Below are 72,089 nucleotides of genomic sequence, written 5' to 3'. Positions count from 1 at the left end.
GTAGAAGATAAGTCAGTCTTACAGTTAGTAGGACTCATTCACGAAGCCGATCTATAAGGGGGTATAAGGTTGTTGTCTATAGAATGGCAGCTTAATGGGTGTCCACTCTCACCCACCGCTACCTTGACTGGTGGAGGGTTGTTAGCCGAACGGGTAGGATAGGAAGCTAGTTGTCATTAAGTATAATGATTACTATAAAGTAACTAAATGTTTTATAAATTCCCAATCTTATTTATTTTAGGAATATGTGAATTTGGTGCTAACCCATGAAATTACACTTTGTACCTTACCAAGTTGTTAGTGGAGCGCGTGTGGTTAACCGGTACACTAATATAGACTAGTAAGAGTGGAAAATGGTAGCTTAATGTTTATCATAGATTGGTAGAGCACGTGTGGTTAACCGGAACATCGATTAGGTGATAAAGTTAAGAGTACCAAGTTAATTGACATGGTTATTCACACCTTGTTTTCTAGTCCTCGGCATCCCAACCACAAACTTGAAGTGCACAATTTAGATTTAAACATGCTTTTGAAAAGTTCAATGAATCTCAAAAGAATCTAGGAATTTCAATTCATTTAAAACCTAACTTACATGTCGTTTTTCATGGTGGAAATTGGTGAGTCGTCATTCACCTACCTTCATATATTTTATAGCTTGGATTATGACATCCCTCTTCTAAGTTATAAAATATTGTGTTGGGTCCTAGCCTTAATATTACTTATGGGTGTCTTATTAAGGCCTCTTTATCTAATCTAAAATTGCCTTTCTTCCTTTTCCGATGTCCTCCAACAATGCTTGAGGCTTAAACCCTACCGGATCTTCTCTCATGAACCTTTGTGGGAGAGTCATTTTTGATGGGACTAATTTCAATGACTGGATTAGGAACATCAGAATGCTCACACGGTATAAGAACAAGGAATATGTCCTAGATAAGGAGCTTAAGGAACTTGATGACTCGTCTGCTACTCCACAGGAGGTTGATGATTTTAGGGCACACGAGAAAGATGCCCCCAATGAAGTTTGTATCATGCTTAACACTACGACACCTGAACTCCAAAAGTCCTGTGAGGACTTCTACCCTTTTGAAATGCACCAGGATTTGATGGAAATGTACCATCAGAGTGTCCGTCAAGAGCGGCGTGATATAATCACCTCCATGATAACAACTAAGATGAAGGATGGAGAGTCCATCATGGGCCACCTGGACCATCTGCTCAAACTGAATGTGAACTTTGATAAGGATTTGGCTATAGATAACATTCTACACTCCTTACCTCCTTGTTATGATCAATTCTGCATGACCTATTGTTGGAATAAGGAGGAGGTCACTTTGAGCAATCTTTAAGGACTTTCCAGGAATGCTGAAAGCAACCTCAAAGGGAAAAAGGTTGTTTATACTCCTACCACAGTCCCAGTTCTGGAAATCGGGCAAGGTCAGGATAAGGAGCACTGGAAGCGAAGCTGCCACAAATACTTGCAGGATATGAGGGATGGGAAGATCAAACCCGCCTTTGTAGGTATTTACTCTATATTGTCTAATAACTCACTACATACTAATTTTTGGGTCCTTGATACTGGGTGTGGAATTCACTTTTGTTCTGATTTGCGGGGGCTAAGAAGAAGTGAGGAAGTGGAGCATGGGAAGATAAACTTAATCATGGGGAATAGGAAAGCATCATCTGTCACCAAGATTGGAGTTTACTCTTTATTGCTAAGTAGTGGGTTAACATTAGATTTGAATAAATGCTGTTACTCATCTGAAATGATGAGAAATATTATTTCTTTTCATGGCTTGTACAAACAAGGTTATAGTTTTTCATTCGATAATGAAAATGGTGCTATTAATGTATTTTATAATGATGTGTTTTATTTTAAAGCATTACCTTGCAATGGTGTATATGTGACATCCCCAAAATCACGGCCAGAAAAGACCGGTTTTGTTTATACTTTATTTCAAAATCAGAGTTATCTTTTAATAAAAGGGTTGCGGAATTTGTCCCAAAACAATAATATGATAAAGATTTATCAAAAGCATTTCCATAGAAATGTATTTCATTAAAAGACTCGGGATATCATGTTCGTACAGATCAAAAGTATAAACAGTACAATATAAGCCTTACTACATTATTTCATATCTACAGGCCTATATCCGTAATCCCTCGTCCAAAACATCACACCTATGCTCATGCGCCACTTCCTGTAATACATAAAACTGAGTGGGTCAGGCTTGGGAGCCTGGTGAGCACATAGGGTTTTCAACCCACAATAAATAAGTTTATTAATTTCATCAATCAACAATAACCCGATTACCCGTTCCCGTTATCCTAACTTTACGTCCCTAAACACCTATCATAAGGGACCTAGCCTAAGGATCATCATCGGGACGAACACTACTGCTAAGGGGATTCCTCAGCAATAAATGTCCTAATAGGCAACCATGTGGGGGATGGAGTACACCGGTGAACACATCGTTCACAACACCTACAGGTTGCGAGCCTGCTAGTGTTCCACTGGACTGTCTAGAAGAGTCCGTGGTCGTCATCTATACTCCGCTAGATGACTGGATCAACAACAACAACGTCGAGGCCTCTCATCATTTTATCACACATCACCTATTACATCTACCCATGTTTTACCCCAACATTTTCGTAGATATAAAATACATATACAGTTTAAATCATTGAAAACATGTATAACAACGTTCATCTAGCATAGATAGCAAGTATTCAGATAATATGCACACATAGCACGTAATTTATATAAAATACTTCATATCTATGTGTAAGTTGAAGGTAACTATGCACTCACCTGATTAGGTGGTGACTCAGCACTCGGACAGCGCTTCGATACTCTTAAAATGATATTCCTTCGATAAAACCTAGTATCGATATCACTAGGGTTTAGTTTAATGATAACCGCGATAAATTAATTAGTCTGACTATTATTAAGCGTTAATAATGCTCAATATAACTCATAATAATAGCCCAAATAATTATTTTAAGGACCTAATAACATTCCTATAATTATTTGGAAGCTATATTAAAAATTGCGTAAGCGTAGCATACTTACAGCGAATTTTATCGAAAACCGGGACTCAATTGGAGCAGCGTTTCGAAACCGAAAAACTCCTTTTTCTCGGGACTCCGGGAGCCTCGGGGCTTCCTTAGGGTGCTAGGGGTTCACCTAGACCATAGGGGGGCTTCAAAACCTTAGAGAGAGAAAGATTTTAGAGAGAGAATGAGAAAAGGTGTGAGAAATCCGGAGAATTTCGCACCTATTTATAGAGGCCGAAGGTTGCCTCTACGCGGGGCGTACCGAGGGTACGCTGGGCGTACTGCTCGGATAAGGGTGCCAGCTTGCACCAGCTGGCTCGCAACACCGGGGCGCGAGGCGTAGCGACTTCCGACGCGAGGCGTACTCGGACGCAGGGCGTTCGCTTTGTACGCGCGGCGTAAGGCGAGGTGTCGCGTCCTTCATCCGGAGCGAGACCATGGGCTGCAAGCGACGGCTCTGATCGCGCCACGTCACTCGATTTCGCATCAGCTTCGCATTTTCGAGTTCAAACTTCAAAAATTCGTAACTTTTGCATACGAGCTCCGTTTTTGACGTTCTTTATATCCACGCGAAGGTGGGAACGTACTCTACAACTTTCGTTTAGACTTCGTCGGCTAATTTTGGCTCGATTTTAAATTTTATATTATTAATGGGCCGGGACACGATTGATCCGTTAAATCCTCATAACTTCTTTATCCGACATCCGTTTTTGCCCATCTTTTTCTCGTTACGCTACTCTCAACAAGATCTTCGATTCTCGTTCAGGTCGTGTCGGCTAAAAACTGCTCGATCAAACATTCGAATTTCGGGCAGTACATTGCTATTCCGAAACTTCGAGAAAGCGTAACTTCTTCATACGAAGTCGGATTTGGGCGTTCTTTTTATCGATGTTCTTAGTTTAACATATTATACAACTTTTGTTTAGATTTATAAGGCTAAAAAGTCTTCTATCATAAATTTACTATTTTATGTCTTCCGGTGCCGTGCCGTTTTTGCCGTAAAACTTCGGCGGGCCATAACTTCTTCGTTATAGCTCGGATTTCGGCATTCTTTATATGTACGGAAACCTCGAGACATATTCTACAACTTTATGTAGAGATATCGGGATTATTTCACAATTTAATTTTGACGCTCATTTTTATTCTTTATTTATAATTAAATAATAAACACATAAACACACATAATTCACATAATACTCAAATATTTCATATTTATTACTTCAAAAAGAGTTACAATAGTTGACCTAGAATATTACACTGACAAAATGCTTAGCCCTGAAAACCCAGGCGTTACAATTCTCTCCCCCTTAGGAGGATTCCGTCCCGGAATCATGCATCAGCAAACAGATGCGGATAACGACTCATCATGTCATCCTCTGTTTCCCAAGTGAGATTCGGCCCATTCGAATGTTTCCATCGGACTAGCACTAAGTCGACCATCTTGCGTCGTAACTTCTTAGTCTTACGGTCAACAATTGCCTCGGGCTCTTCGATCAGCCTTTTATTTTCATCTATCCTTAACTCTGAGATTGGAATTATGTCAGGAACATCTCCCACGAATTTCCTCAAATAACACACATGGAAGGTGTTATGAATACCATTGAGTTCTTCGGGCAATTCCAGCTTGTAAGCTTGGTTCCCAATCCTCTGAAGAACTTTGAACGGTCCAATAAACCTTGGATTCAACTTTCCTCGTTTCCCAAATCGTATAAGTCCCTTCCACGGTGAGACTTTAAGTAGAACGGAATCCCCAACTTCGAAGGTTATCGGTCGTCTTTTCTTGTCAGCATAGCTCTTCTGACGATCCTGAGCTGCTAACATTCTTTCCCTAATCACCTTCAATTTCTCAGCAGTCTCATGGACTATCTCGGGACCCATAAACTGCTTCTCTCCGGCTTCAAGCCAACAAGACGGCGTACGACACTTTTGTCCATACAAGCCTTGGTAAGGTGCCATCTTGATGCTCGAGTGAAAACTATTATTGTAGGAAAATTCTACTAGAGGTAAGTGTTCGTCCCAATTCACTTAGAATTCGAGTGTACATGCTCTCAGCATATCTTCCAACGTCTGAATCGTTCTTTCGCTCTGACCATCAGTTTGCGGATGGTAAGCAGTACTCAAACACAACTTTGTACCCAACTCTTCTTGTAGACTCCTCCAAAACCTCGATGTGAAACGACTATCACGATCTGACACAATCGTAAGAGGGACACCGTGAAGTCTTACAATTTCCTTCACGTAAGCATTTGCGAGCTTATCCATAGACCACTTCTCGTTGGCGGCTATGAAGTGTGCACTCTTGGTGAAACGATCCACGACTACCCAAATCATGTCGTGTCCGTTCTTCGTTCTGGGCAGTTTAGTCACAAAATCCATGGTGATGTCTTCCCATTTACCCATGGGTACAGGTAAAGGTTCTAAACTCCCATACGGTTTCTAATGTTGTGCCTTAACCCTCGCACATGTTACGCACTCAGCCACATACTTCGCAAAATCGAGCTTCATCGTCGGCCACCAGTAGTAGGGTTTTAGGTCCCTATACATTTTAGTGCTACCGGGATGAATCGAGTACATGGTCTTGTGTGCTTCTTCCATTAGAAGATCTCTTATTCCTCCCGTCTTAGGTACCCAAATTCGATCTTGGAATACCTTCAGCCCTCGACTGTTTGTACCGAACACTAACGTTTTTCCCAAACGTTCTTCCTTTCGGTCATTCTTCTCTAAGGCTTCTTCTTGAGCTTTCCTGATACTTTCCACGATCGTCGAGACGACTTCAATTCTTAACGCTCTTGGCCTTTTTCTTTCAAGATTGACTTTCCGACTGAGAGCATCAGCAACAATATTTGCTTTACCTGGGTGGTAAAGTATCTCACAGTCGTAGTCTTTGAGAAGTTCTAGCCAACATCGTTGCCTCATGTTCAACTCTTTCTGATTAAAGAGATACTGGAGACTCTTATGATCAGTGAAGAGCTTGCACTTCGTGCCGTAGAGGTAATGCCTCCATATCTTTAAGGCAAATACTACCGCTGCCAACTCCAGATCATGAGTGGGGTAGTTCTTTTCATGCTCTTTCAATTGTCGAGATGCGTATGCTATCACCTTTTCTCTTTGGGTCAGAACACAACCTAACCCGACTCCAGATGCATCACTATAAACCACGAAATCTTCGGCTCCATCGGGTAGAGAAAGTATCGGTGCTTCACATAACTTCTTCTTTAGTTTCTCGAATGCCTCATCGTGTTTCTCACTCCATGTATACGTAGCTCCTTTATGGGTCAAAGCTGTTAATGGAGCAGCTATCGAAGAAAAGCCTTGGATAAATCATCGGTAATATCCGGCTAATCCTAGAAAGCTTCGAATCTCCGTGGGATTCTTCGGACGTTCCCACTTCATTATAGCTTCGATCTTGGCGGGATCAACCATTATTCCCTCTTGGTTAACGACATGACCCAAGAATTGGACTTCCCGTATCCAAAAGTCGCATTTGGAGAACTTTGCAAAAAGCTTCTCCTTCTTTAACACCTCCAACACTTCTCGTAGATGCTTGCCGTGCTCCTCCTGGCTTTTCGAGTAGATGAGAATGTCGTCGATGAACACTATCACAGATTTATCGAGGAATGGTTTACAAACCCTGTTCATCAAATCCATGAATGCTGCGGGAGCATTGGTTAGTCCGAATGACATAACCAAGAACTCGTAGTGTCCATATCTTGTTCTGAATGCAGTCTTCTCAATATCCTGCTCTCTCACTTTCAGCTGATGATATCCTGACCTAAGATCGATCTTTGAGAAGTAGCTTGAACCTTGCAGCTGATCGAATAGGTCATCAATCCTCGGCAATGGATACTTGTTCTTCACCGTTGCCTTATTCAGCTCTCGGTAGTCTATGCACATCCTCATGCTTCCGTCCTTCTTCTTCACGAATAACACTGGAGCTCCCCAGGGTGATGAACTAGGTCGAATGAAACCGCTGTCCAACAGCTCCTGAAGTTGCGTCATGAGCTCCTTCATCGCCGTCGGTGCTAATCGGTAAGGTGGCTTTGCTATCGGTGTTGTTCCTGGTAATAAGTCTATACGAAACTCTACTTGCCTATGAGGTGGTAATCCGGGAAGATCTTCGGGAAAGACTTCCGGATAATCGCACACAACCGGTATATTCTGCATCTCTTTCTTTTCCTTCTTAGCATCGATTACGAATGCCAAGTACGATGCACATCCCTTGGACAAACATTTCCTGGCTTTCATCAGGGAGATGATTCCAGAATTCACTCTGCGTTTGTCCCCGTACACCATAAATGATTCCTTTCCGGGTGGGTTTATCCTAACTATCTTCTTTCGGCATAATATCTCGGCATCGTTGGCGCTAAGCCAATCCATACCCAAAACGATGTCGAAACCGTTTAACTCTATGGGTAATAGTTCCTCATGGAATTCGTTTCCGTTTAGGTTAATGACGATGTTCCTAATATGATTACTATCAGGTACGAATTTGCCACTGGCAACTTCTACAATCAGGGTATTATCTAGTTTTTCTACAGGTAATGCTAATTCCGCACTAAATTTATGCGACACAAAGGATTAGTTGGCTCCGGAATCAAACAGTATATTTGCAGGCAAACCATTTACAAGAAAGGTACCTGAAGCGACGTCTGCTGCCTCCTTTGCAGCCTCGAGCGTCATCTGGAAGGCTCTCGCCTTCGGCTTCGGTGGTATGTTGGGTCTTCCTGCCTCCTTCTTCTTCGGGCAGTCCTTCAAAATGTGCCCTTCTTCATTACACCCATAACAGGCCTTCTGGTTAAGGGTGCATTCGTTGGCATAGTGCCCAGGCTTTCCGCATTTGGAACAAGTGACTCCTCCATCACACTTCCCAAAGTGCTTCTTCTTGCACTTGTCACACCACTTTGCTTCTGATCCTCCTCCTCTCGAACCAGACTTCGAGAATCTTCCTTTCTTACCGGACCTCGAGGATCCGTCAAATTTCCGTTTCTCTCCCACTTCCGCTCTCTCCAGACCCTTTTCTCGTATCTGGGTCTCCACATTCTTAGCAGCCCAGATGGCAACTTTTAGAGTGGTAGTTTGCTTGACCATTGGACCGAAGTCCGCTGGTAATCCGAGGGCAAATTTGTTAACCTTGGAGAGTTCAGTTGGGACGAGGTGAGGAACAAGCTTCATTTTCTCAGTAAAGCTTGCAGCGTATTCAGTAACGCTCATTCTTCCCTTCTTCAGATTCTGGAATTCGTTGCTAATCTCCAGAAGATCCTGCTCAGAGCAGTATTGCATCTTCAACTGTACCAGGAAATCCTCCCACGACATTTTGCTTGCTTCACCTTTGGGCATTGAATCAGCTAATAGCTTCCACCAGCTTAGTACTCCAGATTTCAGTAGAGGAACTGCAAGAGCAGTCTTCTGCCTATTGCTACACTCGCAACTCTCAAACATTGTCTCCATCTCAGAGATCTAGTTCATGACTTCCACTGGCGTCGGGCTTCCGGATAGACTCGGTGGCTTGGATGCCATGAAATCCTTGTATTTGCATCCACGTCCATCATTTCCTCCATCCTGGTGGTTTTGCCTAACTATCGGTGGGTTGGCTTGGCCAATAGTCCCACTATAGTTTCCTTCTTCAGTCTGCCCCTCGTTCAACTCGGGCTGTTCGAGCTGAATAGTTTCTTCCTCTCGATTTTGCTGGAGCAAACGCCTGGTTTCCTCCATTTGATGATCCAACATTGCCTGGATCATCGCTTGCACACCGGCCATCGTTATTGGTCCGGCAGCGACTTCCACGACTGGTATTTGCTCGATCACGGGGGGTTGGTGTCTATTCCCATTTGCGTTTACGTTTCCGCTACGGGTCCTTACCATCTTGATCTATACACCGAATAAGGTGAATTCAGATCTTTATTTAGGAGAGACATTTTAAATCGTCCTTATCACTCCGAAACGTTTATATGCTAGTTCTAATATCGTAGTCGTACGTTTAGAATCCTAAACACATAAGGTTTCCAGATTCGGTCGGCAACAGACCATAGATCCGAACAAAATAACAGCATATCATGCATAAAGCATTTAGCACATAAAAACATTTTAGGCACAATTCCTAAAATAAGCTAGTGCTCACACCTCACAATCATCGCTTAGCATTCTAAGTTTAAGTCTAGAAATCCTACAAATTCGTAGTTCGCTTAAACTAATGCTCTGATACCAACTGTGACATCCCCAAAATCACGGCCAGAAAAGACCGGTTTTGTTTATACTTTATTTCAAAATCAGAGTTATCTTTTAATAAAAGGGTTGCGGAATTTGTCCCAAAACAATAATATGATAAAGATTTATCAAAAGCATTTCCATAGAAATGTATTTCATTAAAAGACTCGGGATGTCATGTTCGTACAGATCAAAAGTATAAACAGTACAATATAAGCCTTACTACATTATTTCATATCTACAGGCCTATATCCGTAATCCCTCGTCCAAAACATCACACCTATGCTCATGCGCCACTTCCTGTAATACATAAAACTGAGTGGGTCAGGCTTGGGAGCCTGGTGAGCACATAGGGTTTTCAACCCACAATAAATAAGTTTATTAATTTCATCAATCAACAATAACCCGATTACCCGTTCCAGTTATCCTCACTTTACGTCCCTAAACACCTATCATAAGGGACCTAGCCTAAGGATCATCATCGGGACGGACACTACTGCTAAGGGGATTCCTCAGCAATAAATGTCCTAATAGGCAACCATGTGGGGGATGGAGTACACCGGTGAACACATCGTTCACAACACCTACAGGTTGCGAGCCTGCTAGTGTTCCACTGGACTGTCTAGAAGAGTCCGTGGTCGTCATCTATACTCCGCTAGATGACTGGATCAACAACAACAACATCGAGGCCTCTCATCATTTTATCACACATCACCTATTACATCTACCCATGTTTTACCCCAACATTTTCGTAGATATAAAATACATATACAGTTTAAATCATTGAAAACATGTATAACAATGTTCATCTAGCATAGATAGCAAGTATTCAGATAATATGCACACATAGCACGTAATTTATATAAAATACTTCATATCTATGTGTAAGTTAAAGGTAACTATGCACTCACCTTATTAGGTGGTGACTCAGCACTCGGACAGCGCTTCGATACTCTTAAAATGATATTCCTTCGATAAAACCTAGTATCGATATCACTAGGGTTTAGTTTAATGATAACCACGATAAATTAATTAGTCTGACTATTATTAAGCGTTAATAATGCTCAATATAACTCATAATAATAGCCCAAATAATTATTTTAAGGACCTAATAACATTCCTATAATTATTTGGAAGCTATATTAAAAATTGCGTAAGCGTAGCATACTTACAGCGAATTTTATCGAAAACCGGGACTCAATTGGAGCAGCGTTTCGAAACCGAAAAACTCCTTTTTCTCGGGACTCCGGGAGCCTCGGGGCTTCCTTAGGGTGCTAGGGGTTCACCTAGACCATAGGGGGGCTTCAAAACCTTAGAGAGAGAAAGATTTTAGAGAGAGAATGAGAAAAGGTGTGAGAAATCCGGAGAATTTCGCACCTATTTATAGAGGCCGAAGGTTGCCTCTACGCGGGGCGTACCGAGGGTACGCTGAGCGTACTGCTCGGATAAGGGTACCAGCTCGCACCAGCTGGCTCGCAACACCGGGGCGCGAGGCGTAGCGACTTCCGACGCGAGGCGTATTCGGACGCGAGGCGTTCGCTTCGTACGCGCGGCGTAAGGTGAGGTGTCGCATCCTTCATCTGGAGCGAGACCGTGGGCCGCAAGCGACGACTCTAATCGCGCCACGTCACCCGATTTCGCATCAGCTTCGCATTTTCGAGTTCAAACTTCAAAAATTCGTAACTTTCGCATACGAGCTCCGTTATTGACGTTCTTTATATCCACGCGAAGGTGGGAACGTACTCTACAACTTTCGTTTAGACTTCGTCGGCTAATTTTGGCTCGATTTTAAATTTTATATTATTAATGGGCCGGGACACGATTGATCCGTTAAATCCTCATAACTTCTTTATCCGACATCCGTTTTTGCCCATCTTTTTCTTGTTACGCTACTCTCAACGAGATCTTCGATTCTCGTTCAAGTCGTGTCGGTTAAAAACCGCTCGATCAAACATTCGAATTTTGGGCAGTACATTGCTATTCCGAAACTTCGAGAAAGCGTAACTTCTTCATACGAAGTCGGATTTGGGCGTTCTTTTTATCGATGTTCTTAGTTTAACATATTCTACAACTTTTGTTTAGATTTCTAAGGCTAAAAAGTCTTCTATCGTAAATTTACTATTTTATGTCTTCCGGTGCCGTGCCGGTTTTGCCGTAAAACTTCGGCGGGCCATAACTTCTTCGTTATAGCTCGGATTTCGGCATTCTTTATATGTACGGAAACCTCGAGACATATTCTACAACTTTATGTAGAGATATCGGGATTATTTCACACTTTAATTTTGACGCTCATTTTTATTCTTTATTTATAATTAAATAATAAACACATAAACACACATAATTCACATAATACTCAAATATTTCATATTTATTACTTTAAAAAGAGCTACAATAGTTGACCTAGACTATTACACTGACAAAATACTTAGCCCTAAAAACCCGGGCGTTACAGTATATGAAGCTGTGAATGTTGTAGATAACTTAGGAAATAATGTATTACATATTGATTTTTCCACTAGTTTGGATAAGGCATCCTTGTGGCATTGTCGCCTTGGACATGTCAACATGAAGTGCATAGGCCAACTCCAAAAGTATGGAGTCTCATAATCATTTGAATTATAGTCGAATGATAGTTGTGAATATTGTTTACTTGGAAAAATAAGAAAGTCACCCTTCAATGGCACTTGTGCAAGGGGTGAGGGTTTGTTGGATCTCATACTCACAGATGTGTGTGGACCTTTCAAAACAGCCACAAGGGATGCTAATCGCTTCTATTTGACTTTTACTGATGATTATAGTAGATATGGATATATCTACTTAATCAAGCATAAGTTAGAAACCATTGAAAAGTTCAAAGAGTTTAAACAGGAAGTGGAGAATCAGATGGGCAAGAACATTAAGATGCTTCGACCCGATCGAGGTGGTGAGTATCTTATCATAGAGTTCACTGACTATCTTAAGGAATGTGGAATTGTTTCAGAATTGAAAATTCCAAGGACACCACAACTTAATGGTGTGGCTGAGAGGCGCAATCGAAACTTGTTGGATATGGTTTGGTCCATGATGAGTCGATCTTCATTACCAATCTGATTTTGGGGGTATGCGTTACAGACTGCCACCCATAACCTTAATCGAGTCACAACTAAAAAGTTTGCCAAAACACCTCACGAAATGTGGATTGGGAAAGCTCCCACTTTAGACCACATCAAGATTTAGAATTGCGAGGCTTTCGTGAGGTGCGAGAGTCACGATAAGCTCGAACCTCGTATTGAGTGGTGTATTTTCATCAGCTTCCCATAAAAATCCTTTGGTTACCTCTTCTACAGACCCAGTGAAAATGTGGTCTTTGTAGCAAGGAGAGGAGTCTTTTGTGAACGAGAATTCATAAGCCAAGGAAACAGTGGGAGGAAAATTGACCTTGAAGTGCTTCAAGATTCAAGCGGTTAAGGAACATCGAACCATGGCAGTCAGTTTGAGGAGGAAACTCCAATTGAACCAGCTAACGAGTTTGTACCTCTAAGGCATTCCACCATATTTAGGAATCCACCTGAGCATTACTATGGTTTCCATATTACTGCGGAAGGTGATACATTTATCAATGATAGTACACTGGTAAATCTGGATGAACTTAACAACTATAAGGAAGCCATGGCAGGCCCTAAGTCTGCTAAATGGAAGGAGGCTACGGATAGCTAGATACAATATATGTATGACAATCAAGTTTGGAACTTGGTTGACAATGTACTGGGTCGTAAGACAGTCTGGTGCAAATGGATCTTCAAGAAGAAGATCGACATGGATGGGAAGGTACATACTTACTAGGAGTGACTGGTTTCAAAAGGCTTCACTCAAACTCCAGGAGTTGACTATGATGACACTTTCTCACCACTAGTGAAGATTAAGTCTATTAAGTTTATGCTAGTCATTGCTACATTTCATGACTATGAAATATGGCAAATAGATGTCAAAACCACTTTCCTTAACGAAAATTTGGTTGAGGATGTTTACATGAGTCAGCCAGAGGGTTTTGTCAATGCAAAGTAGCCCGATAGAGTGTGTAAGCTTGAGAAATCAATTTATGGATTGAAACAAGTATCTCGCAACTGGAATCTTTGTTTTGATGAGAAAGTCAAAGTGTTTGGTTTTTCGAGAAGCGAGGATGAGTCATGTGTATATATCAGAGCTAGTGGGAGTATAGTCAATTTTTTGGTACTATATATGGATGGCATACTACTCATAGGAAATGGCATCCCGACCTTGCAGGAGGTTAAGTCCTTGCTTGGGAAGTGTTTCGCTATGAAGGACCTTGGAGAAGCTGCCTATATCCTAGGGATAAGGATATTGAGAGATAGGAGTAAAAGACTAATTGGACTTAGTCAGAGCACTTACTTGGATAAGGTGTTGAAAAGGTTCAACATGCCGAATTCCAAGAAAGGTGACTTACCAATCCAACATAATGCCAGACTGAGTAAGACTCAGAGTCCGAGTACCGAGGATGAGATAGATGAGATGAGTTAATTACCATATGCTTTTGTTGTTGGCTCAATAATGTATGCTATGACTTGTACTCGCCCTTGTGTGGCCTTTTCTTTGAGCATGGTTAGCAGATACCAGGGGAACCCCAACAAGGCTCACTGGATTACGGTAAAGAACATTCTCATGTACCTACGAAGGAATAAGGATTGGATCCTTACCCTTGGTGGGAGTGATGAATTGAGAGTGTTGGGGTATAAGGATGCCAGTTTTTAAACTGACAGAGATAATTTCCACTCTCAGTCATGCTATAACAGAGCCTATGGATGTTTTCTATGACAGCAATAGTGCGGTTACCATAGCCAAGGAACCAAGAGATCATGGGAGATCCAGACACATTGACAGAAAATATCACTTCATAAGACACAAGATAGAAGAAGGACTCCTCGTGGCAAAGAGGGTATCGTTAGAAGAGAACCTTGCAGATCCCCTTATGAAGGAACTAAATAAGGTTAGGCATTTGCTGCATGTGAGGAGCATCAGCCTTAAGGACGATATTAGTTTTAGTAATTCGTTAGTTTTTGAAACATGTAATAGTTGAAATGTCATTGGCATTTGATGTTTAAATAAAAGGTGTTTTTATTTACTAGTATGGTACTGTCTTGGGTCAACCATTTACTATTGTTTCATTTTACATGCTTTGACTTCTGGAATAATTATGTTATGGCATATCATATTATTCACACCTTCCACAGTCGATCTACTTTGGAAGTAGGTATTGAATCAAGACTATCATGAATTGGTTTTGTGGATTTGTCTGAATTATATTACACATAGCAATGTGGCTGCAACATTCATGAGTGCTCATAGTTTCTGAGCATTGGATTTAACCTACGCTGACTTGTATCACTTCATGTAATTTATCTCGAGTGATCATGAGACGATAATATCGTATAAGTCTTTAAACCTAGAGATATGAGTTGTTGTCTATGAGTTGGTTGTACAATGAATGTACAAAAACGCATCAGTAACTTGATGTTATAAATCATGCTCTTGTGTATGATTCAACAAGTAGTTAGTACAAGCATATGATTCGAAGTTTTTCTGTTCCTTTTAGTCCTTGGAGGATTAAAAGCGATATCTTGGGCCCCTCAATGATTTTGTTTTAAACTATGTACTGAGCCCAGTTAAAACCTAATTGATGTGTTCAATTTAGTTCTATGTCAAACAAATCGGAAATCGGGAAAAACCTGTTGGACAATAAGTACGACCTTGTTCCATGTATTTGTCCAACTGATATCTTGAGAACAGAGTAGTATATAATCATTTATCTAAAGGGGCACTTCATAGTTCGACAAAGTTTTAAGAGCTACGATTGCTGGTCGATTCTTGAAATCATACTTGAAACTATAGTTATCAGACTTATCCAAGTGGGAGACTGTTGGATAAGGTGTCTAAGTGTTGGGTTTTGAGCAATCTAACACTTCTTAAGTGTGCATGCAACCCTAATAAACCTTGGATCTATGTTTGTCTAAACACATGCAAAATAATAATTTTCCAAGGTTCATAACCTATCTAACATGGCATGGGGTACTTTTAAACATAAAAGAATTAGATGAGATTACATACCTTTTTGATGAGTTTGATTCCTAAGGAGTTTGAGGGCCAAGCACCAATAGTGTGAATGCCTCAAATGGAATCACAAATCACCACAAACTCTTGGAAAACTTTGAGAGAGTGTATACACACTATAATTTCGGCCACACACAAATGCACACACACAAGTGGCTATTTCATGCAACAAAAGCATGCTTATATAGTGTGCATAATTAGGGTGAAACCCTAATAAACCATGACCTTTCCTTTTCCAAGGATCCATGGGTTAAAAGCTCCGTGGATCATCCATGGACTTCTAAACAAGCCTAGCCCATTAACAAATGAGTGTTAGCCCATACCATATAAAACCAATAGCCTACAATCTAATTAGTCTTCCTTTTAATCTCTAAATTAATTCATAATTAATTTAAGACTAAGACTAGTTAAATAACATGACTTCATATTAATATATTATAACTTATAATATATTAATAATCATATGTGTATAACTCTCATAAAATTATCCATAAATAGTTTGCGTGAAGTGCAACCCAAATGGACCATGCCGGGTCGGGTCAAGTATATCCTAAATAAGTTATGGACTTAGACACCTTATCCAACAGACAACCACTTGGATAAGTCTAATAACTGTATTTGCCTATATTACTTCAGGAACTAACCAGCAATCGTATCTCTCGAAAACTCTGTTGAACTATGAAGCGCCATTTTGAGATAAGTGATCATATAATCCTCTGTTCTCATGATATCAGCCAGACAAACACATGGAACTATGTCTTGCTTATTGTCTGGCAGTTGTTTCTCGATTTCCGATTTGTTTGACAAAGAACTCAACTGAACACATTAATTTAGTTCTGACCGGGCCTGGTACATGGGTCAAAACAAAATCATCGAGGGGCCCAGATATCACTTCTATTTCTAGAAGGAACAGATAAACTTCGACTCATATGCTTGTTCTACTACTTGTTGAATTGTACACAAAGGCACGTTTTATAACATCAAGTTACTGATGCGTTTACGTACAATCAATGCACAACCAACTCATAGATAACAACTCATATCTCTTGGTTTGAAGACTTAGATGATATTATCGTCTCACGGTCACTCGAGATAAATTCCATGAAGTGATACAAGTGAGCGTGGGTTTATTCCAATACTCATAACTTATGAGTACTCATGAACATTGTAGCAACCATTTCCATGTCTAAACACCTTTAGTCATCTACAAACCCAATTCATGACAATCTTGATTCATACCTACTTCCGACGTGTGACCGATTGTGGAGGTTTGAATAAATTAATTATTCTGGAAGTCAAAACATGCAAAGCTGAAACAATTGTAAATAATTAACAATGATAGCAACTCCTTACTCATAAATAAATCACAATTTTATTCATCATCAAATGTCGATTACATTTTACAAGTTTCAGAGAAACTATCTAATCTGTAAAACTAATATCGTCCCTCAGCCTGATGCGCCTCGCATGCTGAAAATGCTTAGCCCTCGTCAGTCCCTTTGTAATGGGATCCGCAGGGTTCTCATCTAACGATATCCTCTTTGCCACGAGGAGTCCTTCTTCTATCTTGTGTCTTATGAAGTGATATTTTCTGTCAATGTGTCGGGAGCTCCCATGATCTCTTGGTTCTTTAGCTAAAGCAACCGCACTATTGTTGTCACAAAAAATTTCCATAGGCTCCTTAATAGCTGGCACAACTCCAAGGTCTCCGATGAAGTTCTTCATCCATATCGCCTCCTTCGCTGCTTCACTCGCTGCTATATACTCTGATTCTCAAGTCGAATCAGCCACTGTCTCCTGCTTGGAACTCTTCCAAGAGATTGCCCCTCCATTTAAGGTAAAGACCCAGCCCGACTGAGAGAAAAAGTTATCCCTGTGAGTCTGAAAACTATCATCACTATACCCTAATACTCTCCAATCATCACTCCCACCAAGGGTAAGAATCCAATCCTTAGTCCTCCGCAGGTACTTGAGAATGTTCTTTACCGCAGTCGAATGAGCCTTGACAGGGTTCCGCTGATACCTGCTGACCATGCTCAAAGCAAAGGCCACATCAAGGTGGGTACAAGTCATAGTATACATGATCGAGCCAACAACGAAAGCATACGGTAATTGGTTGATCTTAGCTATCTCTGCCTCTGTACTCGGACTCTGAGTCTTACTCAGCTTGGTATTACTTTGGATCGGTAAATCTCCTTTCTTTGAATTCTCCATGTTGAACCTTTTCAACACCTTATCCAAGTAGGTACTCTGACTAAGTCCAAATAGTCTTTTACTCCTTTCTCTTAATATCCTTATCCCTAGGATATAGGCAGCTTCCCCTAGGTCCTTCATAGCAAAGCACTTCCCAAGCCAGGACATAACCTCCTGCAAGGTTGGGATGTCATTTCTTATAAGTAGTATGTCATCCACATACAGTACCAAGAAGCTAACTATACTCCCACTAGCTCTAACATACATGCAAGACTCATCTTCACTTCTCGAGAAACCAAACTCTTTGACCTTCTCATCGAAACAAAGATTCTAGCTATGAGATTCTTTTTTCAATCCATAAATGGATTTCTCAAGCTTGCATACTCTATTAGGGTACTCTGCACTGACAAAACCCTCTGGCTGATTCATGTACACATCCTCAGCCAATTTTCCATTAAGAAAAGCGGTTTTGACATCCATTTGCCATATTTCGTAATCATGAAATGCAGCAATGGCTAGCATAGCCCTAATAGACTTAATCTTTGCTACCGGCGAGAAGGTTTCATCATAATCAATACCCTGAGTCTGAGTAAAACCCTTCGCAACCAGTCTAGCCTTATAAGTATGCAATTTTCCTTCCATGTCGGTCTTCTTCTTGAAGATCCATTTGCACCCGACTGTTTTACGGCCAGGTACATTGTTAACCAAGTTCCAAACTTGATTGTCATACATGGATTGTATCTTGCTGTCCATAGCCTCCTTCCACTTAGCAGACTCCGGGCCTGCCATGGCTTCCTTAACACTGCTAGGTTCATCCAAATTGACCAGTGTACTATCACTGATAAATGTATCACCTTCCGTAGTAATATGAAACCCATAATAAAACACAGGTGTTTTCCTAACCCGTGTGGAACGCCTCGGAGGTACAGACTCGTCAACTGGCTCAACAGGAGTGTCCTCCTCAGGTTGATTGCTAGTGTCTGAGGTTCCTTCACCAATTGATTCTTGAATTTCTTCAAGATCAATTCGCCTCACACTGTCTCCTTGGCTTATAAATTTTCTCTCACGAAAGACCCCTCTTCTTGCTACAAAGACCACATTCTCACTGGGTCTGTAGAAGAGGTAACCGAAGGATTTCTGTGGGTAGCCGATGAAAATACATCTTTCACTTCGGGGTTCGAGTTTATCATAAGTTTCATACCTCACGAAAGCTTCGCAACCCCAAATTTTGATGTGGTCCAAAATGGGAACCTTCCCAGTCCACATCTCATGAGGTGTTTTGCTAACCTTCTTTGTAGGGAGTAGATTAAGGATATGGGCGGCAGTCTCTAAGGCATACCCCCAAAAAGAGATTGGTAGCGAAGCTCGACTCATCATAAAGCGAACCATGTCTAACAAGGTTCAATTACGCCTCTCAGCTACACCATTAAGCTGTGGTGTACTGGGAGGAGTCAATTGTGAGACAATCCCACACTCCTTAAGATAGTCAAGGAACTCGGTACTAAGATACTCACCACCTCGATCGGATCAAAGCATCTTAATGTTCCTGCCCAATTGATTTTCTACTTCCTGTTTGAATTCCTTAAACCTTTCAAAGGTTTCTGACTTATGTTTGATTAAATAGACATACCCATATCTACTAAAATCATCAATAAAAGTCACATAATACCGATTAGCATCCCTTCTGGCGGTTTTGAATGGTCCACATACATCAGTATGTCTTAGGTCCAACAAACCCTCACCCCTTTCACAAGTTCCAGTGAAGGGTGATTTTGTTATCTTTCCAAGTAGACAAGAATCACAACTATCATCCGATTTAAGGTCGAATGACTCCAAGACTCCACTCTTTTGGAGTTGGCCTATGTGTTTCTTGTTTATATGGCCAAGACGACAATGCCACAATGATGCTTTATCCAGGCTAGTAGAAGAATCAATATACAACACATTATTTCGTAAGTTGTCTACAATCGAAACAGTTTCATACACACCATCACAAGGTAATGCTTTACAATAAAACACGTTATTAAAGAAATCATTAATACCACCACATTCATTATCAAACGAAAAGGTAAAACCTTGTTTGTACAAATCATGAAAGGAAATAATATTCCTCACCATTTCAGACGAGTACACACATTTATTTAAATCTAATTTTAACCCATTATTTAGCAACAAAGTATAAACTCCAATCTTGGAAACAGGTGAAGCCTTCCTATTCCCCATGATCAAGTTTATCTTCTCGTGCTCCACATCCTCACTTCTTCTTCGGCCCTGTAAATCAGAACATTTGTGAATACCACATCCTGTATCAGGCACCCGAGAGTTAGAATATGGTGAGTTATTAGACAATATTGTGTAAATACCTGCGTGGGTGGGTTTCACTTTCACATCCTTCAGATCATGCAAGTATTTAGGGCAGTTTCGCTTCCAGTGCCCCTTGTCCTGGCAATAGTAGCAATCAACATCCTTGGGAATGGAAGAAGGAGTGACATAACCGCTCTTGGTCCTTGATGAGGAGCCTTCAAGAGACTTTCCCTTGGTACCCTTCAAAAGGTGCTTCCTCTTTTTCCCTTTGCCTTGCCCGATTGCTAGAACAGGGGTAGATGTTGGAGTAGGAGTAGTTGAGGCAACAACCGCCTTGCCCTTAAGACCGGTTTCAATGGTTTTCAAGAGTCCTTGAAGTTTGCTAAGGGTAACTTCCTCCTTGTTCATATAATATGTCAAACGAAAATGGTCATAACAAGAAGGTAAGGAGTGCAAAATGATGTCAATTGCCAACTCCTCAGGGAAGTTCACATTCAGCTTCAGCAAACGGTCCACATACCTTTGCATCTTTTGCATGTGGGCTGTGACGGATTCACCGTCCTTCATGCGGGTTGTTATTATGGAGGAGATTATTTCATACCGCTCCTGACGAGAACTCTGATGGTACCTTTCCATCAGGTCTTGGTGTATCTCAAAAGGGTAGAAGTCCTCATAGGACTTTTGGAGCTCGGCTGTCATCGTGGCCATCATGATGCATGGCACGTTAGTAGCATCTCTCTCATGTGTCCTGAATTCAACGATCTCCTCAGGAGTAGAAGTAGACTCATCAAGCTCTTTTAACTCCTATCGAGGACATATTCCTTGTCCTCATAACGAGTTACCATACTGATGTTCCTGATCCAGTCCATGAAGTTGGAACCATCAAAGATGACTCTCCCACAATGATTCATGAGAGAGAAAGAACCAGTTGGGTTAGAGCCCGAAGCATTAGTGTTGGAAGACATCTAAAAGAAGAAATCAAGTTTAGATTAGATATATAGAGTCCTTAATAAGACACCCAAATGTAATATTAAGGTTAGGATCCAATCACAATATATTATACTTAGAAGTGGGATGCTGTAATCTAAGTAATATATATTTGAAAGGTAGGTGAATGACGATTCACCAATTTCCACCATGAAAAACAAAATGAATTATTAGGTTTTAATTGGATTTGAAATTCCTAGATTCTTTTGAGATTCACTGAACTTTTCAATGGCATGTTTCAATCTCGATTGTGCCCTTCAAGTTTTGTGATTGGGATGCCGAGGATCACAAAACAAGGTGTGAATAACCATGCTAATTCACTTGGTACCCTTAATATTATCACCTAATCAATGTGCCGGTTAACCACACACGCTCCATTGATCTATGACAAACATTAAGTCACCCTTCGTGATCCTTACTAGTCCAAGTTAGTGTGTCGGTTAACCACACACGCTCCACCAACGACTTGGCAAGGTACAAAGTGTGAATTCCATGGATTAGCACCATGTTCACATTTTTCCTAAAGTAACTAAGACTGGAAATTAAATAAAAGATTTAGTTACTTTATAATATTCATCATACTTTAATGAGAATTTATAAGTCCTTATCTTACCCGTTCGGCTAACAACACTCCACCAGTCAAGCAAGCGGTGGGTGAGAGTATACACCCATTAAGTCGCCATTTTATAGGCAACAACCTTATACCCACCTTATAGACCGACTTTGTGAATGAGGCCTACTAATGGTAAAACGACTTGTTCTTATACATATATATATATATATATATATATATATATATATATATATATGTAATTAACCATTAATGTTATAAATAGTATAAGTGTTGAATTTTACCTTTTAAAACTCTAAGTGTTGGAATTAAAGTTTATTAAATTGTGTGAAACTTTTCCAAATTCCAAAACTTGAGGGAAAGTTTTGTAACTCTTCAAAACTTTTCATTTCATAACTTATGAATTAAAAGTTCATAAAATGAAGACTCTTCATTTTATGTAACTTATGTGTTTTTAATGTGTGTTAAAGAAAATTGACCTTTGGATATCCATAACTTGAGGACAAATTGTGGACTCCATTAAAACACATAAATGATCAAGAATTAATCCTAAACAATTCAGCAAATAATTCCTATCATCTTCTAAATTCATAAGAACATGAACATCAAAATTTCAAGAAACATGAACACATATAAGACATGAAATTTTGATATGATCCATTGTAAATGGATTAGAACAACCATTACACCAACTAAAATAAGTTTTAAAACATCAAAACAGTTTAGGGTAAAGTTTCTAGTCCATTTCCAGCAGCAAAAGTCGAAAATCTGCATTCTGAACCTTTACTCGCCGAGTGCACGAACCTACTCGGCGAGTAGGATGAATTTTGCCTTGGAGTCGGTGAGTCCCCCCATGGACTCGGCGAGTCCATCATGCAGACAACAAAACTTTCGACTTTTTTCACTATTTTGCATCAAGCATCAAACAAGCAAGCCTAGGCTCTGATACCATTGTTGGGTTTTGAGCAATCTAACACTTCCTAAGTGTGCATGCAACCCTAATAAACCTTGGATCTATGTTTGTCTAAGTACATGCAAAATAATAATTTTCCCAGGTTCATAACCTATCTAACATGGCATGGGGTACTTTTAAACATAAAAGAATTAGATGAGATTACATACCTTTTTGATGAGTTTGATTCCTAAGGAGTTTGTGTTGGATTAATGTCTAAGTCCATAACTATAATTGGTAAGACTTGACCCAAACCGACATGGTCCATTTGGGTTGCATACCATCATGCACTTGGATAGACTATAATGAGAGAAATAAGACACTTATGGTTATTAATATATTATAAGTTCTAGTATATTAATAATAAGAATAATAAGATTATTTAATTAGTATTGATCAAGAATTAATCTAGGATTAATTAAGTGATCAAAAGAAGACTAATTAAATATATGGGTTGATTGTGTAAATCATCCATACTTATATAGTGGGCTAATGCTCCATGGATAATCAAGTTGGGCTAAAACCCATAGGATGGTCCATGGATGCTCCATGGTGTATATGAACCCATGGATCCAAGGAAATGGAAAGCCATGAGAATTAAGGATTTACCCTAATTGTAACACTATATAAAGATACTATTCTTGACAAAATCGGCCACTAGTATTATTCTAGAGAGGGCTAGCCGATTTCATGAAGTGTAGAACTCTCTCAAGTTATTCTAAGTGTTTTGATGATTGTGATTCCATTTGAGGCTTCCACACTATTGGGGCTAGGCACTCAAGCTTCATGAAGACTTTCTACATCAAAGAGGTATGTATTTTATCTTGTTACATTCATGTTTTGTATGCTAGATTAGGATAATACCTTGGATGTTCTTATTTGCATGTATAATAGAGAAAACATAGATCCAAGGTATTTAGGGTTGCATGTACACTTAGGAGTGTTAGAATGCTCAAAACCCATCAGTTTGAGGGCCAAGCACCAATAGTGTGAATGCCTCAAATGGAATCACAAATCACCACAAACTCTTGGAAAACTTTGAGAGAGTGTATACACACTCTAATTTCGGCCACACACAAACACACACACTAGTGGCTATTTCATGCAACAAAAGCATGCTTATATAGTGTACATGATTAGGGTGAAACCCTAATAACCCATGACCTTTCCTTTTCCAAGGATCCATTGGTTAAAAGCTCCATGGATCATCCATGGACTTCCATACAAGCCTAGCCCATTAACAAATGAGTGTTAGCCCACACCATATAAAACCAATAGCCTACAATCTAATTAGTCTTCCTTTTAATCTCTAAATTAATTCATAAATAATTTAAGACTAAGACTAGTTAAATAACATGACTTCATATTAATATATTATACCTTATAATATATTAATAATCATATGTGTATAACTCTCATAAAATTATCCATAAATAGTTCGGGTGAAGTGCAACCTAAATGGACCATACCGGGTCGGGTCAAGTATATACCAAATAAGTTATGGACTTAGACACCTTATCCAACACTAAGTGCATAACTATATTTGGTATGTATTTGACCCAACCCGTCATGGTCCATTTGGGTTGCACTTTACCAGAACAATTTGTATGGATAGACTTTTGAGATAAGTATATTTATGATTTATTAATATATTGTAAGTTATAATATATTAATATGAAATCACATTATTTAATTAGTATTTATCAGGAATTAATTTGGTAATCAAAAGAGAAAAGTTAAATATGGATTCTAATAGTATGGGTAATGGGTTATTTAGGATGGGTTAAGCTTGCATGGAAGTCCATGGATAGTTCATGGAGTTGTTGACCAATGGATCCTAGGTATGTGAGAGGTCGTGAGTAGTAGGGTTTACATGGATGTAAACCTAATCTTCCATACTATATAAAGGTGTTACTAGCTCTAGAATTTGGCATTAGTTTGTGAGACTCGAAGCATAGACGATTTTTGTGAGCTTAGTATACTCTCTCAAGAACTTCCAAGTTGTTGTGGTGATTTGTGATTCCACTTGAGGCATTCATATTATTGGTGCTAGGCTCTAAATGCTCCAAGAAATCAACTATAAGAAAGAGTATGTATTTCTATCTAGTTTATATTGTACAAGTACCTTCTATTTCATGCTAGATAGGGCAATGCTTTGGAAATCATTTTTTGCATGTATAATAGAGAAAATATAATTCCAAAGCATCTAGGGTTGATTATGCACCTTAAGGTTGTTAGGATGCTCAAAATCCTTCTCAAAGCCCGTGACAAAGTCCCAAAACCTGACGCAGAGCCTAAAAACTCCAAACTTCTAATCCTTGCAGGCACGCTATGCTTCAGAACAAGATACAATATGGTATATTGATAGTGGTTGTTCTCTAGACATGATGGGACAAAAATACTTTCTGCAAGATCTCAAACTTTCACCAAATGTTGGTTGTGTGACGTATGGCAACAACATCAACTCTTAGATCCGGGGTTATGACATCCTCATAAATTGAAACTTCTTTGTATCAAATGTGGCATATGTAACTGATTTGATGTATAATCTAATCAGTGTGTCTTAACTTATTGTTACAAATTGATGAGGTGAATTCTACAAGAAACACAGCTATGTCATATCCAAAGACCGGAAAGAATGTTTGATCAAGTCAAATCGCAACAACAAACATGTAACCTCTTGACATCAACATGATCATTGGCAAGCCCTAACTCTGTCTTCGCTTAAACGCAGCTCCTGATGTTAATTGGTTGTGGCATCAAAGGTTTAGTTATCTAAACTTTCGCTATATGAACAATCATGTTTCCAGTTAAATGGTCAAAGGTTTTCCTCTGCTCAAGTTTGAAAAAGACCATCTATGTGATGCTTGTGAATGTGGGAAGCAATCAAAGAAAGGTCATCATGTCATCATTGAAATATCGATCTCAAAGCCGTTAGAACTGCTTCATATAGATCTGTATGGACCCTCCACTGTAGAGATTTTGCGTGAAAAGAAATACATTTTGTGATCGTAGATGATTTTACAAGGTTCACCTGGGTCTTCTTCTTTAGGATTAACTGAGAATCAGCCTAAGAACTTATCAACTTTATCAAAGGAATTAAATTTCTCATCAAACTACCCGCCTGATGAATCTAAAGTGATAAAATATCAAAATTTCCCAATGCCACAATTGAGAAATTCCTCACCGACAAAGATATTGATCACAACTTCTCATCTCCCTACACTCCGCAACAAAATGGTGTAGTCGAAAGATGCAACATAACAGTTGTTGAAGCTATTCGATCCATGCTTAACTTTGCATGTCTTCCAATCTATATCTAGGATGAAGCCATGTCAACAACTTTCTTCACTCAGAATCGGAGTATCCTCAACCGATGCCTAAATATGACACTGTACGAAGCCATGACGGTTGTAAGATGAGTATAACTTTTCTTCACTTCAGATGCAAATGCTTCATCAAAAAAAAAACCATGATCAACTTGAAAAGTTTCAACCCAAATCCGATGAAGCAATATTTCTTGGATACTCAGCCAAATCAAAAGCTTACCGAGTTCTAAATCATCAAACTTGTGTTCTTGAAGAAAGCTTTGATGTCACCTTTGATTGCAATTATTTTCAGAATTCTGGCCCAACTCATGTCACAATGCACATCATGGAGTCTGATGCTCCAACCCCAAGATGTCCGAACCAGCAAACAGTTTATGAAGTTGACTTTGAAACCTTGTTCAGACCTTTAGAAATAGATCTTGATTTGGAATCTCGAACAAGAAAAACCTCATCAACTAAAGCTCCTGTTTCACAAAATGGTTTAGGTCCTACACCCAGTTTTCCTCCATTTGATTCCAAACCGTTTTAACCTTCTTAGGTTGAGGGGGAGAATGGTTAACCTTCCCTTGAATTAAATGTGGATGGATTCCAAGATGCATCAGATCAATTTGTTGAATTTGAGTCCAATCCGATCAACAACGACGATGATGCCAATTTCTTTGATTTTCCACCTGATGACGATGTTAATTTAATAGTTTTAGAAGTTCAGGGGGTGCATCATCCTCAAGTTCGAGTTATTCACGGGGAGCAACATAAGCCCAATGTTGATGTCGAATCTTCTGCAGCAAAAGAGCTTCCGAGACTTCATGTCTGGACCAAGGATCATCCTCCTACCCAAGGGATTGGAAATCTAAACGTCAGTGTTCAAACTCGTTTTGCTATAAATATTCAAAACGAATGTCATTTCTTGGCATTTATCTCAATGTTTGGAGCCAACTCCATCAAACAATAAATAGAACATGCTGAATGGATTACATCCATTCAGGAAGAGTTGGAAGAATTTGATCGAAATGAAGTATGGACTTTCGTTCCTCCCCCTCAGGATCATCCCATTGTTGGTATAATATGGGTGTTTTGAAACAAAGTAGACGACTCTGGAGTTATCATTCGAAAAAATAAGTAGGACTAGTGACGAAAGGATTCACACAGATCAAAGGGCTTGAATATGATGAGACCTTTGCTCCTGTAGCCTATCTTGAAGCTATCAAAATATTCATTTCTTATGCAGCTCACAAAATCTTTAAGGTTTACCAAATGGACGTCAAAACTGGTTTTCTTAATGGTGAACAGGATACTGAAGTATATCTCCAACAGCCTCCCGGTTTTATCAATCTGTCATATCCGAACTACTCCTACAAACTCTAAAAAGTTGTTTATGGCCTCAAGAAAGCTCCTCATGCCTTATACAAGACTCTCACTGACTTCCTCAAGCTTTCTAGATTTCGAATAGGTATTCTCAATCCTACCCTGTTCCGAAGGTCAAATGGAAAACATCTAATTCTTGTCCAAATATAAGTTGACGATATCATTTTTGGATCCACGTATTCTGCAATGGTTGCTAATTTTTCTAAGTTATTGATTAATCAATTCCAAATGAGTATGAATCGGGAATTCAGCTTTTACCTCGGTCTTCAAATAAAGAAAACCAACTGAGGAATCTTCATTCACCAAGAAACATACATCTTTGAGCTTCTCAAGAAATATTAAATGGACACCTGTACTCTGCAAAGGTACCTATGGGGTTTAGACACAAAATCTTCTTGGATCCATCATGTGTTGCCATTGATGAAAATAAATACAAGGGAATGATTGGATCTCTAATCTACATAACAGAAGTTTGTCAGGACATCATGTTTGCTACATGTTTATGTGTTAGATTTCAAGTCGATACAAAGATGTCTCATCTCTTGGTGGTTAAGCAAATATTTTGATACCTCAAAGGTACAAAGAGTCATGGAATATGGTACCCAACAAATTAGAGTGTACTCCTGCAAGCATATTCCGATTCAAACTATGGCGGTCTTCAATTGGAAAAAAAAAAGCACATCTGGTGGATGTCAATTTTTGGGTGAAAGACTAGTTAGCTGTATATATACGAAACAGAACTGCATTGCATTTTCACAGCTGAAGCTGAATACATTATTGTTACTAGTTTCACTTCTCAAGTTCTTTGGATGAAATAATAGCTTTTGTACTATGCTTATTGGTTTCAACAAATTCTAATCTATTGTGATTCGCAAAGTGCCTTTGTTATCTCGCACAATCCAATTCAACACTCTATGATGAAGGACATTGATATATGGTACCATATCATTAAAATCCATGTTTTAAATGGTAACATTAAACTTATTTTTGTTCCATCTGACAATGATATTGCTCATGTCTTTATTAAGATATTAGACGAAACCAAATTCAATGGTTTTCTGGAGAAAAAAAATGGGTATGATGATGCTTGATCCCCAGTTCTTTCAAGAGGTTTGCACTCTCTGATGGAAACATTATAAATTGAAATAGTTCTAAAATCAATTCTTTCACATCTCGGAACTGTTCCATCTCAGATCAATTTGGATCATTTTCGTTGTCTTTTTGTCTAACCACCTCTACTAGTTTTAAGTTGTACAGTTCACCTTGTCTCTTGAAGTTCACGACTAACATAGTTACATTGGTATTTGTGACGACCCAGAATATCCATTATGTACAAACAATATCACTTCAATAGAAGTTATATCAGTCACAGTAAACTTTCAGATTTTTCCGTATAAGATTGAGTAATTTAGGGTTTACTCTTCAGGAAATATCAGGAGAGTGGATGCACTAGGGTTCTATGCAACACTATTATTCCAACACTCTATTATATTAGAGATCATTTAAGGAATAAAATATTTTCTGCCAAAAATCTCAGGACCATAAATAGAATTCTGAACCAAATTCATTCATTATTCGCATTTCCAACTAGAGAAAACCCATTTTCTCTCTCACGGATCTTCGGTTTTTTTATCCCAAAATGTGACTATCTATTGCTAGTAGTGATAGATAGCTTATTATGTGTTAATAACATAAATTACATAGCTAAATAACTAGATTTAGGAGTTTACTCCCCAAGGTGTTCTTGGGTGGTAAACTCCCGAAACAAAGCCTAGCCTTTCCCCGGTGATATGATACTACCTTGGACTTGTATTGAAGTGTATTAGGGACAAGAAAACAACAAAGAATCACCCAAGTTTAAGTGTTCACGACCCAAGATGATCTTGGACCGTGAACTCCAAAATCATGGACAAAAGGGTGCTTTTAAGGCACCTAAAGTCTTAGACAATTACTAGGAATTGTTTCCAGTTAAATCAAGGACCAAAACACATTAAAAACACATCATTTTGGATGATTACGGCCCTAATAAAGCTCTTGGGTCATAAACATCAAACAAAGGCACCAAAGTGTGCCTGAGGCCTTCATATGCTTGGGATAAATGTCTAAGACCTATACTACATGTGCAAGAGACTTGAAAGCATCAAAAACACCATTCCAAGGGAGTTTACAGTAGTAAAATCCAAAGGAAATGGCCTTAGGGCCGTAAACTCCTCTAAGGAGTGTTTATATGCCTTAAACCCTTCCAAGAATTAAACCACCAAGTTGGAATACTTCTAGGGATCATTTAGAACCTCAAAACACAAAATAACACCAAGTTTAGGAGTTCACGGCCATAAACTCAAGCGTTTACGACCGTAAAATCCATGTGTGGGATTATATGGAGAGTAAACTCAAGTATGAGGTCATTTGGAACCGTAAACCCATTTGCCTTGCCCCACAAAAACTTAGATGCAATCCTTAGGGCTTATAACACTTATATAAAGTGTTTATCATGTTCTAGGATGTCTTAACATTTAAAATTAGTAATTTAATACTAATTGGGTGCATATATGTATGATTATATGTTCATTAGGATCATAGTGTGTGTACAAGTCCTCACTTGACACCTAAAAATCCGACACCGTTCAGTGCGTCCAAACCACCATCTACAGGTGATTTCATACCCCGAAATGAATATTTTAAATGTTTTTAAATGCTTTAATGGGGGGGGGGGAATACAAGTAGAAAACAACATGTTATTAAATCACTCATATGCATTTTATAACTGTGTTTTCATCCAGCAGATTTCACATACTACAAAATGTGATGCATGAAATGGTTTTCCATCTTAAAATACCTTGATAACAAAAGTATTATTTTTGAAATGTTTATTAACATGTCATAAAGTCACTCTTAATTATTATTCAAAACTCTTAGATACCTTGCAAAACCATTACGTTTACCTTCTTGAACAACCAATTTCCTTTCAGTTAATTATCATAGGGATAGTTAGAAGAAACAAAACATTATTCCTATTACAAGGAATCACACACGAGTCAGTTCATTCATGAGTCAATATCAGTACATTACTGATGCATGAGTACATTTACATATGATTACATGATACATGAGTACGTTTACATATGATTACATGATACATGAATACCATACATGAGTACTGTTACATAGATATATTATCGTGTATTCACTTACCTGGATACTTGTGCCTAGAGTTATGAGGAAGATTTATTCGTACCTTCTGTGTAAATTTTCCTGCCTATCCCTGTTCGACGGGATGTCTAGACGGGACTAACCATTCCGGAACCCAGCTGTTAGCACCACTGGGTGATGAACATCCACAGATGTCTAAGGTTATCACTTATAATAGATTGACTGATATCGGAACTAACCATTCCTCCATCCTGCTGTTGCAACAGAGGATGAGATGAAAATCTTTGGATGATCATTAGGTTACCACTTATACTAGGAGTCGGCTACGGGACTAACCCTTCCTCCAACCTGCTGCTGCTACAGAGGACAATTGGACAATCTTCGGATGTTCATTAAGTTATACATATCGCTTACTGCGATGGCATGTTAGTCCTGGTATCAAGGGATAACACATACATGGTTATATTTTTCCTATTTACTTTTTTTTTTGTGATATATTCACATAAACGATGAGTTAGACCAATTACTGTTTGCAGTAGTCAAAAAGAAGGAAAAACTATCCTTTTACTTATAAAACATCCAGGTCTTGGTAGAAGACTACATTATCGTAACAAAACATTCGGGTCTTGGTAGAAGACTACATTGTCATAACAAAACATTTGGGTCTTGGTAGAAGACTACATTGTCATAACAAAACATTCGGGTCTTGGTAGAAGACTACATTGTCATAACAAAACATTCGGGTCTTGGTAGAAGACTACATTGTCATACAAAAAACATGCGGGTCTTGGTAGAAGACTACATTTCATACTAGTAGGAAATAAGGGATTTCTTAGGGTTTTTCATAGTGATATCAACTGTCTTACTTAAGGGTTTTACATGACATTCATAAAAGTTTATCAAAGCAAGACAATGACAGTTAAATACTTATGAATTCACCAGCTTTAAAGCTGATACTCTCTTTCAAAATAACTTGTATTCTCAGGTCACCAGTAGACAGGTACGATGGCCAGGTTTTTGAGAAGACGGAGCATAGGCAAGTCTCGTCTTTTATTTTGATTGTATATTTTTGGTGTCTTATTACAATGAAAGAATACACATGTATTAAAACTTTACTTATAATGCAATGGATGATGTTGTTGCTTATTTACTACTTTACACTGTTGTGATACTGTACATGAAGTCCTCCACCCAGGAACGTTTCCGCCGTTCTTGGTTTTGGGGTGTGACAATATTTATCTTTAGTCTCACCTTGGAACATACTTCATAAATATGATAAGAAGATCAACTCGGAATTCAAGTCCGAAACGGTATTGAAATCTCATATTACCTCTATGTTCGAGATCAGTTACTTCTTGTCTCTGAGTCTCAAAATCTGTTTAACAAGTGTCCATTGAGATCCTCCATTATTTTACCTATAATATCCAGTCTGAGTCTGTGCAATCTCATACTCTATATTATGTATTAAGTTTTTTCATTACCAAACTTGGAAGTATCTTATGACAATCCATCTCAGAACTTCCTTCTCCGAGATCCTTTTATAAATTCTTCTCGGGCGCCGTTTTCTCTGAGATCTTCTTGTCAATCCATCTCGGAAAATTAATGCTCTGAGATCACTTCCCAAATTTATCTCAGACTCTTTCTGCTACAAGATCTCTTACTTCGAAGAAGTTCAATGGTTTTTCCTTATTAATTCTGAAATATTTTTTTTCTTAATAACCCAAACGGTTATTTTTTAATGATGATTATCCTTAATCCTTGAAACTATCACCTTTTTTCTCACGTATCAAAAAATTGCACATCATGTTAATCAAATGACAGTTTCCTTTTTTACATGTCTTGCCACTGTGTAATCCATCCTTGCAAGTCAACTGTAACCATATGTGGCAACAAATTTAATGCTCTTGATATCCATATCTGGATTTGACAATTACACGCTTTTACCCGAATCATTTTATTCTAACCTATATAAACCCCATTCAAACCCATTTGCACTTTATGCTCTCAAAACTTTGCCATTTTTATTCTCTATACAAATTGTGTTCTTCAAACTTTCATCACCTGCAACAATGGCTTCTTCTCAGTCCCCTACGAAAATCACGAAAACTGCTCCCAGTAAGAAATCATCCAAGGGGATACTACACAACTTTTCTATTTTGATCCCATGGAATACAACGATTCCATCAGGGTCATGATCGAGTTTATTGCTCGCCACCCCTTCTCCGTCCCTCAAATATAGATCATTGATCCACCCTTCCTCTTCGTCTTCTTCACACATAATTTGAATGCATCAAAATTCAAGATGATGTGCTAGAAAATGTGATTTCTAGAGATAGAATTTTCCCAGTCCATAAGAAGTCCTTTCCTTGGTTCAATTGGGATTCCTAAAACCCTATAGGTTTTAATGTTTAGGAACCTACTCCTGTAGAATGTAAAACGTTATGGACTATTCTAGTGCACCTCATCCTTCCAGGTCTCTCTGGTAAGCACGACGGTACAAACATTATGAGCAAAGACTAGCTCTAAGTTGTCTACAACAAATACTCCAAAAAACCAAATGTCATAGATATCACAGAATTCTTATGGTAGGACTTTCAAAAGTTCTCCATCAATAGAAAGCCACTGGAAATTACGAGTCTGAGGTTATGGGAACTCACCATTCAACAACTCTACAAGGACAGGAAGGAACCCTTCCTAGTCGACACTTTTATGAAAGAGGTATTGATTTCATTTAAGACTATTAAAACTTATAAACTTCTAAACCAATCTGGTTTTGGTCCCACACGAACACTACCACAACATATGTTGGCTAGACTACCATCCGAGTCCCTTTATTTGAAACATCACTTGGCGACCTTAATTGTGTATAGCCGTACACAGTCTACACCGGTCACCGTTGAGCCCACCTCGGATGTGGCCAAATCAGTCTTGTCTAGTGGAAAGAAGAAGAAAGTTGCTAAAAAGAAAGACCTCTCCCTTAGAACCTAATGCAAGAAAGAGAACCAAATTAGAAACTTCCTCTCAAAAGGAATCTATCAAAGACATTCTGACTAAATCTGGTCATCCGCTCACCCCACTTACCCACTCTTCCGAATTACCCTTCGAAGTTTCAAAAAACATTACGCACACTCACGGGGAGTCTCCAAATAATCCAGCCTCACCTTCCTAACAAGGTGATGTCAGTGTTGAATATAGTCCCTTGCATCCCTGGAAATAACCTACGTGTCATCTCATAAATCCCCCCATCTTTCACACAAGAATGATTTGAGACCCCTATCTCGGAACCCAAGCATTCTGAAGCGGGAGTTGTCCCTCCCACCTTGGATGCCGCAACTGATCAGATACTTGGAAAAGGTAAGGGATGACTAGGCTTTAATGATACACAATGGTCAGATTTTTTCAACAGGGCTAATACAAGGCATTCTAAGATTACCAGATCACAGGTTGAAGCTAGTCTTATTTCAATGAGGAACAGAGTGATCTAAAGAAATCTTCCATTTGTTTCTCCATTAGATGAAGTTTTTGGTTTAGAGTTTGCATCTGGAGAGCCTAACCACGACAACATCATCTCAGAAAACATTCCAAAGTCTCCCCACCATGATGCTCTCCATGCTGATCCTAATGAAAAACACTCATCCAAATTTATGTTCGATGTTGACAATGCTTCCGTTGCTGCTCCCACTATTCGCTCCTCCGCTCATCTCTTTCAGAAACGATCCTCCTCCAGACCAGCTTATTACTTTGGACTCTTATCATCTTTGTCCGAACCAGTTGATGAAGACATTCAAGCTAAAGAAGAAACCGAAACAAATCCTCCCAAGGATGATAAAACAAATATTGACAACAATATAAGCCCATTTGAACTACTGGTGAATCAAGAATGTGATAAAGCCAAGACTGCGAGTTCATCTTCAGACACAGGATCATCAGTCCAAAACTATGTTGATCCCTTTTCCCTACTAGAAATTCGTAAGAATATCTCTGCTAAAATCTCCAAGGTTGATTCCCTTTATAAATCTTTTGCAAAGATTAACTCAAAGATAGATGCCAAAGTGTCTAGTCTCAACACTAAACTTGATGCCATTATTCTCTCCCTCTTTAAAGTCAAGAAATCTGGTACCTCAGATGAAGAGAGAAAAGACCAGTTGGATCAACTCATCTCCCTCCGACTCAAGCACATTGTTGAGGAGGTTGTACAAAAATACAATGTCAGTCTCAATCACTATCTCGACACCATCACCACCATGCTAGAGGTACACGATGAAATGATCAGTGCTACAAACAAGCTGATCAAGAAAACACATGTCCAGGAAGAGAAACAAATTCAGAGAATAGAAAAGGAGATTAAGAAGAAAGACGAGATGAACCTGATTATGCAACAAGTTTTGATCAATTTCCTATAATCATGTTGAAATATTATTGACGTTCCACAGAATAAATTTGATGAAATGCTCTCAATTATTGCATTCCTGTTCAATCACCTGAAAGCTAAGGCTCCCACAAATGAAGCTTATGATGCCTTATCCCTGCAAATGAACACAAGTTTTTAGAAACTGTTCAAACGTCATTCGGAGTTCCAGCATTCATCCATACTTACCTCGACTGCAGGGGCATCTAATTCAAGAGGGGAAGAAGGACCCAATAGAAAAGAACCATCCATCTCATGGAAGCCTATCTCGAAGTTCATACTCCGAGATGAAGATAAATCTGACAATGACTCTTTGCAAGTTGTTCTTATTGGTACTCCAAGTGATGATGATGATGATGAAGATATGTACATCTCGAATGTTGTTATAGGAGCTGAGGCGTCGAAGAAGCTTCCATCAAAAACTATCTTAGAGGATGGAAGAAGGATTTAGTGTACAGTCTCTTAGTCATCATCTATGGCTGATGTTTTATAGAAAAGTCGAGAAGTGGCTAAGGCTAAAACAATGCGCATAATTGAAGAATTCTGAGCTACTCAATCCATGGAACCCCCAATTCCCTCTATGAGGAATGCTCCTATTGATGAATGTTCTCCACTTTGGAAACCTGAAAATATCCCAGATGAGTCATTGGTTCCTCCTAACATAAAATTCTCCTTAGATGAAAACACGTAGCATATTTTCTTGGTCCTCTAAAAAAGCATGATAAAGACAAGAAGCATGTCTCAGAATTCAATAGTTCCAAACCTCCCACCAAACAAAAACAAGATTGGTCCTAGGCCGAGATAGATGAAGCCCTTGAACAAAGCATCAGAATTCAAGCTCTCAAAGATAACCCCGATCTGATGCTAGGGCTTTCCCCTCTTCATCGTGAAGGGATAATACATGAATTGGATACCATACCATTCATGTATTATGATCTGCCAAATCAAGATTTGGACAAAAAAGATTTACTCATCTCTCAATATGACAAGTTTTATATCAAGTTTTCTTCTCTCCACACTGAAGATCATTCTCAAATGACCATCAGAACAAAAAGAGAATGATTGAAGACCTTATACTCCGATAATGCACTTCTCCAAAAAGAATTATGGTCTCGGAAGAGAATGACCAATATCTCTAGGGTCAGAAGGAAAGTATTAACCAAATTTGACTTGAATTGTATATTGTACCGCTACAACCTCTTCCGAAACAAATTAAATCAACAAACCATCACATATGTATACTTCCCAACCATCAATCCAACAACATCCAGACAATAGTTGCACACTTCTGAAGCCACAAGAACGATGAAACCAGCATCGAAGCCTACAATGTTGCCTTGAGTTTTCTCAAAGATTATGTTGATGATTTTTGCCGGTGTGACTTTGAATTAGCTCACTTGTTCGAAACTAAAAAGTTCTTGGAAAATATTGATTTCAAGCTACCAGAAGCAGAGGTAGTGGAAGAAGGGCCAATTGATGAAGCGGTGCTAGGGTACGTCTACTTGTAGAAGAAGACAAACCAGAAGGACTTCTTTCGAGTCTTAGACAAGAATATGGTCCCCTCCAAATCTATTCGAAATTTCATGAATCATGCAGCTAAGTCAGACGCCCCCGAAGATGTGAAGTCCAAATTTATAAGCCAACTTCAGTGATATCTTGAAGTCTGAGATTGGCTATAAAGGGCGTATGTATTTATCAAAGAAGAATCGAACTGAGTTGACTAGATTGCTAAGTTCAGGTAGGGGGAGATTGTTGGAACTTGATAGTGAACCTCTAGCAATCATTGTTTGTGAACATCCAAAGTCAGTTTTTATTCCGAGATATAAAGTGTCCGAGATAAGCTTTTGGTACGAGATGCAGTTTAGTCCGAATTAGAATGAAGATCCAAGATCATTCATGAGTCTAAACATTTAGGATACTTGTATTTTATGTGATGTATCATTTCATAGGACTTAGCCTTTTCTGTAAGTTAGATAATTAGTTGTCAGAAACTGGTTATTATCCAATCCTATGTTAGTATCACAAGTTTGTACAATGTACCTCCTTCTTATATAAGGAGTGTTTTGAATGACAAGTAAACTATATGTTATTCTTCCAAAGATAGCTAAAACTTCATTTACTACACTTTCACTTTAGTCTCACATAAAAATCTTTCGTAACATTCTCATTGTTCTCTTATTGTCTTTACAATTATCATACACAAAGTTTCTTCATTTAACACTTGTGTACTTTGTTGAACATTTACTTCAAGTCTCGATTGGTTTTATCATAATTGACTGGAACATCATTTAAGATCAGACAACGATCTTTTGATTAATTTAAGGTTTGGGTTTTCAAACCTTGTCCTTGTGCATCGTTCTTTGAACTCACCAATTGAATAATAAGAGAATTGGATAATTATAATGTATATATGATACAAAACGACGTAGTATGGTGTGTTTGAGTACTTAAGCTTATACACCCTAATACAAAATAGTGAAAACTCCGTCCTTCAATCTATGGCATTCCAGTAGTGTGCTATTATGATTCTTGATAAAATATCAAAGATGAAATAACAAATATGGTATCTATTGTTTCCATTTGATTCATTACTTAACTTGGAAGGTAATCGTTAATTAAAAGTTTTTCTAAATATCAAAAAAACAAAATCACTTTTCTCCATTTATTGGATTATTTTATTAATATTTTCCTATTTTGAGAATTACGAAAGAAAATGAACTTGAAATTTATGATTACGGACATAGAAATAAATGAGATGTCTAATGATTTGTCATTTACAACAAATATCGATTTGTATTTAACCAAAAATCTATTGTTTATGACTACGTCCAAAGTGACTGATTTTTAAAGAGTCTCATTTGAGAAATAGTTTATGTGGCCACATTTTATTTCTAATATTTTAAACATTTTGCTTACCACATTCTTTCCTAAGGAGTGGTTTAGCCCATTGTACGCGGATATTATAGTTTTCCTAAGTTTAGAGGCTTTGATTGTTTTGAGATATATCTTGTGAAAAAACAATCTAGTGATAATTCTACATTAGCCTTTTGGTTTGCACATAATGCATAATCTACATTAAAAATTAAAAAATTAAGGGACCTAAGTCATAATTCATATTTGAAATATATAATATATATTTATCTTGTAATTCAAATTAGGTAATTAGGTTATAAAGTTAAAAGAGGATAAGTAGCACTTGATCTTGTTATTCCTTTAATATATCTATTAGTTAGACATAATAGTACGATCAAGACTTTTTCCCTTTACTCTTTTGATTATAGCCTTTTTGTCTCCTTCTCCCCCCCCCACCTCTCTCTCTCTCTCTCTCTCTCTCTCTATATATATATATATATATATATATATATATATATATATATATATATATATATATATATATATATATCTATGCAAATCACAAATGAACACTTATACTTTTGGTTTTCATAATTCTCGACCAAGAAGGAAGGAAAAGGAAGTCATTTTCAAGCTTTTTTCTCACTTTGGTGTGCGTTTCCATAAGAGGGATTCTCTATCGAGTGCATTTATCTCCTAAAATAAAGAAGTAAATAACACTTTCAGTCATATGGTTATTTTGTTACTTTGAGTCGCAAGATCTATGATCCTAACTTCATTATTGGTGAATGATTGATTAGTGTTTCTGCAACATTTTTCGTTTATGATTGTCATAAAGATACAACGTGGGAATTAGAGTCTAGGGTTCTTTAATATACGCACAATTATGAAATTGTTTTTCTTTTGTTGATATTGAAACTAATTAAGCAAGGTCTAAGCTCCAATACTCCATCTTGGTTTCTACCAAGGAGGCCTAGTCACTCCCAATATAATCTCTCTCTCTCTCTCTTTATATATATATATATATATATATATATATATATATATATATATATATATATATATATATATATATATATATATATATATATATGTGTGTATGTGTGGGTGGTTGTGTTTGTGTTGCTATTAAGTCCCAACACTTACAATTAGATTACGACAAAATCACATCACTTTAAACACGTATAATTTTATATTACGTTATTAAAATGTTGCATTTGTAATCTACCAGATTACCTAATTACCGACAATGTCTTTTGTTGGTAAACTGTAAATTTATTCATAGACTGTAATCGACATTTTTTTTAAAATGTATTTTTTCTTCAAGAATTGTAGTAGTAAAAGAGTATTTTGATGGATAATTATGGGTTTGTTCATTAAAAATGCCTATTTTACTAGTACTATAAACCATTGATATTAAAATCATAGGCCTCTCTCTTAGATTCATGTTTGTATTTTTAAGATCAGCTTGGAAAAGTGATAGAGCCACCTAAGATGCATATATTAAAATATGCTACGTATTAGTAGAAAAAGTCATTCTTTTTGTTATTATATTTATATTAGCATCTAATAAAATAACATACATATGATAGTTCGTTAATGCGATCACCATAGATTCCAACAAAAATGATGATCATTTATTTGTAACAAAGGTTTATGAGTAAATATAGACCCACATTCTTCGTTAATCATCACAAATGTGTCTTGACGAATTGGAAAATGTATGTTGTTGAAATATTTTACTTGTTATACCAAATTAGTGGCTTTAGAACGCTCTCTTGAAGTCAAATAAATTTTAATAAACAAAAAATATATAACATGTATTTCTAAATACTAGGCCTTCCGATAGTTCAGCCACGTGGGATTCAAAATTGGGACAATTACTTTTAGTGTACCCGTTTCTAAAAATGATCATCGTTAAACCACCTTGGTGGTGGGTGGTGGTCAAGTGGTGAGAATATGTTTGGGGAAGATAAATTTATGACACTAACAAATAAAGAACAAGGAAAATTATATTATATGTGACGGTTATGATGTTATTACAATTAATTGGCATATTTCCTTTAGAATCAAAATATTTTGCACATTTCATACTGCGGTGTGCAAATATTTCTTTTTTGTCCAATAGAACAATAATACAAATGGATCCAGAGTCCTTGACACACGAGATTAGGTATACACATACCGATTAGCGCATCCATGTCTAAATCATGTAAATTGGAGTTTGTTTTCATGATCACAGATATTGGTGTTTGATTGTTGTCATTCACACCAATGCCTACATAAAAAACGTGTCGAAACTAAAATATGCTAATCAAGAGATATTTTCTATAAAACAAATAAAGAACATCCTTATATCAAAGAAATCTTAATCTGGGATAAAAATACAAACAAAAATGAACAAATTTAACAGTTGCTTGTTGATACACATCTTCAAACAATAGATATATAGGAGACATGATATCAAGAGTTTTGATGGAGATATTTGTATTGAGAAAAAATGAATTCTCAATTTCCATTAGAGAAATTAAGTATTCTGGTACATTTTCTTCATACTCATGTGAAATGGTGACAAGTATGATATTTTGATAAAATTGACGATATTTTAGGATACTTGTCATCATCTTGAATGGGTATGAAGATAATTAATAAGAAAAGTAGAATAATATTTAATCAATCTTTCCATTAACTTAGTCTTGTATATATGTTTAAAAGTATAAGTAACCAGGTAAGTCCATTATGTAATATATATTTAGATAAAACTCAAACATTACAATAAAGGTTAATATAATTTCAAAAATGGCATTTTTGCAATATTTTACTATTTCTTCAATATAAATAATTACCATGATACCTAGTTAGCGAAAAGACTTTTTGTGCTGATATACAATGGCGAAATATTCGTCCACGGATCTATAGTATTTAATGGCGAAATATTATGATTCCTGATAAAATATCAAAAAGGAAATAACAAACATGTTATTAGTTGTTGCCATCTGACTCATAATTCAACTACGAAGGAAGTATTAATTATTTTTTTTTTCTTAATATCGAAAAAATAAATTCAAATTTATCCATTTATTGGAATCTTTTTTTAATATCGTCATCTTTTGAGAAGACAAAACTGCAAAATTGGTCCCTGTAGTATTCAAAAATCTTTGGATAGGGTACAAAAAGTTTCCAACTTGCATGGAAGCTTCAAAATCAAAACGTTTCCGTGATTTAGGTCCAAAAAAACTTGAAAAGACAATTATGCCCTTTTATTTTTCTTTTTTGTTTTTTTATAATTATTTTAGTCCCATTTTAATTAAAATATAACGAAAAAAAGAAAAAAAATATATCTCTCATCCTACCCACCCCGTTCTCTCTCTCTCTCTCTCTCTCTCTCTCTCTCTCTCTCACTGACATAACTCCTGAACTTCATCTTGTTCATGAGCTACCGAGTTGTTTTTGGTTGGTTTCATTATCTTCGAAGAACACTTGATGAATCACATTGTCAGAGTCATACACCATGACGAATTTCATTATCCCTATCTGATTCTTCTCTCACAGATTTCGTCTATGTCCCCATCACAAACCCTAACCCTAATTCTCTGATTTCCTCCACCGCCACCATTAAATTGACGACATCGCAACTTCCCTAGCTCCATCTTCAGTGATTAAATTGACAGCTATTTTATGATTTTACTTCAACTTTTGGATTTTATTTGGGATTCAACTTCATCAGTAAAAACCAACGCGATGAATCAACTCAGCCAACACAACTCTATCGATCTGTGGCGGAGAAGAGAAGAGGTCGGTGAAGGTGGAGAAGAAGAAATCGACGAAGGCAAAGGTGGAAGTGGAGGTAGAGACGGGCGAAGATGAAGATTTGTGGTGGGGTAGGTATATCATTGTTCTCATTTTCTTTACAGTACCTACTTGTAACTGCAATACATAAATCACGCAGAGAGGAAGAAGAAGACCACTTTTCTCATTTTCTTTACACTCAAACCTGTAAAATCAGATTCAAAGTAAGAGCTGGGCATATCATTTTTTTCTTTTGGATTCTAACCTGTAACAGCAACTGTGAGAGAAAGAGACCTCAAATTATAATGTAAGGAGAGGTAGGCTAGATTAGAATGTACAGATCGATCCATCCCAATTGTACAAAGTTGTGATATATCAAATAGCTCGAAAAAGAGAATTATGGATTTGCATTTTTTGATTGAATTTTTGGTATGGGTTTCTACGATTTATGGTATGGATTTATATATATATATATATATATATATATATATATATATATATATATATATATATATATATATATATATATACAGAGAGAGAGAGAGAGAGAGATGGGTGGGGGATATTATTTTTATTTTTTCTTTATTTTTTAGTTAAAACAATATTAAAATAATTATAAAAAATACATAAAAGAAAATAAAAAGGGCATAATCGTCTTTTAAAGTTATTTTGGACCTAAATCACAGAAACGTTTTGATTTTGGACCTTCCATGCAAGTTGGAAACTTTTTGGACCCTATCTAAAGATTTTTGAATACCATAAGGACCAATTTTGCAGTTTTGTCTTCTGAGAACTATGGAAGAAAATGAACTTCCAAGTTATGGTTATGAAATCATTTATAAATTTGTGGAGTATCTGATAGTTGAAATAGGTGGTATCGTATTGCATTAAATGAGATGCTTTTTTTTTGCATAAGATATCATGTGATATGTTAGTTACAGAAAAAAATCATTTGGTATTTAACAAAAAATATATTGTTTATGACTTCATCCAAAGTAACCGATTAGTAAAAAATATCAGGTGAAAATTACTTAATGTGCCCCACATTTTATTTCTACTATCTTAAACATTTGGGTGACCACTTAATTTTCTAAGGGGTTTTTTTGCACATTGTATGCAAATAACATATTCATTACTAAGTTTAGAGGTTTTTTTCTTGGCAAGATGTCTAGTGAAACAACAATCTTGTGATAATTCTACATTAGCCTTCCGTTTTGCTCATAGAGCATTACCAACATCAAAAATGAAAAAGTTAAGGGATCTAAATCGTAATTCATATTTTAGTTAGATAAAATATATATGTTGTAATTCAAATATTAGGTCATAAAGTTATAACATGATAAGTATCACTTGATTTCTTTAACATATGTAGTAGCCAAACATAATAATACGATCAAGACTTTTCACCTCTACTCTTACAATTCTACTATCTCTCTCTCTCTCTCACACACACACACACATACACATACACATACACACACACACACACACACACACTCTCTCTCTCTCTCTCTCCCCCCTCTCTCTCTCTATCTCTCTACATATCACAAATGAAGGCCTACACTCTTAGGTTTCATGATTCTCAGCTAAGAAGGTATGAAAAGGAAGTTGTTTTCAACTTGATTATCACTTTGGTGTGAAATTCCATAAGACGTATTCTCTATTGATTCCTTTCTTCTCTTAGAATAAAGAGGTAAAAACTAGCATCCATCACATGGTTATTTTGCTACTTTAAGTTACAAGATCCATAATCCTAACTTCAGTATTGATGAACGATGATTGTTGTTCTGCTACATTCTTGTCGTTTGTTATTGTCCCCAAGATACAATACTATATATAGAGTCTAGTGTTCTGGATTACGAACACATTTAAGAAATTATTTTTCTTTTTTTATTATTGAAATCGATTGGTATGATTTCCTACACAAGAATAGAAAGTTGTGTATAAAATACACAATTCGAGATCATACTTTTAAACAAAAATTAAAGAAAATAGACGATTAAATTAGAAAAAAATATAGATGAACACAAAAGGAAAAAGAGGGAGCCTATATAGATCAAGAATGAGATGTATCATAGGTAGCGATGACTGCAGCGAGATCTATAATCGGTGGATATGGCTATATCTTGAGACAACGATGGTGGCGACGACTTTAGCAGTTAGAACTAGATGCAATATTAGCAGTGAAGAACTAATGCTCCGATAAAGTCAGTGCCAACAGACATCAAAGAAAGAAACAGAGGCTATAACTGTTGTTTATAGGAAAGAGGTTCTCTTTAAGAGCTGAAAGAGGGGAAGAGATTTGAGAAGGTAAAAAATTGTGACAACCCGAAATTTCTATCTTGTAAAGCCATTCAATTCAATCAAATTCAAACTCGTTTCTACTGTTCTTTAGCATTGTTTAGGGTCTGTTTGAGTGTTCTAAGCCTAGTACATTTAAAATTTCAGTTTATGCATGAGCTAACTTACGTTCTACGTATTTCATTCGAGCTAAATACTCCTTCAAGAGGATTTTACGGCCACAGACATGAGTGTACGGCCGTACACTCAATGTGGCCATGAACTCAATCCCATGTATAAGCCAATCCCCTATTTTCCTTCACTTTTCACACATCCAAGTCAAGAAAGTCAATTCTCTCTAAACTATCATCAAGCGTTTCACCTTGATCTTCAATAATGTAAGTATTCCTTCCATTGATTTGTTGATACATTGCTTTATCTAGTGAAGATCCATGATTTCATCCATGAAATTATCTTTTTTGTTAGATCCTCAAGTCTTCAACACTTTCACCAAGAACACCCACTTGTTCTTGGGTCGTGAACTCTATAAGAACCCTCAAAAGTGTGAGTATCTCTCTACCTCCTAGTTAATATTGAGAAACACTTGATTTGTAGCCTTAAATGATCATCTAATGCAAGAACACCAAGGGTGTATGGATGTACACTCCTCATATGGGCATAAACCCTTGTTTAGTGCATGTTTTGGCCTGAAACTCAATTTATGTCTCAACACAGGACAATGAACACTTAATGGATGCTAGATAAGGCCATAAACACCCTTTTTGCATGGTTCTTCTATAAGTGTACAGCCGTACAGTCCATGACCGTACACTCAATGGTCGTATCCCACATTGGTCGTACACATCTTGGCCGTACACAACTAGTGTGGCCTTAAACCCGTTTGATGCAATCACATATGATTGTAACACTTCAATATAAGTATTTCCTAGTCACTAGGTTGGTTTCCTTGCATGATTAGTTGTATATACATTAATTGTATACATATATGTGTCATTATATGCTTACTAGGATCTATTTGTGCTCGAGACTTCACTTGACACTCAACATCCTTTATCGATCTTTCATTCGAATCACTCATTGCAGGTGAGTTCATACCCATAACTTACTTTTTTTTAAATGATTTTAAATGCTTTTATGGGGGGGGGGGGGGAATAAAAGTTGAAACATTATATTTATTATATCAATCGCATGTGATTAATAACTATCAAACAAATAGATTTCTTATACTTCAAAACTGTGTTATCAAACCAACTACTTTAAAACATTTTATGAAACGGTTTTATATGCTAAACTCTTTATCATACTCTTTTAAACTTATATATTGTCAAAATCATGTGTATATAGATATAGTTATATAAATAAGATTGAAATGGCTTAGGACTGATAACTCGCTTTATTTCCTGTTCCTTGTTTGGTTGTGGAGTTAGGGTATCATTTGTTTGTCCGAATGTCATTTAAATCTTAGTTATAGACTGTGTATATATGTATAGATATAAAAGTTCTTGCATTAGTTCAATGCCTTTGGGTAACAAAGGTGTATAAACACAATCAGTCATTCAAACAACACTACTAGTAAACTATAATAGGTATAGTTTAGGAGATTACTACTCACTATTTCTAGTACAATGAAACATACAAGAGTCAGTTCATGCATGAGTCAGTTCAATCATACTACAACGAGAAATAGAAAGAACATACTATAGTGAGAAACAAGAAGGAACATACTATATACTATACAAAGAGAACATATTATATACTGTACAAAGAGAACATACATTAAACTAGAACATACAGAGCATACCATACAAACACAAGAATACTATAACATTAATGTGAGCCACTACTTCATGCCATGGAAAGCTACTAATGTGTCATGTTTTGTAACCAGAGTCACCTGGAGGGAGAGCATGAATTTGTGTATATATCTATACTGGACGGACCATCCTACACCTTACTGCTAGCTATAGTGGGACCTGTAGGTCTATGGGTGATGAATGTCATAGACTTTCGATGCCGTCGAACGTCGTGTTTTACTAGTCGATCAAGCAAGGTTACAATCATATCACATTATACCTTAATTATCAATTGGTTTAAGGTAGTTAGTATAACAATAGTTACTATATACAATATTATAGTACATCTTATTTTCCCATTGCATTCACATTGTGATCTTCTCACATAAACGGTAATGTAGACTATATTTTAGTAATGATAGTCGTACTTGGGAAAAACACTCACTTTTACAAACAAACAACATTCTGAACATTCCGGTCTTCGTTGAAGGCTACATTTCTAGTAGAAAATATAAGATATTCTAGGAGATACAAACATTTACTACAAACACTTACAAACAATCACAACAAAAATTTTCAAACACTTTCATCAAACTTATACATCAAATCACACTAAAATACTCATGATCTCACAAGCTTAAACACTGATCCTCTCTTTCAAAATAACTTGTATTCTCAGGTCACTAGTAGACAGGTACCGATGACCAGGTATTTGAGAAGACGGAGCACTTTCAGACTGATCTATATTTTGATTATTCATTTTTGGTGTCTTATTATTATTACACAGAACACACATGTATTGAGTTATACTATTAATGCAATGGATGATGTTGTTGCTTATTTACTGTTATGCATTGTTATGATATTGTACATGACATCCTCCGCCCCTGAATGTTTCTGTCAATTTGGTTTAGGGGTGTGACAAAAATAAACAAAGAAGGCACCTCCAATGAATACTAGAGAAAGGTCACAAGAAGTGGAGGGTGGCAGATTTGGGTTGTTGTCAGCTGTAGGGTTTTAACATATGGCTCTGATACCATGAAAAATAACGACTTTCTTGATTAATAGTAAGGTTTACACCTCATATATTATGGATACATAAGATGCTCTTGTCCTAACCTAAACCCTAAAATCCTTTGACCTAAACCGTTGATGCTAACATACTAACATAACACAAAATTATAGGCCAACATATAGTTAGAACATTCAAGTTTAGAGTTTAGATTTCAAACTAAAATGATTTCTTGATAAACCTAATGTTTACCACTAAATGTATTATGATAACCTTTTAAAATATGAAATAACTTTAGGGTTTTACTTTCCCATAGGCTCCCTACCTTAGCCAACATACAATCTTAGACTCCAGTTTCTTTCTCAGAGGCCTAGTCACTCCCTCTATCAAAAAATATATCGTACAACAGATTACATAACTTATCACACCCCGACCAACAACGGAAATGTTGGGGTTGAAACTAAACATTCAGATCATAGTCAATAACATATATTGAAATAATAACAGAATTCATACGACATTAAATTCTTCCGAAATCTGAATACGACAAAATAAATTGTTTAATAAATCCATAAGCGTTAAACACGAAATACAAGTTCCTTCAAACATAAAAGGGAAAATAGGCTACTATAGAGTGGAAAATTTATTTCCAACATCAATTTCTTCGTCTGCACACTCGGTGAGAGTTCTTCCGGCCAATTTAAGTACCTAGAGATACATACATTTTGAAAATACATCAACGATAATGTTGATGAACTTTATAGGTTCTCTTTTTGACTCTGAGCGTTTGAATAATTTTATAAGATTTAATGTATGTTGTATGTCACACCCCCAAACCATAATGGCGGAAACATTTGGGGGTGGATGACTTCACGTAGTATCACAACAATTAAATATTGTAAAGAAAGTAACACAACCATCATATATATATATATATATATATATATATATATATATATATATATATATATATATATATATATATATATAATGAAAACGTATATTGTTGCGTTATACATGTTATCAAAAGAATATTACAATATGATGATAAATGTTCAATAATAAAAACATCCTTTGTGTTCCTTCTCCCAAAAGCTGGTAGTTACCTGTATCACTGATTCCCTGAGAAATACAAGTGGTTTTGAAAAAAGTGTCAACAATTAAGTTGGTGAGTTCATGAGTGTTTCGAGTTGAAAAGTATATCCTTTTTGGTAGGAAATTGGTAAACGAGGTTTTCAGAAAATCCAATATTTTCTTGTAAGTGATTCAAAAAGTTTCCAAAGTTGGAATGTGTTGGTATCTTTTATACTTGAATGATAAAAACAACTTTGTATGAAAAATAATGTAGAAAACTACAATGCACATATGAATCTCGTAAATCAATCTTGTTTTATACTTTTTATGTGAGTTTTATAACCATGCTATTGACACTGACTGCCTGTAACAACATTCTTCAGGTGTTGCAGTGTTATGACATTTGTCACCCCAGACCTGCCGGTCTAACTATAGCTAGTAGTTTAGGTGCGGGGTTGTCAATCCCGTATAGATCTATACACAAGTATCACGCTCTCCCTCCAAGAGATTATGGCATATAATACAGGACTTGAAATGCATACATAAATGTACGTTGAAGTTTGAATATCTCACATTGCTTAGTATAAATAGATTTACAATGAAATGACCTTACTTCTTTTGAAAGTGTTTCGTTTTTCAAGATGTATGTGTAAAATGTACGACTGAATCGTTAACTATACCCATTATAGCTATTCAGATAGTATGTTCGATTTAGTGAAAATAACTTAGTGATATAATAGCTCTTGTATACATAAAGTTGTTTGTATTGATATTCAAAGATAGAAATTTCATTTATGTTTATAAAACAATACTTTAACGTGTAATGTACTTATATTTCCCCCCTAAAACATGAAAAGAATTGAAAAGTAAGGGTATGAACTCACTCGTTAGGTTTGAAGAGAGAGGCTAGAGTTGAGTAGAACTTCGATCGCGGATAGTTGCGTTGTCGGGCTTTTCGGGGATCTTTGCAGCGTAAATCTTTCGTTGGGGGCTCGAGTGCGGAAACCAAGGTGAGGGGAGGGTCTCTGGAGCTTAGAAGTATGAGAGAATGACTGAGGAATTGTGAATGGTGTGCAAAAACTCGGGTTTATGCCATCTATTTATAGGGCTGGAAACCCCTGTACGCGGCGCGTACCTACGGAGTACGCTGGGCGTACGCAGTACGTGGGGCGTAACAATGCGTCATGGCTTACGACTCCTGGCTAGCTAAGCGTAGAGTGGGTGGGCCGATGGGACTCGACTCTGGGTCTAGTGCGCGGGGCGTACTCCCAGAGTACGCGGGGCGTAATCTAACTTGTCTTCTTCTAAATTTCGTAACTTTCGTGTACGAGCTCCGTTTTTCGTGTTCTTTATATCCACACATAGGTGAGATTATGCTCTACAACTTTCCTTTAGACTCCGTCGGCTAGTTTTGACTTTATTTTTAATGACATAATTTTAAATAGGCCGGGCCTCCTAAAGTTCGTTAAAGATTTATAGGTTCTTTATTCGGCGTCGTTTTCCGTTTGTCGTTTTATCAATTTGCTCCTATTGTGGAGATCTTCAACTCTCATTTAGATTGCATTAGCTAATTTACACTCGATCTTCAATTCGAGTTTTTAGCCCTCTACTACTGTTACGAAACTTTGAAAATTCGTAACTTCTTCATACGAGGTCCAATTTGGGCGATCTTTTTATGCACCCTCACCTTTCAACGAGATCTACGATTTTTGTTTAGATATTTAAGGTTAAAATGCACATTATTGAGATTTTACTTTTTGCGTCAAATAATATTTTAACGTCGTGTCATAATTATACGAGTGGTTATAATTTATTCAATATAACCCGGTTTTGAGCGTTCTTTATGTTTTCGGAAACCTTGACAGGTTATGTAATATTTGATGCATCCCAACTTAGATATTTGAACACTTTATTTTCAAGGTTAATTTAGTTGTATTTGACTTGTGAGCGTTACAATGTTTTTGGAAAATATGGGGTTGTCACATTGTAGTTTGTCAAAGTCTATCATATTCCCCTTCGTATATTTTGTAATGTATTTTACTAAGGTGCTTTTATACGAAGCTTAGAGTCAATGCCTTAGTATTTTTTGTATGCTTTCTATTTCCTATAAATAGGAACATTTACTAGAGTTAGATGAGTGTAATTTTACGGAAACCTGTCTTTGTACTCTGTAACATACGAAAACGTAATTGAGCTGAAAACAAGATCATATTTACATTCGGTGTTCAATCTTATTTTCTTACATACTCTGATTTTCATGTTTTTGAAAAAGTTTTGAATCGATTTTTTGGTTCAAAAGTTTCCGTGTTTTTTGAAAGTGAAAAATTCTCTTAGATTTAAGGTTGTGATTTGATTCTGCATCAGAATTGTTGAATCGAGTGTTCTTCTTTTCATTTATGTGTGATTCAGATAGCTTTTTTTTTTTCAAAATTTCAATTCTCATTAAAAAATTTCTTCCGTACAACAATGGCGAGCTTCAATCGCAATTCGACGACCTCGTTTTCTCATCTGTTAGGATTATCGACCAAAATTCCAATGCTAATTCCTGAATACTATGATCAGTGAGTTGATCGTATGCAAGATTATTTGAATGGTCTTGATTAAGAATTGTGGTCATGTATCTCTGAAAATGTCAATTCTCCGACGAATGTTCACCCAATTGGATCATCTTCTGGAAGTTCTGTTATTGAAGATCAATCTGATCGTTTGAAGAAACTGGAGAAGAGGTGTATGAGAGAATTATGAGGAGCTTTACCTCCAGTTGTGTACAATTACGTAAGCAATTGTATAACTTCTAAAGAGATCTAGAACAATTTGAAAGATAAGTTTCAAGGAAGTGAGAAGACAGAAGTTAATTCAGTCAAATAGTGCTTGGTTGATCTTAAAGATTTCAGACAAAAGGAAGTTGAAACAATTTAAGCATATTATGATCGTCTGAACGAGTTAATCTATCGCTGCAATCGCTATGGGATCACTAGGATTTCAATGGAATTCAATTTGATTTTTGTAATGGATCTTCGAAAAGAATGGAGAAGTGTGAGTATGATGGTAAAGAATCAGCAATGTTTTGATACATTAACTCTCAATGATTTGTACAATCAGTTGAAGACACACAAAAATGAAGTAAATGAAATAACTGAGGAATCGAAGCTAAGTTTAGGAGGTCCATTAGCTTTAGTCTCAAAGGTGTTTGAGAAAGAAACATACGAAAAAGGTGATTCAGAGGAGGAAGAAGGATTCATTTTGAATTCAGATGATGAAGCAATAGCATTTTACTCAAATAATCATGTCAAGAAATTTTTCAAAAAGCCATTGAATTCGAAGGCTAAGCAAACTGAGGTGAAAAGAAGTGTTGAGAGTAAAGCTATTGGTGAGGAGAAGAAGAAGGTTGAGAAGAATGATTTGAAGGTGTTTGAAGGGAAGAATGAGAAGAAGCTTAAAGGTGACTCAGGTGTAGAATGTCATTACTGCAATGGAGCCAATCACTTTGCAAATGACTGCATGCTAAGAAAGAAAGATGAAAAGAAGAATAAAGTCAAAGATGAAGCTTATTACACTGAGAGGCTTGAGGAGGTTCGTGCGAAAGCGAAGAATTTGTCATTGATAGAAACAGGTGAACATGACGAAGCTGGAACCTATCAAATCTGTTCATCTGGATCAGATGATGAGGAGATGAGGAATCCTAGTCATGGTGCATTGTTTGCGAAAATGGAAGAGGCTTCGGATGGAGAAGAATTTGAAGTGAAAGGAAGGTGCTTCATATCAAAGACTCCTAACAAATCTCCTATGACGAAAAAGGTACGTACTATTCTCGAATCTTTTTATATTCCAGTAAATGCTTATAACTTTGAATTAATATCTTTTGATGAGACTGTTACTTATTTTGATTCAATTGTTGTGTCTGCTAGCAATGAGGCTAAGAAACTGTCCATGGAGTTGCTAGAGACCAAAAAGCGTTTAGATATGAAAATAAGTAAAGTTGAATGTTTAGAGTTACAAATAACAAACATAATGTGTGATAGGGATGCTTTGTCTATTGAAGTCAAACTTTTGTTAGCACGGCGAAATATATATTGTAATTCAGTGAAGAGACTGTATGAAAAGTTAACTGATTTATATCATTCGTGTGACATTAGTAAAGAGCAACGTAGAAAATTACTGCCTTTTCTAGAATTTTAGAGAGCGAGCGTAGATAATATTTCGTATGATTGTGAGAAAATGATAGTTGAATTTGACAAAGTTCCTGATGACAGATATAAATATGGAATTGTCAAAATTGACGAATGTCTTGATACGTATGATTTAGTTAACATTGTGAATCATACTTCAACGAAATCAGAACAAATCAAAATTTTGAAAAAGACTAAGAATTCAACATCTGATTCTCAGTCTAATTTTGATGATATTGAAGACGATACTGATAATATTAGTGAAATTAGTGATCTAGAGGATGTTGATTGTTCCCAGTTGTCTATTGTTAATGTTGCTTCAACATCTAAAGGGAAAGAAAAAGTTGAGGAATTAATGGTTAAGATTGAAAGTGACAAACCCTCAAGTTCGACAGTTTGTGATTTGGACTTCGTGGACATTAGAGATATTCAAAATGATGATAGTGATGATGAAAATGAGGAAAAAATTTCAAAGAAAGAGAAATCCTCAAAAGAAGAAGAAATTCCTCGAGTTATGGTTGATCAAGTGTAGAGTGATACACAAAAATAGAAAAGGTGATGAATGAACAAGGTGCTCATTTTCTGGAAACGAATACAGTGGTATATTCGAATTTCAAGTGTTCGGATGATATTATTTTTCCAAATCAAGTGTTCGTTACTACTAGGAATGTTGAGAATGTCAAACCTGAGTTAAAAAAGTTAGTAGAAGAAGATAATAAGAGAACTTCAGATGAAGATTTCTTTGCAAATCAAAGCACGGTTGAAAACAACCTGACAAAGAATTTGTACGTTTTTCAACGACAAAAATCAGAAAGGAAATGGGTTGAAAAGTAAAAATTTGAAAAAGAAATTCCAAAAACATTTGTAGTGAAAAATGAAAATGCTGTCAAACTAAACTCCAAAGAATATAAAGATCAAATTGACAAATATTCAAAAGATCATAAAATTTCAAAAAGACAAGCAAGAAAGAAAACTTTTTGGCAGACTGTTGAGTCTCAAAAGAAGTCAAATGAGACACCTAAACCTGTTAAGTCGGTACATTCAACAACTTTTTCAAACTAGAAGAAAAATCCTGCTCAAACAAATAAATTTTTGTCTTAATCAAATTCACACAATAATGTTTTCAAGGCTAAAAATTCATCTTTTTCAATGAATAATCATACATTTTCTAAATTAAATCATTCAAAGTCTGAAGAGAATCAGCAAAAAAAGTTTTTAAAAGTTCCAAAAACCACACTTCCAAGGAAATATTCAAATAAGCACACTAACAATTGATTTTCTTCAAATCCACCACAAGTGTTTTCTCAACGCTAACATTTCAAATCAACTGTTAATACAAAATATCCTCAATTTTTTCTTAATAAACCAAATATTGATTTTGTTCCTCAAAAGCCAAAATTTCCTAATCACACAAAGAAACAAGTTTTGAAAATTTCGCATGAAAAGGGGTTGTCTTCAAGAAAGAATATTGATCATTGGCTAGAAGGAAGAGGAAAAATGTATCAATGGACTAAATTTTCAAAGGAAAAATTCACAAAGCCTATGAGAAGTATGTGAATACTTCATCCCATGGAAGTTCATCTTCTAAGGATTCGAATATATCAGTCAAAGCATGGAAACCAGTTTTGAAACCAAAGAATGTTCGATCACAAACTCAGGATACGAAAGGTAATGTCAGTGAATATTTGAAACCATCAAAATCTTATGCTTCGATCTCTTTACATGATAAATTAGACTTAATTGATAGTCTCAAAATCAAAGTTTTTGATTGGGTTAAAAGTTCTTCCTTAAATTTGAAATTTAAATCTAATTTCCAAGGACCCAAAAAGTCTTGGGTACCGAAATTCTTTCATTGATTGTTCGTACTATGTGACGAGCAATATGATAACAAATGGTACATTGATAGTGGTTGTTCTCATCACATGACTGGGAAGAAGGAGAATTTACGAGATTTTAGAAGTTTAAAGAATGGAGGAGTTGTGAAATTTGGTAATAATCAAAAGTGTCAAGTCAAAGGATATGGGAAAATCACGAATGATCAATTCACAGTGAATCGTGTTGCTTATGTTGAAGGTCTTCAACACAACTTGATAAGTGTTTCACAGCTTGTTGTGGGCACTAGAAATCAAGTACTTTTCAACAAAGAGGAAGCATCATTTCGAATGTCAACACAAAAGAAGTTTTGCTTAAATCAAAAAGGAAAGGTGACATGTTCACATTGGACATCAATCCAGTAATAGACAAAACTTATGTATGCCTTCTTTTGAAAGCTACATCAGATATAAATTGGCTTTGGCATCAAAGACTTTCACATCTGAACTTTCGAAACATCAACAAACTTGTTGTACAAGATTTGGTAAAAGGGTTACATGTACTTAAATTTGATAATGATTCTTTATGTGAAGCCTGTGAAATTGGCAAGCAACATAAACAAGGTCATCCGATTACGATCGATTCGAAAATTATCGAACCTCCCGAACTACTACATATTGATTTGTGTGATCCATCGATAGTTTCAACACACAACAAGAAACGATATATTTTAGTAATTGTTGATGATTTTTAAGGATTCACGTGGGTTTATTTTCTCAGGCTTAAATCCAAAGTTGCATAAATCTTGATTGACTTTATCAAAAATATGGAAACAACATTAAAGATGACTATTCGGAAAATCATGACTGATCATGGAACTGAATTTAAGAACAATGTTCTTGATTCATTTTGGTGGAAAAAGGAATTTCGCATAATTTTTCGTCTCCATATACACCACAACAACATGGTGTAGTTGAAAGAAGAAATCGATCTCTATGTGAAGCAGTACAAACAATGTTGGCATATGCGAATCTTCCACAATACCTTTGGGCTGAAGCAATATCCACTACATGTTCTACTCAAAATAGATCTTTCATCCATAGTCGTTTTAACATCACTCCATATGAAATTCTCAACAATCAAAAACCTAATGTGAAATTTTTCCATGTTTTCGGATGCAGTTTCTTTATTATGAATCTCAAGGATAATCTTTTGAAATTTCAAGCTAAAGCAGATGAAGGAATTTTCTTGGGATATTCGCATAATTTAGTTGCATATTGTGTGTTGAACAAAAGAACACGAAAAGTGGAAGGAACTTTTAATCTTACATTTGATGATTATTATATCAAACAAACTGACACACATTTTGATAATCATCTTATTCTTAAAGAAATACAAGATGAATTTGAAACTTCACAAACATTGGATGTTGATTATGATTTAATTTTTGATATTTTAGATCATGCTGCTGATGCTGAATTTAAAGCCAATGATAATCATATCTCTGAACTAATGAAGCTTACTAATGATTTAACATCAAATCCTCCAGAGATAGGCGAAAGAAGGCATATATTCGACATCAATCCAGTAGTAGACAAACCTTATGTATGCCTTCTTTTGAAAGCTACAACAGTGAAGGGGGAGCACTTGGATGCGAATACTTCAGTTGAGGGGGGAGTATTCTTTCGAGGGGGAGAATGAGAGATTGGATGCTGATGTTGAGGGGGAGCACCATCATGTTGAGGGGGAGCATTCAGGACATAATGAAAATATTAATGATTTTAATGATGAATGTTCAATTGCAGGATCAGATAATGATGATTTATACGAAGATGCACCTTTGGATTTTGACCCAGCTTATCCTCCAATGGAAATATGGACAAAAGATCATCCGAAGGATCAAATAATTGGGAATCCAGAAGAGGGAGTATTAACAAGAGCTCAAATTCATGAAAAGAATAAGGTATTGAATACTCATCAAGAATTTTGCATGTTTAATGTTTTCATCTCTAAAATCGAACCAAAGACAATTAAGGTTGCAATGGAACACTCAGATTGGGTTGTTGTAATGCAATCTGAATTGTCTGAATTTGAACGAAACAAGGTTTGAAGATTAATTCCTAAACCTGAAAATGTTTCAATTGTCAGGTTAAAATGGATTTTCAAAAACAAAACCGACAAAGATGGAAATATCATTCGAAACGAAGCCAGACTTGTTGTTAAAGGATACTCACAATAAGAAGGAGTCGACTATGAAGAAACTTTTTCCCTTGTCGCAAGACTCGAGGCTGTTCGTATATTTCTGGCTTATGCAGCTCACAAAGTGTTTGATGTTTATCAAATGGACATGAAGTGTACATTTTTGAACAAAGAGCTTGAAGAAACAGTTTACATGGAACAACCACCAGGTTTTATTAACGAAGAACATCTTGATCATGTTTATATCATAGACAAAGGAGTTTATGGATTAAAACAAGCACCATGAGCATGGTATGCAACTCTAACTTCTTTCTTGAAGCAATCTAAATTTCAACAAGGATCTGTTGACCCCACGTTATTTCGTAAGAAAGTTGGGAATCATCTAATTCTTGTTCAAATTTATGTTGATGATATTATTTTTGGCTCAACTGACCCTGCCTTGTCTACAGAATTAGAACATCTTATGAAACGTAAGTTTGAAATGAGCATTATGGGAAAAATTAATAATTTTCTTGGTCTAAATATTCGTCAAAGCAGAGAAGGAATTTTTATTAACAAGGAAAAATATACGAAGAATCTACTAGAGAAGTCTGGATTGACAAATAGTATTAAGTTACAAGTTCCTATGGCAACTGGCATAAAGCTGACCCATTCGTTAGATAAACCTGCTGTTGACCTAACTCTTTATAGGAGCATGATTGGTTCATTACTTTATTTTACACCTAGTAGACCTGATATCATGTTCCCGTGTGTAATTGTGCTAGGTATCAGTCAAATCCACGAGAATCACATCTCACTACTGTGAAGAATATCTTTCGTTATCTTAAGGGAACAATTTCATTAGGATTGTGGTATCCTTCAAAAATTGGGTTCTTTGTTCAAGCTTATTTGGATGCAGACTTAGGTGGTTGTAATCTTGATAGAAAGAGCACAAATGGAGGATGTGAATCGCTTGATGGAAATTTGGTGAGTTGGTAGTCGAAAAAGCAAACGTGTGTATCAATTTCAACTGCTGAAGCTAAATATGTGGCTGCTGCTGCATGCACATCACAAATTATATGGATCCAAAGTCAATTGCGTGATTATGAAATTAATATGAAAAAGATTCCATTATATTGTGATTCTCAAACTGCAATAAGAATTTGTCGTAATCCCGTGCAACATTCGAAGACTAAACATATAGCTCTTCGTTATCAATTCCTCAAGGATCATGTGGACGATGGAAATATTGAAATACATTTTGTGAAAACAACTGATGAGTTAGCTGATATTTTCACGAAACCTTTAGATTGAAAATCCTTTGTAAGAATTTTAGAATGACTTGGAATGATCGATGGAAATTCTGTTCCATGCGAAAAGGGAGAATGATGGTTGACCAGGAATGATTTTTGAGGCACTGGATAAAAGACAATAATATGTCATTCAACATTAAGAGGTTACTGTTCATAGTCAACGCTTCGACCCATTCGAATTCGTAAATTAGTCATTTTTTAGGGGTGATCAAATTTCGTGTATTTGTAACAAGTACATTTTGTTTTGTCATTTTATTTTCCAAAAACACAATAAAAAAACAACAAAAAAATTTTCATCTGTTTTGTCATTTTATTTTCGAAAAACACAAAAACAACAAAAATATTTTCGTTTGTTTTGTCATTTAATTTTCGAAAAATCAAAAACAACAAAAATATTTTGTTTTTCATTTACTTTTAGTATTTTGTTGCAGATATTCATGATGATTCAATTTGGGGAATGCTTGCAGTTCTAGGGTCAGATAAATTTACAAATACTTTAAACTAGTTAAGATGTCCCTAGAAGCATGCTGCAGCATGTTGACCAAAGCCTCCATTGACTCAATATGTGTGTCTAAAATCCTTAATGAAATGTTTCATACGAAAATTTCTTCTCAATCAGGCTTATATTCATATTAGTATTCTGAGCTACCTGACTCTTCTTACACGAGTTAAGAGTTTACTGTTTTGTCCAAATATAACAGAGGTACATTTCGTGTCTTACACCAATCTTTTTCATCTGAAAGTTCTTACACGAACACACACGAAGACATATGTCCAAGAGGTCTCTGATCAAACCAATCGAGACATAGACATATCAAAAGTTTGTGTTTATGATTTGAAATCATGAGACCGTGATGAAAGTGAAACCCAATTTTCTAAACTTTTACAGAATTGACGGGGAACTATGTTCCAGATTTTCACGAAGCATTTGTTTCAGTACTTAAATTCAAAACTCAAAATCATATTCATTTCGTATGATTGGTTTTGATAAAACATTCGAAACCCACAATGCTTGTTACCCAACAAGATCCAGCACAAATTTTTTCATGAATATGATTTCCGTATGAGTTTTATTCGAAATTCAAAATTACTCAATATTGTTTTGTCAAAGAAAACTTGTCATTGACTACACTGGTTAAACAAGTAATGTATGTTACAATATCTCACCTTATGCTTAGGTTGATATGTAGCGAAATGTTTATAGCTACCCATGCAGCCTAATAAAAAACCCTTTAATACTTCTCTACAAGTATTTGATTGTATATCCCGAAAGCATACACAAGCAGGTGATCATCTCTCTTGACGATTAATGAAGAAACCTTTGCCCGGGGTTTATACTGCTTTTGTGTCGAAAAATCGATCGACATCACTAACTTCCAAATTTTTCTTATTTTTGCTTCTCATCTAAATTTTGGAACACTACAATCACCAAATCCTTGAGGTTCTGAGTAACACCAACTTAGACTGATGATTTAGAACATCTGGCTAATGACTTTACTTTAAAACCCAAAAGTAAAAGAGCCTTACTTCCATTTGAAGGGTTCTGATAGTTACAATTCTATTGGGGAAAACAAAACTGCCTGTTTTACGGTGACGTATGGTATTCGGTCTGGGTTTCCAGGAGACGTGACAGTTACTTTTTCACACGTGGCTACTTTTATGGGGTAGTGGTATGATTTTCAAGGTGCCACATCGGATATCATTAAATACACATCCGGCTTCAAATTCAAACTCCAGGGTTACATATAAAAGGGGATTCAAGGGTTTGTTATCGGTTTATGCTTTTAGAAGAAAAATTCCCAAAATTTTCTCTGAAAAATTCAACCGTTCTTCACAAGCTTTTCCAACCTTAATCATGGCTACTTAAGTTGTTGTTCCATCCAACACAACTGAAGATGTTACTTCACAACCAATCATGAAGATTCAAGGAACTACCTACCAAGTAAAGGCTAATGTTTCTACTATTCTGGAAGAACTTAAGAAGTTGATCATCGCTCTATAAAGTTCTGTTCTATCCAAAGATATGTTTCATTCTTTTGTTGTTCCACTTTCCTGGTTATCTCAAGCAGGATCAACTACTACATACAACAAAGCTATGGATGTCATCACATTCAACCTAATGAACGACAAGATGGTTAGATTATCCAAGAAGCTCTTTTGTCAAATACTAGAAATCCCAAATTCTCCACCCTACAATGATCTTCAATTTCCCCAAATCATACATATGTTTAACGAGATGGGTCATCAACCGCAACTTACCAAGATCAGTGATTTCAAGAAATCTGGTCTTCTAAGCATTTGGAACTTTCTCTTTGGTATTTTTCTAAGATGTTTGACTGGCCGAATTGTTGGACTCGACAAAGGAAGGATGGAAGTATATGCCATGGTTGCTGGGCTATACTATGATATACCGGTGGGGTATTATACAAAACTTTGGATGGAATTCCAAAAGAGTGTTGAGAACACGAATGCAATTCAAGGCATCTCGTGTGTAAGGTATTGGAGTTTGATTCCGCAACACTTTTATGAGAAGGAAGGGATTTTGGTAAATGCTAAGGAAGAGAAGGCTGAATTTTGTAAACACTGGATGGAATCAAATGTATGCTTATGATTCAAAACAATGTCACGCCTCAACAGAGCTCGACAAAGAAGTTCCACTGTAGAGGCGAGCTAGGGTTTACAAAACTCAGAGTAAATATGATAATAAAAGCGATTATCACTAATACTTCATGCATGCATATTATATACTAAACCCTAGTACAAAACATGCACAGTTGGACAAGCCCAATACCGGCAATCAAAATTGTGCTAAGGACTCAGCCCATGACATAATCTATTAACCTCAAGAATCTCCCGCTTTGGGTCAAATGAGGCGAGGGATCATTTCTTCTGTGTGGGATTCACTGTCTTTACAAATTTAAACAGACATGGAATTATTTCAAGAAGTGTGTGTCGAAACTGTAAGTACCACCTCAACATATCAGTGAATAATTTCTTATCAGCAACACTGTTCTGATCACACCTCTGGATGATTTCTAAGATATGCTCCAGGCATGATGTTGAGAAGAGGTGTTTGTCAACAAGAGCGAACAGACATTTCTGACCTTCTCCCCTGAAGAACATAACAGTTTGGTAAACTGTATCAATCTTCCCCTTGATCATGGTGTTGACATTGCCAGCCTTGCCCATAGCTTTGATTGTAGTTCATTTGTGAATGGATGAGGCAATCTCCTTGTCCATCATCGCCACTTCGTGTATGTAGAAAACAAGCATACGCTTGATATGATCAATTATTGGATGGTACTCCTTAGGATTTGATAGAAGAATGTTGTTGAGGAGTATACAATCATGGGGATTCAGGTTCAGCTATTCAGCAAGGATGACAAACTTGACTACTGATTAACGATTTAAAACCTATGAAGATTGAATTGAAGATTGACAAACTTCCCTGCTGATTAAGGATTTAAAACCTTGATAGTTGTGATCTTTTTCAAACTCCAGGTCATGTACTGGGGTTGAGCAAACTCCAGATAAAACTCCAACAGATCCCTATCTACCTTCGGGTCTGGGGAAGGAACAATAGCAGTTGAATTAAAGCAATGGAAGAAAAATGCCTTTCGGGTGATTGGCATGTCAAACTGTGCGTCCTTGGAGTTCTCAAGCCCAAAAGACATAACTGGCTCAAGCAAAAGAATGCTCGGCTCATCAATCATGCATCTCTGGAGCTAAATTGCAGTCCACATGGGAAACATGGACTTTTTCTTCTCTAGGAGCTCCGTCTCCTTGTTCTTTCGCTCCATCTCCGCCTGTTGTTTCTTGAGATTTTTTTCCAGCTCTTTTTCGGAGAGCTTTGTCTTCTGAAATGAATTCTTAGGATTTTTAGCATATACATCATCCTCATCATCTGTGTCATCTTCTCCAATTTTCTTCTTTTTCTTCCCTTTGTGACTAACCGAAGCTTCATTACCCTTCGGTTCAGATGATGGTTTCGGTTCAGTAGGAGGTTTAGTTGGCTTGTCTCGAGTTTGCTTTTCTCGCCCTTGTTTCGGCTGGACAATAGTCATCGGCACACCCTCGATACGACTAAGGATGTCCAATGTTGGCCTAAGCTTATCAACCAGATGCCGACGGGTGGTAATAGTGATAATTGGATCATGTGATTCAACGAGATGAAGGAGGATGGAGTCAACATCAGCCTCCGAACTCCGAACGACCTCCTTCTCAGACTTGAGATCATTGAGCTCAGTAGTGGCAGTACGCAGCTTGAGGTTTTGCATTTTCAGCTGGGAGGTGCGCCTATCAAGCTCATCCATAATGCGATTCTCTACAGCCAATTCGGCCTCAAGCTGAGTGAGACGATCATAGACGTTAGCATGTAGAGATGCATTGGCTGCTTCAATTGCTTGTCGTGCCGCTTCAAGGTTTGATCATTCAGATTGAAGAGACCGTTGAAGGTTCTCTACTGAAGCGTTGATAGTTTGAGAATTCTTTTGAGCAGCAGCCTGCAAGAAATCTAAAAACACTTGAGCGTCAGAAACTAGTTTATCGACTTTTGCGGACGTTTCCTTGCATTCTTTAGTCGAAGCATCAACAACAATTGAGGCTTGTTGACATTGGGAAGTGGAGGCTTCTATTTCTTTGGCTGCTGAAGATAAAGCAACACTATGTTCAGTAACAACTAAGGAGAACAGGGACTTCAATGCAGCTTCAGAATAAGTGTCGGAGGTAGAGGATGAGAGCAGTTGGTCAAGCGTTTCATTTACTGCCTTGAGATGACGTTTTGTAACAGGCTCATCGTCATCATCATCGCTCTGCACTCTCGGTAAGGACTAAAATACGTGGAATCAAATTCAAAGTCCTCACCGCCTAGAATAGGGGTTGTTTTAGTGGATTGTGTGGGAGATAAGGGTTTTAAAGTAGGTTGATGTTCGGTTGTGACAGGTGGTTCGGTTGTTATTGGTGGAGTGGGTGCGGTAGAATGAGCACCTGTCGTGTTAGTGGTTGTGTCTGTGAATATGGGAGTAGGAATGGGAATTGTATTGAATGGTTGAGTGGCTGGAATGGGAAAAAGGGGAGGGATAGATACAAGGATGGTTGCAAGTGGAGGTGAAGGAGGGTGGGAGCGAACTGGAATTTCTGGGGTAGGGGAGCGAGGCGGAGTATCACCTCGGTCCGAAGCCTCTTCATCAGACCTTTCGCTCTCAGACGCTGAAGGAGAAGAAATCTTGTGTTGGGAAGGAACATACTCAAAATTTGAGTCATTGGAAGATTGTAGTATTAGCCTCCTTGCTGTCTTCTTCAGCTTCTTCAATTTGGGAGGATAGGTAACCGCTCGATCAAACTTTCGCTTCAGAGGGGTTTTCACCTTGGTGGTTTTGGAAACTTGTGCCTCTTTTTGGGTTTCCGCTTTCTTACCCCTTTTTGCAGGTTTGTCAGCCTCATCAATAGAGTAAACCATGCCTAGGGTAAGCTCTCTCGTACCTGAAGACAAATGCTTCATGTATTGTTGGAGAACGTTGCTCGAGGCAGAAATAGGAGCGAGCATAGCCTCCAAAATAGATCCAATAAACGAGTATTTGGTTGGATCGGTGACAATAGTCTTCGTAGTATGAAAGGTAGCAACGGAGGAGAGAAGAGAATCTGCAATGATTGGAACATGAAGGCAGTCCATTGCCCAGTTGGTGATGATCGTCAAAAATTTCCCACACGAGATCTCAGAATGCCTGGAAGAAGAGACCAAGCTTTCTACCAACTGCTACCAGATTATAGTCCTAAAATCTAAGTTGATCCCATGGTACAACCCATAAAGCATAGTCATGAAAGACTTGATTGCACCATCGGAGCCAGCGCTGCACTCAGATAGTCCTTTGAAAAGTAGCGTGAAAAGGCCATTCCATTGAGGAGGAAGGTAGGACTTCTTGAACTTGGTGATGGTGGTAAAGGTTTCAGTATATCCTATTTGATAAAACATAGAAAACAGTTGACCAGTGGTAATGGAGTCAGGATTTACCTGAGATTGATCTTGAGAAAGACCAATTAGGGCACAAAAGCGATGCTTGGAGATAAAGGTCTTCTCATTGTGGATTTCGAAGTGAATCCGTTCATGAATCTTTTCGTAGTAGGCAGTGGAGTAAACCAGTGAAAGGCACGACATTGGAACGACTTCGACCATGGTGAGCGCTTCGACAAGTGGTGAGTATTTGAGACACTCAATGGTGTACATCATGTAAGGCTCATAAACAAACAGAGTGAGGTTAATGATCATGTTCTATTGTGGTTTGATGGTGAGAAGTGGTTGGCGAACAAAAGTATCGTGAACTGATGAAGAATCTACCATTGTAGTTGCTTGAAGAAGATGATGAACAGTAGGAGAGATTGCTGTTTTTCATTGAGAGAATTTGGGAAGTGGTAAAGGTTGAAGAGTACCATTCAAATCCCTTTTATACATTCAAGTAGAAGAGAGAAAAATCCAGCTGAGATGATGGATTATTTCAAAAATAGCGCCTGATTTGACGTGTGAACAATTGGCATACCGAGGATGATGCAGGAAAGAGAAAGGTCTTTTTCATTTTGGCACGCCATTCCATAATTTGTGTTTTTTCAAATTACCAAACCGATTGGATAAACGATGAGTCAGCTTCCACTTTATCCCAATCGACAGTCCTTGAACATTTGAATCGTCACTACCTATGATACTTTATTGAACACCATTAATAGAACAGGAGTGTGGAAAATTAAAATTTTCATGCATAGAGTGTGAAAGATAAAGAAAGAAAACAAATATTTTGGGATAAGTTGTGATGCCTTATATAGACAGAAAACAATGGATTCTGGGTATGAACCACTTCCTTTAAAGTAAAGAGAGACATTGAAGTGCTTGCTCAGTTTCCCATTAAATAACGATCAATTACTTGTTAGGAAGTATTGAAAGGCATCTTTTAAAGATTATAAATGGTGGCTCTCGCTTCAATTCATGAACTCGATACTCGACATGAGACCAAAACTGAATGAAGTACTTGTGAGATCATTGTGATCTGTTGAACAAGTAGGTAAGATAATTGTTATAGTGACAAGAGGAAATATAGAAATCTAAAAAAAAAATTGGATCTTTAAGGCAAGAAAAGCCTTGGTTTTAGACAAATTCATAAAAGATCATGCAAAAAGAAAAGAGATTTCTTTAGGTAACAAGTAAGCTCTTAAATGTGAGAATTCACCGTCAAGTCATTGGAGGTGTTGAATTGTGGGTTTCACTTAGTACATAATGGCATGATGTCACACCCCAAAATCGAGAACGGTGGAAACGTTCTAGGGCGAAGGACATCATGTAATGTATCATAACAATGCAAAGTAGTAAACAAGCAACAACATCATCCATTGCATTAATAGTATTTATTTAGTTACAAGTGTTCTTTCATAATATAAGACAATATAATGAAAAATCAAAATAAAATAGGAGTCTTGATTTCTCCATCTTCACAAAACCTGGTCGTCGTACCTGTCTATTTGTGACCTGAGAATAAAAGTTATTTTGAAAGCAAGTATCAGCCAAAAATTTGGTGAATTCATAAGTATTAATGTGTCTTTGATTTGTAAAACTGTAAAGTAATAACTTGTAAATCTTTGGAAAAAGATTGTATAAGTATGAAATATTTGAAAGCAGTTGAAAGCGTTTGAATACCTTAGCAAATCCCGATGATTTCTATTAGTATAAAGAGTAGCCTTCTACCAAGACCTGAATATTTTGAAAGTAGTCTTCTACCAAGACTCAAATGTATGGAAGGTAGTCTTCTACCAAGATTCAAATGTATGGAAAATAGTCTTCTACCAAGACTCAAATGTTTTGCTATATAACAAAGATGGTTTTCTCCTCTATAACTACTATTAGCAATATAAAGTCTACCTCGTTGTTTATGTAAGTGTATCACAAAATAAAAGTAATAGGAAAAATATAGCCATGTAAGTGTTATCCTTTTGTATTAGGATTAACTCGACATCGCGACTGCGGAAATGTATAACCTTGAACATCCGTAGATTGTTGATTTTCCTTTGTAGCTGGCAGTAGGTTTAAGGAATGGTTAGTCCCGTAAAGGTACTCCTAATATAAGTATTAACCATGGGCATCCGTAGTTGTTCATTACCGTTGTTGCTAACAGGTGGGTTCCAGAATGGTTAGTCCCATCTAATTATCCTGTTGAACTAGGATAGGCAGAACAAATTTACACGTATAATATGTACTAGTAACTCATCATTTAGAATCTAGGTACAAGTATCTGATGGGTTTTAGCCATAAGAACTTTCCTATGTGCGCATGCAAAACCCTAATGCTTGGATCTAGGCTTTCTAATAAACATGCTTTTGAATCCAAGACTTCTAATGGCTAATTAGGTTAAATAACAATATTGAAACAGATCTAGAATCATACCTTTGAGTTCCTTGTTGAACTTGTTTGTCTTGGAGCTTCTAGAGTCACAAATGTCACTCCTCTAATGGCTTACAAACACCAATAGCAAACAAGATGATTTAGGAGAGAGGAGAGGGGAGGAATTCGGCCAGAGGTTCCTTGCTTAAGGTTGTGTGTCGAATTCCCTCACCCCTAGGGTCTATTTATACTTGTAGACTCCTTAAGGGTTTCAACCTAAACCTTAATTGGATAATCTTCTCTTAAGGCTATCCAAATCCATTCCATAGATAACCCTATGGACGATTTGAGCTATCCTAAAGCTCTTAGAATCCGTCCAAGGTATATCCAAATGGATTTACAGTCTAAAGTCTAACTATCAAACAATTGACAGTTTATACCCTCTTATTTAATTAATCTCTTTAAGTCACCAAATTAATACCAATTAATTTATGACTTATATTAATCAAATAACCAAATATTATTTCTTATAATATTTACTCTCTCTTAACAAATCATCCTTCAAGTTGCTATGGTGAAGGCAACCCAAAAGGACCATGCACAACCGGATATAGTTACAGCCTTAGACACTATTCCAACAGTCTCCCACTTGGATAAGTCTAGTAACTTTACAAGTACACTTCGGTCTGCAATCGTAGCTCTCAAAGACGCTGTCAACTCTGATCTAATCAATCTTGTCCTTTAGATAAGGGATCGTACAGTCCTCTGTTAGATATCATGCTGACAATCCTATGGAATGGTTAGTCAAGCATTTAGATTTCTCGATCTCCGATTTATTCGACGTAGAACTTAATCGAACACATCAATTCAGTTCTGACCGGGCCCGGCACATAAGTCAAATCAAATCATTGAGTGGCCAAGATATCTCTTGTACCCTCTTAGGATAAAATTTACAGATAAACTTCGACTTATATGCATTTACTTATTCATTAACCAACTATACACAACAATGTGTTTTATAACATCAAGTTACTGATGCGTTTTCGCATTATCAATGCACAATCAATTAACAAATAATAAACCATATATCTAGGTTTTAAGACTATATGATATTATCGTCTTGCGATCACCCTTTATATCGTATTCCATAAGGTGATTCCAGCAAGCGCGGGTTTATTCCAATGCTCAAAACCAGTTCATAAGCACTCATGAACGTTGCAGCAACCCTTGCTATGCCTAACACCCTTTAGACATTCTACACACCAATTCATGACAATCTTCATTCATATCTACTCCCAACATATGAACGATTGTGGACCATTTGAATAATTCGATTATTCCTAATAAACTCAATTATTCTGGAAGTCAAAACATGCAAAGTGAAACAATAGTTAAACAACTAACATGTGACAGTAACTTTACCTATAAATAAAACTCCTTTATTTAATCATCAAATGTTAATTACATTTATCTATTATACGTTTCTAATACTATCTAATCAATGCTAATATCATCCTTCAACCCAATATTCCTAGCATGCTGCAAGTGCTTAACCCTACTCAGTCCCTTTGTAAGCGGATCTGCTGGGTTATCTTCTGATGATATCCTCTTCACTACGAGTTGTCCTTCTTCTACACGATGTCTAATGAAGTGATATTTTCTGTCGATATGTCGACATCTACCATGATCCCTCGGTTCCTTGGTCAAGGAAACCGCACCTTCGTTATCACAGAAAATCTCCATGGGCTCCTTTATGGCCGGCACAACTCCAAGATCACCGATGAAGTTCTTTAGCCATATTGCCTCCTTCGACGCTTCGCTCGCTGCGATGTACTCTGATTCGCACGTTGAATCAGCTACGGTTTCCTGCTTGGAACTTTTCCATGTCATTGCTCCTCCATTTAGGGTAAAGACCCAGCCCGACTGCGAACGGTAGTTGTCCCTGTCGGTCTGAAAGCTGGCGTCACTATACCCTCGCACCTTCAAGTCATCACTCCCTCCAAGAACTAAGAACCATTCTTTCGTCCTCCGAAGGTACTTAAGGATGTTCTTCACCGCAATCCAATGTGCTTTTCCAGGATTCCCTTGATATCTGCTAACCATGCTCAAAGCGAAGGCTACATCAGAGCGAGTACAAGTCATAGCGTACATGATTGAGCCAACTGCGGAAGCGTATGGTACTCGGCTCATTTCTGCTATCTCAGCTTCGGTACTCGGACTTTGAGTCTTACTCAACTTGGCATTTCCTTGTATCGGTAGTTCTCCCTTCTTTGAGTTTTCCATACTAAAACGTTTTAGTACCTTCTCCAAGTAAGTATTCTGACTAAGTCCAATTAGTCTCTTACTTCTTTCTCTTACTATCATTATTCCCAAAATGTAAGAAGCCTCTCCGAGGTCTTCATAGCGAAGCACTTCCCGAGCCAGGACTTAACCTCCTGCAGAGTCGGGATGTCGTTCCCTATGAGTAATATGTCATCGACATATAGAACGAGAAAGCTTACTATACTCCCACTGGCTTTGACATATACACAAGATTCGTCTTCGCTTCGTACAAATCCAAACTCTTTTACTTTCTCATCAAAGCAAAGATTCCATCTGCGAGACGCTTGCTTAAGTCCATAAATGGACTTCTCAAGCTTACACACTCTATTCGGATGCTTCGGATCCACAAATCCCTCTGGCTGAGCCATGTAAACATCCTCAGCCAACTTTCCGTTAAGGAAAGCGGTCTTGACATCCATTTGCCAAATCTCATAATCATGAAATGCGGCAATTGCTAGCATCACTCTAATAGATTTAATCTTCGCAACTGGTGAGAAGGTCTCATCATAGTCAATTCCGGGAGTTTGAGTAAAGCCCTTCGCAACCAATCGCGCTTTATATGTGTGTACGTTCCCATCCACGACGGTCTTCTTCTTGAAGATCCACTTGCACCCTACGGTCTTACGTTCGGGCACATAATCAACCAAATTCCAAACTTGGTTATCGTACATGGATTGGATCTCTCTATCCATCGCCTCTTTCCATTCCGCAGACTCCAGGCCTGCCATGGCTTCCTTATAGCTATTAGGTTCATCAAGATTTACTAGTGTACCATCACTAATATACGTGTCCCCTTCGGTAGTAATATGAAAACCATAAAACTGGGGTTGAACTCTAACTCTATCGGAACGTCTAAGAGGTAAGGATTCGTCAATCGGTTCAACCGGAGTTTCCTCCTCGGGTTGAATGCCAGCGGTAGAGGTTCCTTCATCTATCGATTCTTGAATCTCTTCAAGTTCGATTTGCCTCCCACTGTCTCCTTGGCTTATGAGTTCTCGCTCTCGGAAAACTCCTCTCCTCGCAACAAAGACAACATTGTCTTTCGGTCTATAGAAGAGATATCCAAAGGATGTTTGCGGGTAGCCGATGAAAATACATCGCTCACTTCGAGGTTCAAGCTTTTCGTGAGTATCTCGTCTTACGAAAGCCTCGCAACCCCAAACCTTGATATGTGCCAACGAGGGAGCTTTCCCCGTCCACATCTCGTGAGGTGTTTTGGCAACCTTCTTAGTAGGGACTCGGTTAAGGATATGGGCGGCAGTCTCTAATGCATACCCCCAAAAGAAGATAGGTAGTGAAGCACGACTCATCATAGAGCGAACCATATCCAATAAGGTTCGATTACGCCTTTCTGCCACACCATTTAACTGCGGTGTCCTAGGAGGCGTCAATTGCGAAACTATTCCACACTCCTTGAGATAATCGTGGAATTCAAGACTTAGGTACTCTCCTCCTCGATCGGATCGAAGCATCTTGATTTTCCTGCCCAATTGATTCTCCACTTCATTCTTGAACTCTTTGAACTTTTCAAAGGTTTCTGACTTTTGCTTGATTAAATAGATATACCCATATCTACTATAATCATCGGTAAAAGTCACATAGAAGCGGTTCCCATCCTTCGTGGTTGATCTAAAAGGTCCACATACATCGGTATGTATTAGGTCTAATAGTCCCTCACCCCTTTCACAAGTACTCGTGAAGGGTGACTTAGTCATCTTTCCAAGTAAACAAGACTCGCATGTGTCATCTTCCCTAAGGTCGAATGACTCCAACACTCCATCCTTTTGGAGTTGGGCTATGCGTTTCTTGTTGACATGTCCAAGACGACAATGCCACAAGGATGCTTTATCCATACTAGTGGAAGAATCAATATTCAAAACATCATTTCCTAAGTTATCAACAATCATAACAGTTTCATATATTCCATTACATGGTATAGCTTCAAAGTAAAAGACACCATTTAGATAAGCCAAAATAGAACCATTCTCATTATTAAAAGAAAATCTAAATCCTTGTCTATATAAACGATGAAATGAAATGATGTTTCTAGCCATTTCTGGCGAATAGAAACAATTGTTCAAATCCAAAACTAAACTATTCCTAAGCACTAAAGAATACACTCCAATCTTGGTCACAGGCGACGATCTTCTATTCCCCATGATTAGATTGATCCTTCCTTGCTCCACATCCCTACTTCTTCTTAGTCCCTGCACATTAGAACAAATGTGATAACCACAACCGGTGTCAAGAACCCAAGAAATAGCATGATTAGAATCGTTAGATTTGATTGCATATATACCTGCGAAAGATGGCTTGATCTTTCCTTCCTTGATGGCTTGCAGGTAATCCGGGCAGCTTCTCTTCCAATGTCCTATCTTGTGGCAGTGGTGGCACTCTGCCTCCTTCGGGTTAGAGCAGGGCTTAGAGGGATCAACTTTGGTCCCACTAGAAGAGGAACCATCTCGGGCTTTCACCTTGCGATAGTTGTTTGAAGAAGCTTTCCTCTTCTTTCCCTTCCCTTGACCAATAGCCAAGACAGGAGTAGCGGATGGATTGGGAGTTGGTGCAACAAACTTGTCCTTGAAGTTGCTCTCAGCAACCCTCAAGAGACCTTGGAGTTTACTTAGAGTGACCTCCTCTTTGTTCATGTGGTAGGTCATCCTAAATTGGTTGTACATTGGAGGCAAAGAGTGAAGCACCATGTCGATCGCCAAGTCTTCGCCGAAGTCAACATTTAACTTGCGAAGGCGGTCGACATACCTTTGCATCTTTTGCAGGTGCACGGTAAGAGATTCCCCATGACCCATCTTAGCGGAAATCATGTTAGTGAAAATATCGTAACGCTCTTGTCTCGCGTTTTGGTGGTACCTCTCCAATAAGTCTTGATGCATCTCGTATGGATACATGTCCTCGTAGGACTTTTGGAATTCGGAGTTCATGGTGGCGATCATGATGCAATGTACCTTCGTTGCATCTCGCTCATGAGTTTCAAAGGCGGTGATTTCGGCGGGAGTAGAAACTTCGGGGTTGATTTTCTCGAGCTTCTCATCGAGGACATACTCTTTATCCTCATAGCGAGCAATGGTGAGAATGTATCTTATCCATTCGCTAAAGTTCGTTCCATTGAAGGTGACCTTTTGGCAAAGGCTCATCAACGTGAAAGAACTAGCAGCAGCGTTCTTTGCGTTTGACATCTATAGAAAGGACAAAGATAGATTAGAATAAGAATCCCTAATTATCACCAAATAAGAAAAATTAGGGCTAGGATCCAACAATAACATTTACATACTAGAAAAGGGATGCCGTAATCTAACATGCAAATAAATTGAAGGTAAGTGAATGACGATTCACTAATTCTCCATCACAAAACTTAAACTATTAGTCCTAAGTGTTTTTGAGAATTCCTAGGTTCGGATGAGATTCATTGAACTATTCAATGGCATGTTTAAATCTCGATATGCCCCTCTCGTTTGTGACTGGGATGCCGAGGATCACAAAGCGGGTGTGAATTACCATGCAAATTCACATGGTGCCTTCATTGTAACGATCACCTATTCGATGTGCCGGTAAACCACACACGCTCCATCGAACTATGATAAACAATGAATCACCCTTTGCCACCTTCGCTTAGAACCAATTAGTGTGCCGATAAACCACACACGCTCCACTAACGTCTTAGCAAGGTGCAAAGTGTAATTTCATGGGATTGCATCAATTCACTTTTCCTAAAGTAACTAAGATTGGGAAATTTTAAAAAAAATGTTTAGTTACTTCGTATTTCTTATTATACTTTTAATGAGAGGATGAGGTTGCCCTATCCTACCCGTTCGGCTAACGACCCTCCACCAATCAAGCAAGCGGTGGGTGTGAGTGTACACCCATTAAGCGCCATTTTATAGGCCGCAACCTTATACCCACCTTATAGATCGGCTTCATGAATGAGGCCTACTAACGGTAAGACTAGCATTTAGTTATACATATATATATTATTCTAGTAATATCATATTAGTATAGGGTTGCATTTTAAACTTTTCAAAATCTAGGGTTTGAAATTTAAGTTGTCTAAATTAAAACTTTTAATCACAAATATAAATTTCAAAACTTTAGGGTAGGTTTTAAACATTTAAAACATGGAGGATCAAATAACAAATAATTCCAATTAACAATTAATATTCTAATTATCTTTATTTGATTTATCTTTGATTTCTTTCAAGATAATTACCAAAATAATTAATCATTATCATATAAGGAAATTAAATATTTTATTAGATGATAAATATCTTTAATTAGATCAAGATAATAGTCATATTTATCAAAAAATCGGATTTAGATTGATACAATATGATTAAGGTAAGTTTCCATAAGATAATTATGAAAAAATCCTGAATCTGGCCATTCCTGACGCCTGGACTTGCCGAGTGCACAAGGGGACTCGCCGAGTCAGGCCTACTCGCCGAGTCCACCTTGGAACTCGCCGAGTCAGTGACTCAAA

This window comes from Lactuca saligna, chromosome 3 (genome assembly GCF_052625555.1).
Source record: "Lactuca saligna cultivar CGN05327 chromosome 3, ASM5262555v1, whole genome shotgun sequence".
Classification (NCBI taxonomy): Eukaryota; Viridiplantae; Streptophyta; class Magnoliopsida; order Asterales; family Asteraceae; genus Lactuca; species Lactuca saligna.
This window is presented reverse-complemented; position numbering follows the sequence as displayed.